General features: G+C 41.6%; 1 protein-coding gene, 1 long non-coding RNA gene and 1 pseudogene across 2 annotated transcripts; 1 reads left to right on the top strand and 2 right to left on the bottom strand.

The window, feature by feature from the left end:
• Positions 1–7,423: 7,423 nt before the first annotated feature.
• LOC149467542 (uncharacterized) lies at positions 7,424–13,025 on the bottom strand. Its single transcript, XM_089671505.1, has 2 exons — positions 12,513–13,025; positions 7,424–10,176 (listed from the first exon to the last, which is right to left on the bottom strand). The coding sequence occupies exon 2, from the start codon at positions 10,011–10,013 to the stop codon at positions 8,868–8,870; it is 1,146 nt and encodes a 381-aa protein (XP_089527631.1). The 5' UTR covers positions 10,014–10,176; positions 12,513–13,025; the 3' UTR covers positions 7,424–8,867.
• Positions 13,026–24,908: 11,883 nt separating this feature from the next.
• On the top strand, positions 24,909–42,693 carry LOC149467543 (uncharacterized). The gene is made up of 3 exons (XR_016311917.1): positions 24,909–25,048; positions 31,537–31,627; positions 42,400–42,693. It is a non-coding gene; the product is annotated as an uncharacterized LOC149467543 (long non-coding RNA).
• A 2,061-nt stretch (positions 42,694–44,754) lies between these two features.
• LOC149467544 (uncharacterized) lies at positions 44,755–49,156 on the bottom strand (annotated as a pseudogene).
• Positions 49,157–72,089: the final 22,933 nt, after the last annotated feature.

Consider the following 72,089-nt stretch of genomic DNA (forward strand, 5'->3'; position numbering starts at 1 on the left):
CCCTGACTGGATAGGCCTCGGTCCGGGAAGAGTGCAAGGGCTGACCCAGCATCATCGGTGGGCTTAGATTAACCACCTCGCTTACTGCACCTTCAGGTTTGAGGTCCCTCAGATCAGGGTATAGCTGGGGGGCAGGGGTCTGATCAGTGGTTCGTAGCGCTTTGATGCAATCCGCCCTGTTTCTTAACCGGGTGTCTATTCCCCTTGATTCACAGATAGTCTGCAAATCGGTTGTTGAGAAGGCTTCATAGTTGGAAACAGAAGGAGCTGGGGTGAAGCAGGAAGAAGGGAGAGGTGTAGAGGTAGAGGCTGAGGCATAGATACAGAAGACACAGAAGGTACATCAAGAGTGACACCACTAGCAGAAGAGAAAGGTGCAGTTATACTTATCTCAGCCACTGTTGGTTGTTGGGGAACCCCAGCAGACCCTGATCCTGCCTGCCTTAGTAGAGTCAGCCCTGAAAGAGCTTCCTCCACCTCTGACACTGGATCCTCCTGTTTTATTCCCTCTGGAGGCCAGGTATACATCACCTGGTTCTTCCGGACAGACACCAGTTTATGTATGCCCTGCTTCCCTAATCGGATTGACCTGTGAAGCCATAGCTGTGCGATCTCTAGTTCTGACGCCTGCATCCGTGGTTCAAATTCAGAGATAAATTTTTCCCACCTCCATGCGTCAAATGTACCTTCCCGGGGAATTTCCCATCTGGTACCCTTCGACCATTTATTCCACCTTTTGAGGGGTTCTGTAGACTTCCCCCCCAAACTCACCTTCATCAGTTGTGCAGCTGTCCTTACCCTGAAGAGGGCTGTTTCCCCCTCTCTCTTCATGGACTGACTACTGCCCATCGTGACTAGTCACTGGTATATATATCCCGCGTCCGGGTACCTGTTTACCCCCTGGAGCACTCGGTGGGATCCTACCGAGAGGCCTGATTCCACCACTTTCCCAGCACAGCGTAATTTATGTGATACTTATCGATCACCCGAAGCGCATCAAGTGGCGGTCAGACTGAGAGCACACCTCCCACTCCCACAGCGTAATTTATGTGATCCTGACCACCCGAAGTGTTTGTGGTAACCAGGCTAAGTGTTATACTTCCCTGGACCGCCCACTCGCACAGCGTAATTTATGTGGCTCTCATCACCCACTGTGTTTGGCAGGCCACACCGCACAATGATGAAAGTGGCTTTTCTCTCCCTGCACACAGTAGCTAACACAAGTCAAAACAAAAAGAGGGGTTCTTGGATGTTACTTAGGGGTCACTGGTTGGCCGGAAACCTGCTAACTGACCTTTAGGAAATTTGTGTAAAGAAAAAACTTTCCTAATACACACAGAAAAACCCCTTTTCAACCTAAAAAACCGTTAAAAAGGACAAAGTGGATCCTTATGAAAAACACGGGACGTTTCACAGTAAAACAATTACACAGAGGTAAACCGAAAAACTGCGCCAAAAGTAACCTTGTTGCTGACGCAAAAATCACTCATACCAACACCGCTAAACGATCTGCGCTACACACGCAATCTTCACTGCAACCACCTAGAACCGTTTACACAAAAAGTCTGCTGGACGTGAAACACTTGACACAGCAGCTTAAAACAAACTCGCTTTACAATAAGGAACTACTTTTAACAGGAAAAACACAAGAAAAACATAATCACTATACAAGAAATCTATGTGCAAAAACCCAGACTTCACCGCGCTCACTAAATGTGGAACACGTGAGGGAAAAACTCGCTTAACACACTTTAAATTGGCTGGCAATACGCAAATTTAAAGCTAAAAGCAAACAACTTAAACTGTAAAAAAATTGGATTAAAAACACAATATGGGTCAAATGCATATAGGAAACTTCATGCACATTGCATAGAGATTACTGCACATATGGTAGTCAACAAAATGGACACCAACAGGGAAAGCACATGGTCATTAACAAAATGGCCACCAAACAAAAGGAGTCCATGTGGTTAGTCAAGAAAATGACCCCCCACAGAGGAGCACATGGTAGATACTAGAATGACCCCCCACAGGGAAGCACATGGTAACACTAGAATGGCCCCCCACAGAGGAGCACACGGCAGACTCTAGCCTCAAAATTGCCTCTAACCTCTTACATAAAACAGACTTTTGGACAGAACATACACTGGACAATTACACAACAATATACAGCACACATACAACACAATTTGGCACGATCACAGAACAGACATAAAACACCAACATATCACACTAACATGCACATGTAACAGAAAGAACCCACTGCTGCATGCTCGCTGGGAGCAGTAGTACCACAAAACATTGCACAGACTACATACACACAGAGATCTTACAGCAGTTAACAATTAACCTAAACCTTTCAGCACTGTAATAATTACCTCACGTGGAGGGGGGTAAAGCAATTACCACAGTACCTACAACCCACAAATACTTACCTAACACTATGCAACAACTTTTACCCGCTAAAACATATACCCGTTTAATTTTTGGTTGGAAGATTTTTAAACTTGACCAAATCCAGCCAACCAAACCCACCCCTCTGCTGCTCTCAGCAGAGACAAATCCTCGTCTTTCACCCACAAATCAAGAGTTTAGGACAAAAAACTAGGTCCTTGTTAAGCGGTAATTCTTGTTAGCTAACAGAGAGCGAAATCAGCCACACGAACACGCAAAAAGCGATCCTCTTAATGGCAGAGAGACCTGAAATGTGCCGGCATACTTTTTGCTAGTTCATGATAGCTCATTCCCCCCTCGTTCTTGGTTAGCTACGCAAGAATACGCGTTAGTATCCACCAGGCTCGCCAAACTGTCTTGGAAATTCGCTTTAACGAATTTCTCCTTACCGTGAGTACTCGCAGTTGGATGCGCAGAAATCCCCCATAAAGCTGTGCGAATCTCGCTTGCAATGATTGCAGCCAAACTACACGATTCCTGCCCATCCAACTACTTTTAGCTTCTGTTGAAATGTGGGGGTGGAGCTCCGTTACCCTAGAATGATCAAACGACACTCTCAGGATGATGGTTGCAATTCACATAAGTGCTGCTTTTTGACTCAGCTCTCTGTTTTATTAAAAATACACACATGCCCCCCACATGAATAAAGTCAATCCCCTCCCACCGAACAATGCAATGGGGAGTGCCTATACACAGGATGTACATTCCAATTGGAGCATAGCCTTTCCTATTATCTATCACTGGTCCTCCCCCATGAGTCTTCTGAGGTCAGCAGACTTCTTCCCCTTCCCCCCCATGAGCCATCTGAGGTCATATTTCCTGTCCTACTAGCTTCCATTGGTATGTCCATTCTTTGCACAAGCACTCCCTAAAAATATCAGTCTGTACCTGGATGGGCCCGATACGATCTTTATTAAAACACATCCATCCGGATACAGTTCAGATTGGTAATGGGTGGTAAGATATGCATAGGCCTACACGCGGAGTTCGTACCGCTTGGCGCCTTGCGTTATGAAATCCACGTGGTACTATGCTGCTGATATGTGGATACAGGCCCACGGTCTACCGCCAGCGACATTCGCATCGAATGCCGTGGAGGCATACACGCCGGTCTATAAGCGCAGATCTGCCATCTCATCCATTACCAAGCTGAGTACTGTAATACATACATTGTACATGCGCATGGCCCAATTGCAGCCTTCAGAGCTTTAATTAAGCCACACGAGAGACATATGAATAACACGAATATATGACACATTTAAAGTTCGACCAACAATACAAAATTTCCATGACAATAGTCCCTAAAAATCCTATGTCAACACAGCACTGCTTCTAGGGACAAACCAGCAGCAATTTTATACATGTTAGTGATTACATCAACAATTTCCTGGGTGCCTGGCTGTGTAGAGTAATGTAGTATAGTAAAGTGTAGTACAGTTGTGTGGTGTAGTGTAGAGTAGAGTAGAGTAGTGTGGTACGGTTGTGTGGTGTAGAGAAGTGTAGAATAAAGTAGAGAAGAGATGTGTAGAGTAGAGAAGAGTAGAGTAGAGTAGAACAGAATAGAGTATTTGCAGTATAGTGTAGAGTTATATGGAGTAGAGTAGTAAAGAGTAGAGCAGGGTATTGTAGTGTACAGTAATGTAGTGTAGTATAGAGTAGAGTAATGTAAAGTAGTGTAGGACCTGGCCAGAAAGGGACTACTTTGACGCAGTAGGCCAGCTTAAATATGTATTGCAATGCATGCAAACTAAAAATCCCCGTTTGTATTCAGAAGTTACTAGAAAGGGCATATATTGGTGTCTATTGTATGGTGCAGCTCTGTGACCATATCTGAACCTGTAGCTCTCCTACACTATATCCATTGAAGTACACTATAAGTATTTTGAATTGTGCAGAGCAGATTAAGGACTGGCCAGAAGGGGATTACTGTGATGCATTTGGTCATCTTAAACATGTATTGCAATGTATGTGAACTAAAAATCTCTGTTTTTATGCATAGTTTGATAGGTTGTATAGCAGTGTTCAGAAGGTGCTTTGAAAATTTTTAATGCTAACATGTAGTCACACCCTTTTAGCGTCTGATTTGAGAAAATGTCTATCTTATTTCTATTCTATGGATTTCCTAGGGGGCAGCACACTTAGTTTGTCTGCATGAGGTACCCCAGTAAACTTCATACTGGACTCAAAGCATCCGGTATGCATTTTGGGTGGACTTTATGCAAATGTTTTATCATGCTTGCCATAGAACATGCTACAGCTAAAGTGACATTTACAAGAAAATAAATGGTACAGTTCAAATTGCTGGCATTTTCTTTTTAAAGAAAATAACACAGCACACAAACCACTCCAATCAAACAATCAGATTCCAAACTCTCCACCATGGAAAAGACCAAAGAGCTGTCCGAGGATGTCAGGGACAAGATTGTAGACCTACACAAGGCTGGACTGGGCTACCAAACTATCGCCAAGCAGCTTAGTGAGAAGGTGACAACAGTTGGTGCAATCATTCGCAAATGGAAGGAACACAAAACAACTGTCAGTCTCCCTAGGTCTGGTGCACCATACAAGATCTCACCTCGTGGAGTGTCAATGATCATGAGAACAGTGAGGAATCATCCCAGAACTACATGTGAGGATCTTGTTAATGATCTCCAGGCAGCTGGGACCACAGTCACCAAGAAAACAATTAGTAACACAATACGCCGACAAGTTTGCCACTGAACATCTGAATGATGCAGAACAGGACTGGTTGAAAGTGTTGTGGTCAGATGAGACCAAAATCGAGCATCAACTCGACTTGCCGTGTTTGGAGGAGGAGGAGTGCTGCCTATGACTCCAAGAAAACCATCCCAACTGTCAAACATGGTGGTGGAAACATTCTGCTTTGGGGGTGTTTTTCTGCTAAGGGGACAGGACAACTATACCGCATCAAAGGAACGATGGACGGGGCAATGTACCGTCAAATCTTGGGTGAGAACCTTCTTCCCTGAGCCAGGGCATTGAAAAGAGGGTGTGGATGGGTGTTCCAGCATGACAATGACCCAAAACACATGTCCAAGGCAACAAAAGAGTGGCTCAAGAAGAACCACATTAAGGTCCTGGAGTGGCCTAGCCAGTCTCCAGACCTTAATCTGATTGAAAATCTGTGGAGGGAGCTGAAAATTTGAGTTGCCAAACATCAGCCACCAAACCTTAATGACTTGGAGAGAATCTGCCAAGAGGAGTGGGCCAAAATCCCTCCTGAGATGTGTGCAAACCTGGTGGCCAACTACAGGAAACATCTGACCTCTGTGATTGCCAAGAAGGGATTTGCCACCAAGTACTAAGTCATGTTTTGTGAAGGGGATCAAATACATATTTCCCTCATGAACATGCAAACCAGTGCATCATTTGGTAGACATGCATTTATTTTTAATTTTTTGTTGCTTTTCTGTCTCTGTTACAATACACCTACCATTCGATTTTTCAATTTTTAGACTGATCATTTCTTTGTAAGTGGGCAAACTTCAAAATCAGCAGGGGATCAAATACTTATTTTCTTCACTGTAGATCAGGGGATTAGACCTACATATATCGGTTGTTTGTTTATATGCAGGGCTTTTTTCTCAGAGAATAGGTGCAGGAATTCCCCACCATTTGAGTCACCCATTGTCTCCACTCCCAAGCACCGTCCCTTGGTTCCACCTCCTACCCACCTTCCAGTACTGCCCCTTTTAGAGAATACAGAACCAAGTATTTTTTGGTGCTACGTAATTTGAATGCAATGTGTCAATGATAACAAGAAAAGCCTTAACATACAGTAGACCCCTTGCAGCCAGTAACAATTAATCCCCCACTCAATAGACCCCCCCCCCCCACAGCAATGGACCCCCCACAACAAAATACCACCCCAGTAGTTATAGACCCCCAGCAACAACAACAGATCTCCCAGCAGCTAGCAACAATAGACTCCTCCCTCAACAGGAGATTTCACCCAGCAACAACTGACCCTCCAGCAACAATAGTCCCCAATGCATAAATACATTCCTATCAGTAACAATAGATCCCCCAGCAGCCAACATCAACAGACACTCCAGCACACCTCAGCACTCCTTGCCATTACATACATTCAGTGCTGGAACTGTGTTCATGCTTAAAAAAGCCCTGTTTACATGTTAAGGTCAGTTGTGGCAGAAGTGTGTGACAATACAAGTCCCAGCTAACACTCATGACTTAGATCAGGGGATTAGACCTTCAGGCCTCAGATGTTTGTTTACATGTTTAGGCAAGTTGTGGCTGTAGAGTGTGGGACTACAAGTCCCAGGCCGCACTCTGTACTCTGATCAGGGGATTACACCTACAGGTAGCAACTATTTACATATATAGGCCACCTGTGGCTGGAGAGTGTGGGACTACAAGTCCCATCCAGGACTCACTACTTACTGGCCTCCAGGCTGTGCGGCTCCGGTGTCCCAGCAGTGGTGAGATCTTCGGCTCGTAGATTGACCAAACAGATTTCGGCTGGTAAGTTCATCAGGACCACCCAAGTGCTGTGACGTGTGAGGGGCTGGCTGATTGTGTATAACTCTGATTAATCAGTTATCCAGGTCCTCACTCTGTGTGTTGGTACATTTATCAGACAAATACAAATCTGTATTACCAATTTTAAGATCTGTAACACTTTTTCATCAGCTACTATCAGCTTTACATGGCAGTTTTTAAAGCCTATTCACAGTAATTTTTTTTAGTTTTGGACATAATAGGGAAAGTTAAAGTGTATTGTCTTGGAAATTCGCTTTAACGAATTTCTCCTTACCGTGAGTACTCGCAGTTGGATGCGCAGAAATCCCCCATAAAGCTGTGCGAATCTCGCTTACCACGACTGCAGCCAAACTACACGATTCCTGCCCATCCAAATACTTTGGTTCTGTTGAATTTGTGGGTGATTGGAGCTCCGTTACCCTAGAATGATCACACGACACTCTAAGGCTGGTTGCAATCCACATAAGGGCTGATTTTAGGCTCAGCTCTCTGTTTTATTAAGAATACACACATGCCCCCCACATGAATAAAGTCAATCCCTCCCACCGAACAATGCAATGGGGAGTACCTATACAGAGGATGTACATTCCAATTGGAGCATAGCCTTTGCTATTATCTATCACTGGTCCTCCCCCCATGAGTATTCTGAGGTCAGCAGACTTCCTCCCCTTCCCCCCTATGAGCCATCTGAGGTCATATTTCCTGTCCTACTAGCTTCTATTGGTATGTAAAATTCTCTGCACAAGCATCTCCCTAAAAATATCAGTCTGTACCTGGATGGGCCCGATACGATCTTTATTAAAACACATCCATCCCAGATACAGTTCAGATTAGTAATGGGTTGTAAGATATGCATAAGCCTACACGTGGAGTTCACACCGCTTGCGCATTGCGTTATGAAGCCCATGTGGTACCATGCTGCTGATATGCGGATACAGGCCCACGGTCTACTGACAGCAGCATTCGCATGGAATGCCGTGGTGGTATACACGCCGGTCTATAAGCGCAGATCTGCCATCTCATCCATTACCAAGCTGAGTACTGTAATACATACATTGTACATGCGCATGGCCCAATTGCAGCCTTCAGAGCTTTAATTAAGCCACACGAGAGACATATGAATAACACGAATACATGACACATTTAAAGTTCGACCAATAATACAAAATTTCCATGACATTCCCTCCTGTTTTATCATATTCTCCTCGTGTCCCTTCTTGATCTTCTTCAGCTTGATGGGTGTAGTCTCAAACTTCAAAGAGTTCCTGTAGTTGTCCCTGAGAATAAAGCTCCACGGGGTACCTGAAACAACAAGACCCGACGCAGACTCGACGCAAACAGGCTTGATTGAAGCGATGATCCTCAAGAGCGTTGGAACCTTCACTACAGGAAGGCTCTTGCAAAAACCACAAACAGACTTGTGGTATGAATAAAGCTTGTGATCCCACGGTGGTCTGGGGAGATCCAGCAACAGATTCTCAAATTGCCCCTGCAGACGGGGCCACACAAGGCTGGTCTCGACCCAGACAGTTTTCCAAATCGCAGACACAAACAATGATGAGGCTTGAAGCTTGCTTGAAGGTCTTGGAGAATGTGGTCTTCAGAGAGATAAATTAGAGGGAAGCCAGGACGTAATCTGTAGAGAAGGTGGTTGGTTGGTGAGGTCTTCCCCCGATCAGTGGTTGGAGTGGGATCCCCGGAGCGGGCATGGAGATGTGGTCGTCTGCCCGAGCTTGGCTTACACGGTCGATGAGGCAACAGGAACATCTCACCGCGGCATATAAAAGGCAGATGAAAAAGAGAAGCATCAGGATATACACTCCCACTTCCTTCAACCAAGATCCGATGGAGAACAGGAAATCTCCCAATCCTCCCAAACCCTTGAACGGATTTCAACCCTTACTAGCTATAGCTCTAGCTTTTCCCTGTAGTTCACTAACTTTGTCCATATGGGCCTGGACCTTGTCATCGGTGTCTTCTATCCAAGTACAACAATCCTCTCCGATGAACTCACAGAACCCCCCTTTGGCGGCTAAAAGATAATCAAGGGCCATCTTCTCCTGAAGCACTAAAATTCCCATCTGCCGTTGTTCTTGGGCAATTTCTCTGACAGCCTCTACGGTCTCGTTAAACATACTATCCACGATGACAGAAAAATTGTTCAGGCGCTTCATAAGTTCTATTCCCCATCCTGTCCATGAGGGGAACCAAGCCCATGCCTGGTCGCCCTCAGAGAACAGTTCCCTGCGAACTCTCCCTGCCATCCTTACCTTCTTGTGGACCATCAACTCTTCATGGTCCATCACTACATAGGATGCGGGGACTAGCTTTATGAGGGCACACGAACCTTTCGCGTTCTGGGGGAATGTTCTATAGGCTGCCGAACCACACAGAAAATAGTATGGACCTGTCAGAGCAGAGCAGGAAGAGTTCCTCGTTCGGCCTCTGGCACTGAGCAACAGTTGCACAGACTGGGGGATTGCTCCCTCAGTCTGCACATCACATCCGTCCTTCCAACACACGTGGTCTGGTCGGTCAGTGTGGTTACTCAGAAAGGAAGTCTGGTTAGTCAGATTGACAGTTATACCTCCCTCGCAGGTGGTAGTCCCAACAAACTTGTTACCTGTGCCAAAGCTGATGTTAAAGCACACCTGAGGGCTGCCTAGCTGCCCAGTTACCCATAATGGACTGACGAGGGCCCTACAGGAGCTAGAGCTAATATTGGTGCTGAAACTGATGTTACCTGCTAAAAATGTGTCATTAAGTTCTACCGATAAATGTCTACGTGGGGGCTGACCAGGGGTCCCTTGCTTTTTCATGCCGACGCGGATGTCATATAGGGCATGAACAGCGGCCATTGCGGACATGTGATGACTGGGTGGGGGCTTAGAGCATACCCAACAGTTGGTTTTGTTGGCGGTTCTGGCTAAACGTAGGTGCATTTTAAATAAAAGGTTGGGGTATCTGCCATCTTTTCCTCCGTTCACACACATGTAAGACATACAAACAAAAAGAAAAAGGAAAATGACACCCCTCATTCTCTGGTGTAGCTGAGAAGCTTCTTGCAGTGGCTTGCGTGCACCCAGTTGTCTCGTCCCTCGAGCTTGAGTGAGGTAGGTGTCGTCAGCTGGACTTGGTATGGTCCGGTGAACCGTGGCTCGAGTCCGGTTCTTTGATGTTTCTTTAGGACGACCCAATCACCTGGCTCAATAGAAAGAACACCTGTTATTGTATTTGGATCGGGGAGCGATTCGCGAACCCGATGGTGTATCTTCTGCAGCTCCCGTTGCAGAGATTGCACATAACCTGTAAGCTGTGAATGCAAAGACAACAACTGTTGAGGAAAGTACAACCCTGTTTTGGGAGGTCCCCCAAACAACACCTCGTAGGGTGACAGCCCATGTGGTTGCCGAGGGGCATTCCGGATGGAATAGGGGGCAATGGGGAGACACTCAGGCCAAGGTTTTTGGGTATCGGAAGACGTTCAACCTTACCGCTACTCTCGGGGTGATATGGGGTGTGTCGCCGCTGACTCCAGTTCCACCAAAGAAATGCAGTCGTGTCCTTTGGAAGAGAGATTAGTAGTGGACAAAGAAGACATGTTAGCAGAAGAGGTGTTAGTATTGTTAGTCGTGTTGCAAAATTCAGCACTGTCATTGCTGTCCTCCCCCCCCTTCTCATCTTCCGACACAGGAAGAAGAGAAGCTGGGTTAAGAATAGTGCATCGTTTGATAGTGAGGTTAGTAGGGGTTAGGAGGGTTTTCCCCTGAGAGGGGTACCTTGCCTTGGATGTCCTGTTTTCGCAGGACCGTTCTTGCTGCACTGGTGTCGGTGAGGCAAGGGAGGGGATATTTTAATTCCTCTAGAAAAAGATGGATCTGGGCCGACACCGATTTGTCAACTTCCTATGAGAATTCATAGGAGTTACTTACCATGGTGGTCATAGGGGCGGAGGACTCATCAGGAATGAACTGCCACCGACCTTTAGGTAATTGGGGACAGCTCCTCCTCATGTGCCCCGTTTGGTGGCACTGGAAGCACCTGGGTGGGGGCCTATCCTTCCTGTGACCCAGATCCCTTGGTTTTTCGTGTGGGGTCTGGGACATAAGAACTTTGGCCTTGTCTTGTTTTCTTCTATCCATTTCCCTCTCTATTGCCGCAAGAGTGGAAAGGATAGCAGGGATAGACATCTCATTATATTCGGGTCGGGCCAGAACCAGCCTTTCCCGAATTTTAGTATCGATGCCTTCCAAAAATTTGGCCCGCAACAGAATGTGCGTCGCGGTCACCTTTACCCCTTCAGTTGGAGCATCAGGTCCAACTTCCAGATCTGCATCCAGTGCCGTCTGCTTGAGACGGCGCCAGAAGCAGGCGCTTTCCTCATTAGGACCCTGGGTGAGCTTCATCATGTCCGTAGTAGAGGTAGCACCATACATTTCTGGAAGCTTTGCCTTTAGCTGTGTACAGAACTCTTTGCCCCCTGAAGTCATCTCCTCATGCGTGGTTATAGAGCACCCTGCAATCACTGTACTGGCCACTTCCATGCCCACCTTTGCCCGCAGGATCTGTGCACAATCTGACCCGCTCATACCATAGCTGAACTGGTTTTGTCCAAACATTCGAGCAAATCCTCTCGGATTGACTCGATAGTCCGGGAGCTCAGCCAGAATAGTGCGGATCTCTGCCGGGGTGAAGGGGACATGCCAAACTACCCGTTCCCCTAAAGTCCGTTCCCCCTGTGCATTGGGAGGACCTTCAAATTGCTGCACCCTGACTGGATAGGCCTCGGTCCGGGAAGAGTGCAAGGGCTGACCCAGCATCATCGGTGGGCTTAGATTAACCACCTCGCTTACTGCACCTTCAGGTTTGAGGTCCCTCAGATCAGGGTATAGCTGGGGGGCAGGGGTCTGATCAGTGGTTCGTAGCGCTTTGATGCAATCCGCCCTGTTTTTTAACCGGGTGTCTATTCCCCTTGATTCACAGATAGTCTGCAAATCGGTTGTTGAGTAGGCTTCATAGTTGGAAACAGAAGGAGCTGGGGTGAAGCAGGGAGAAGGGAGAGGTAGAGGCAGAGGCTGAGGCATAGAGACAGAAGACACAGAAGGTATGTCAAGAGTGACGTCACTAACAGAAGAGACAGGTGCAGTTATACTTATCTCAGCCACTGTTGGTTGTTGGGGGACCCCAGCAGACCCTGATCCTGCCTGCCTTAGTAGAGTCAGCCCTGAAAGAGCTTCTTCCACCTCTGACACTGGATCCTCCTGTTTTATTCCCTCTGGAGGCCAGGTATACATCACCTGGTTCTTCCGGACAGACACCAGTTTATGTATGCCTTGCTTCCCTAATCGGATTGACCTGTGAAGCCATAGCTGTGCGATCTCTAGTTCTGACGCCTGCATCCGTGGTCCAAATTCAGAGATGAATTTTTCCCACCTCCATGCGTCAAATGTACCTTCCCGGGGAATTTCCCATCTGGTACCCTTCGACCATTTATTCCACCTTTTGAGGGGTTCTGTAGACTTCCCCCCCAAACTCACCTTCATCAGTTGTGCAGCTGTCCTTACCCTGAAGAGGGCTGGTTCCCCCTCTCTCTTCATGGACTGACTACTGCCCATCGTGACTAGTCACTGGTATATATCCCGCGTCCGGGTACCTGTTTACCCCCTGGAGCACTCGGTGGGATCCTACCGAGAGGCCTGATTCCACCACTTTCCCAGCACAGCGTAATTTATGTGATACTTATCGATCACCCGAAGCGCATCAAGTGGCGGTCAGACTGAGAGCACACCTCCCACTCCCACAGCGCAATTTGTGTGATCCTGACCACCCGAAGTGTTTGTGGTAACCAGGACTTCCCTGGACCGCCCACTCGCACAGCGTAATTTATGTGGTTCTCATCACCCACTGTGTTTGGCAGGCCACACCGCACAATGATGAAAGTGGCTTTTCTCTCCCTGCACACAGTAGCTAACACAAGTCAAAACAAAAAGAGGGGTTCTTGGATGTTACTTAGGGGTCACTGGTTGGGCAGAAACCTGCTAACTGACCTTTAGGAAATTTGTGTAAAGAAAAAAACTTTCCTAATACACACAGAAAAACCCTTTTTCAACCTGAAAAACTGTTAAAAAGGACAAAGTGGATCCTTATGAAAAACACGGGACGTTTCACAGTAAAACAATTACACAGAGGTAAACCGAAAAACTGCGCCAAAAGTAACCTTGTTGCTGACTCAAAAATCACTCCTATCAGCACCGCTAAACGATCCACGTTATACACGCAATCTTTACTGCAACCACCTAGAACCGTTTACACAAAAAGTCTGCTGGACGTGAAACACGCGACACAGCAGCTTAAAACAAACCCGCTTTACAATAAGGAACTACTTTTAACAGGAAAAACACAAGAAAAACATAATCACTATACAAGAAATCTATGTGCAAAAACCCAGACTACACCGCGCTCATTAAATGTGGAACACGTGAAGGGAAAACTCGCTTAATACACTTTAAATTGGCTGGCAATACGCAAATTTAAAGCTAAAAGCAAACAAATGAAACTGTAAAAAATTTGGATTAAAAACACAATATGGGTCAAATGCATATAGGAAACTTCATGCACATTGCATAGAGATTACTGCACATTTGGTAGCCAACAAAATGGCCACCAAACAAAAGGAGTCCATGTGGTTTAGTCAAGAAAATGACCCCCCACAGAGAAACACATGGTAGACTCTAGCCTCAAAATTGCCTCTTACATAAAACAGACTTTTAGACAGAACATACACTGGACAATTACACAACAATATACAGCACACATACAACACAATTTGGGCACAATCACAGAACGGACATAAAACACCAACATATCACACTAACATGCACATGTAACAGAAATGCTTGCTGGGAGCAGTAGTACCACAAAACATTGTACAGACCACATAACACAGATCTTACAACAGTTAACAATTAACCTAAGCCTTTCAGCACTGTAATAATTACCTCACGTGGAGGGGGGTAAAGCAATCACCACAGTACCTACAGCCCACAAATACTTACCTAACACTATGCAACAACTTTTACCCACTAAAACATATACCTGTTTAATTTTTGGTTGGAAGATTTTTAAACTTGACCAAATCCAGCCAACCAAAACCCACCCCTCTGCTGCTCTCCGCAGAGACAAACCCTCGTCTTTCACCCACAAATCAAGAGTTTAGGACAAAAAACGAGGTCCTTGTTAAGCGGTATTTCTTGTTAGCTAACAGAGAGCGAAATCAGCCACACGAACACGCAAAAAGCGATCCTCTTAATGGCAGAGAGACCTGAAATGTGCCGGCATACTTTTTGCTAGTTCATGATGGCCATTCCCCCCTCGTTCTAGGTTAGCTACGCAAGAATACGCGTTAGTATCCACCAGGCTCGCCAAACTGTCTTGGAAATTCGCTTTAACGAATTTCTCCTTACCGTGAGTACTCGCAGTTGGATGCGCAGAAATCCCCCATAAAGCTGTGCGAATCTCGCTTACCACGACTGCAGCCAAACTACACAATTCCTGCCCATCCAAATACTTTGGTTCTGTTGAATTTGTGGGTGATTGGAGCTCCGTTACCCTAGAATGATCACACGACACTCTAAGGCTGGTTGCAATCCACATAAGGGCTGATTTTAGGCTCAGCTCTCTGTTTTATTAAGAATACACACATGCCCCCCACATGAATAAAGTCAATCCCTCCCACCGAACAATGCAATGGGGAGTACCTATACAGAGGATGTACATTCCAATTGGAGCATAGCCTTTGCTATTATCTATCACTGGTCCTCCCCCCATGAGTCTTCTGAGGTCAGCAGACTTCCTCCCCTTCCCCCCTATGAGCCATCTGAGGTCATATTTCCTGTCCTACTAGCTTCTATTGGTATGTAAAATTCTCTGCACAAGCATCTCCCTAAAAATATCAGTCTGTACCTGGATGGGCCCGATACGATCTTTATTAAAACACATCCATCCCAGATACAGTTCAGATTAGTAATGGGTTGTAAGATATGCATAAGCCTACACGTGGAGTTCACACCGCTTGCGCATTGCGTTATGAAGCCCATGTGGTACCATGCTGCTGATATGCGGATACAGGCCCACGGTCTACTGACAGCAGCATTCGCATGGAATGCCGTGGTGGTATACACGCCGGTCTATAAGCGCAGATCTGCCATCTCATCCATTACCAAGCTGAGTACTGTAATACATACATTGTACATGCGCATGGCCCAATTGCAGCCTTCAGAGCTTTAATTAAGCCACACGAGAGACATATGAATAACACGAATACATGACACATTTAAAGTTCGACCAATAATACAAAATTTCCATGACAGTATCTACTACCAATCTTTATTTTTTCTAGTTGGAATAGAGTGGAGAAAGTTAGATTCCCTGTCAGGTTTTTACTGCTGTCTGGGGCTCCACTAGAGAGATTTCCCCTCACTTCCTGTCCTGGGGACACCTTCCTCTTTTTTTTTTTTTTTTTTTACCAGACAGGAAGTGAGGGAAAATCTACAACATGGAAACAGACAGCAATAAAAATCTGACAGCGGTTCTAGCATTTCCCTACGTAATTAAAAAAAAATAATAATTTTTGCTACTGTCTATTTGGCTGTTGGGTAGCTCTCACTTCCTCACACAGTAAACTGTGTCACCTGATGAGGGGAAGTCTCTCTAACAGTGGCCTATATAGCAGTAAGTCATCGGTCGTACCGTTGCGATTTGTGTGCAATTTCAGTGCCATTTCTGAAGACTTTATTGCTACTTTTGCAACAATTTCTTGCAATTAGCAGTGCAATTTCCATTATATTCTATGTATGTGAAATCTCAACAAAACTGTAGAAAAAGTAATGCAAGAACTACTTTAGAAATTGCACTGAAGCAAATTGCAAACGTTAAGACACTGACATTCACTAGGTGCGATTTCAATTCCCAAATCACACCGTTATGTCCGGGCACTAAAATGAGCGTGCACACCTGATGGTGAAGGAGCACAGTGTAGTATAGTGTAGTATATTGAAGATATATTGAGAAGTGGGATTATCTTATGCACGTGGATCCAACACATAGGAATGGACTCACTGTCTTTGGACTTTTTTTATTATTTATTTCTGGTACTTATATAGCGCCGTCAATTTGCACAGTGCTTTACATATATATTGTACATTCACATCAGTCCCTAACCCTCAAGGGGTGTACAATCTAAGGTCCCTAACTCACATTCATACATACACATACTAGGGACAATTTAGATAGGAGCCAAGTAGCTTACCAGCATGTCTTTGGAGCGTGGGAGGAAACTGGAGTACCCGGAGGAAACCCACGCAGGCACAGGAAGAACATGCAAACTCCAGGCAGGTGGTGCCGTGGTTGGGATTTGAACCAGCGACCCTAGTACTGCCAGGCAGAAATGCTAACCATTTACCCACTGTGTTGCCCCTTTTTTTTAATTATATGTGCTATATACATTTATTTTCTACTTATTCTAGCACACCTTTTGTTTTTATTTGCATGTGTGTTAGTAGGACAGCACGTGTGTATTTATGTGTCTTTGATTTACGTATACATATGTATGCTTTATATAGTAGGGTGGCACTATGTTGATATACATACTTTTGCATAACTGTATTAGTGATTATATTGTGTCACATTGTTATACTGTGCTAGTAGGGCAGCAAGTTGTTTGTGTGTTTTATTTATGCCTTAGAGATCCTGTTGGCACTGTGTTAGTATATTTATTTTGCATAATTTTATATCTTCTATCACATTTTTATGAATGTATTAGCAGTGCAGCATTGTTTTTATTCATTTTTGACATTTTTTGATGTGGGAATATATTTGGGTGCGTGCACAGCTTAAATTGGCAATTTTTATCATTTTAGATATTTTTTGGCATGGGATTAAATTCTTTTTTTCTTAGGCTCACATCATTGCTTGTCCCAGTTTGATACTCTACACTAGTGGTCTCCAAACTGCAGCCCTTTTCTTGCTTTTATCAGTCCCTTGGGGCATTATTCCTCCCACTGATACCAACAATGGAGCATTATTATTCCCACTGACATCAGTGATGGGGCACTATGTCTATGTATGTGAAATCTCAACAAAACTGTAGAAAAAGTAATCCAAGAACTACTTTAGATATCACGGTGCAGCAAATCGCACATGTTAAAACACTGACATTCACATTCATTAGATGCAATTTCAGGTGCATTTCAATTCACAAATCGCACCGGTTTGACTGGGCATTAAAACAAGAGTTCTATTTCTTCCCCACTCCATCCAAAGCTAGAAAAAAGGCTATAGATACACTTCACATTTTTATCAGGTCTTTATTTTTGACCGTTATGCCAGTACAAGGAGTGGGGTTGTCACCAGAACAGGAAGGCACAAATAGCAATGAAAACATTGTCAGAAGTTCTGACCCCTTCTCACTTTATAGAAAGTGTCCCCATTGGAAAAGTTTCCCATCACTTCCTGTCCTGACCAAAAAAAGAGGAAAAACCCCCCCAGCAGAGACGCAGGCAGCAGTAAACCATTTCCAGAGTCTGTATCCCTCTCTTGCTCTGTAATAAAACTAAAAGGCTTTGGCCTGTAGTTGGGATATGTGATAATAACGATAGGCACTCCATTAGGCGCAGGAGGATTTTTCTTTATCTGGTTATGAAGCCGCAACTGCCCACACTGAAGATGCTGGGGACACAGGATAGCTGGTGAACCCGGCCGGTGTGAACACACACACTGCTGGATCGAAGGATAGGTGAGTGTCTGTTTTTTTTATTTTGACTGTAGCTCTGCTATTAATTATTTTTTATTAAAGAGGAATTACATTGGTCCAGCTTTGACAAATATACAGTGGATATAAAAAGTCTACACACCCAAATGTCAGATTTCTGTGATGTAAAAAAATTAGACAAAGATAAATAATTTCAGAACTTTTTCCACCTCTAATGTGTGTGACCTATAAACTGTACAACTCAATTGAAAAACAAACTGAAATCTTTTAGGGAGGGGGGAGTAAACAAAAATAAAATAAAATTGTGGTTGCATAAGTGTGCACACCCTCTTATAACTGGAGATGTAGCTGTGTTCAGAATTAACTGAATATTAAAAATGTACTTGTGAGCAAATAAGGTGTATAATAAACGGCTTTGGGAAGGGGCAGTGACATCACCATTCATCCTTACACGGCAAGCACTGGTAGTGTATGCGAGCACACCCGAGAGGCTGGTCTTCACCGCTTCAAGCGGCTATTATACAAAGCGCAGATTGTTTCTAATCTATGTGAGTGCATATTGAGCGCATATTAAAGTGTTTATTTTTAGCAACGATAAAATGCACTTTTCTCTATTTACATGATTCATATGAGGAATGCTTAAAGGGCTGGATCAAGGAAGGTTCTGAGGAGGGAGAGATCCATATGACCATTCAGGCTCACATAGTAGCCCTCTATCTGCAACCTTCACCTGCATCACCTCAGGCTGATTGGAAGGAGAGCACACAGATATTTCATCCCTGCTGAACTCTGCATCAAGTTTGTTTTGCGTTTTTGCACAAAAATTATTGCATTTTCTACTTTTTATTTATTTTTCATACATTTTAAAAAAAAAAATTTGATATTCATTTATCAATTGGATTATTTATTTAATCATCAAAGGACACAAATTTGATAAAATTTGCACAGATTTTTCTTTTTTTTTTATCACTAATTTTGGTATATATTTTTCATTCGTTCATTATTATCAACACATGTTTGGGTATTGATTAGTAATAACAATCATGTATGGTTACACTTAAGAGATCATGCAGCTATTAGAGATTTAATGCAAATATAGTTTTTATACTATATACAGGTAATAGGCCTTGATAGAGCGAGGCATCTATATTTTCATTTGTGTTCAGAATTAAGCAATCACATTCAAAATCATGTTAAATAGGAGTCAGTACACACCTGCCATCATTTAAAGTGCCTCTGATTAACTCTAAATAAAGTTCAGCTGTTCTAGCAGGTCTTTCCTGACATTTTCTTAGTCGCATCCTACAGCAAAAGCCATGGTCCGCAGAGAGCTTCCAAAGCATCAGAGGGATCTCATTGTTAAAAGGTATCAGTCAGGAGTAGAATATCCAAGGCATTAGATATACCGTGGAACACAGTGAAGACAGTCATCATCAAGTGTAGAAAATATGGCGCAACAGTGACATTACCAAGAACTGGACGTCCCTCCAAAATTGATGAAAAGACAAGAAGAAAACTGGTCTGGAAGGCTGCCAAGAGGCCTACAGCAAAATTTAAGGAGCTGCAGGAATATCTGGCAAGTACTGGCTGTGTGGTACATGTGACAACAATCTCCCATATTCTTTATATGCCTGGGATATGGGGTAGAGTGGCAAGACGGAAGTCTTTTCTTCCAAAGAAAAACATTCATTTCCGGCTAAATTTTGCAAAAACACATCTGAAGTCTCCCAAAAGCATGTGAGAAAATGTGTTATGGTCTGATGAAACGAAGGTTGAACTTTTTGGCCATAATTCCAAAAGATATGTTTGGCGCAAAAACAACACATCACCAATAGAACACCATACCAGCAGAGAAGCATGGTGGTGGCAGCATCATGCTTTGGGGCTATTTTTCTTCAGTTGGAACTGGAGCCTTAGTCAAGGTAGAGGGAATTATGAACAGTTTCAAATACCAGTCAATATTGACAAAACCTTCAGGCTCCTGCTAAAAAGGTGAACATGAAGAGGAACTTCATCTTTCAGCATGACAACCCAAAGCATACATCTAAATCAACAAAGGAATGGCTTCACCAGAAGAAGATTAAAGTTTTGGAATGGCCCAGCCGGAGCACAGACCCGAATCCGATCGAAAATATGTGGGGTCAGGGATGTGCAATTCCTATCGCCTGATGCCCAGGACATGTAGTTCCAGGCGTCGGGCAGGTAGTTTTTTTTTGGCCTTTAGCCTGTCAGGTGAAGCTGCCGCCGATTGCTTTCACACAGGGCCAGCCTCTCCGTGCCCCCGGAGTGAGGTTTCCCGGGCTCCGCTTGCCCATCTGCAGGCCCGGCTCGCTGTCAGCTAGAGGGGAGGGAGAAGCTCACGGTGTCAGTCTCTCCCCTACTATATGTCCCAGGCTCCGCTTGCCCATCTGCGAGCCCGAGACTGGTTCAGTGGGTGCAGCGGGATGTGGTATAGGGGAGGGAGGAGAGCGGACACATCCAATCTGCTTCCCTCCCCTTCTTCTGACCCGGAGGTGATGTGACATCACTTCCGGGTCCCCATTCGACAGATTCCCGCTCATTGAGGCCGGGAAAGAATGTAATGCGGTGCTATGTGCACCGCATTACATTAAGTGTAGTACAGGGGAGACATGCAGGGTCTTTTAGACCCTTTGTGTCTCAAAAAAGAGAACCTGTCACCAAAAATCATCACATAGGGGACTTTTAAGTTTTAATTTTTTTTTTTTTAAATGGAAGTTACTCCCAAGCATATATAAGGCCCCCACCCACACACATGTACGCACGCACAAACGTAAAAGCACATGTTTGGGTGCCTACACTACACATGAAAATGTGGATTGCGATATACATGTTACATATCGCACCAGACCTCCTCTGTAACACTATACTGATGACCTATAAGGGGCTTTAAAAATGTCGCCTATAGAAAATAGAGGGTTAAAAAAGTTTGTTGCCGTTTCACAAGCGCACGCAAATTTAAGGTTTGACATGTTGGATATCTATTTACTCACTGCAACCTCATCTTTTATATTTTACAAAGAAATTGGATACTTTATTGCTTTTTGTGCCCTAAAATTAACTTGTGTATTTTTTTACTGAAACCTTTGTGATAATATTGTGTGACATAAAAAATTGGAACTACCACTATTTTATTCTCTAGGATCTCTGATTTTAGAAAATATATCATGTTTTGGGGGTTTGTGTAATCTTCAGGTCTAAAATGATTATTTAAACGTATGCAAATAACGCAAAAACAGCTCTGGCAGGGAAATGGATAAAGGATAAGTCGGACACTCCCCTTTCCTGATGAGCAGCCAATCGGTGCTCATTACACTGCAAGGTTTCTCCTCTCCCTGCTAGTCCCCGGGGGCGGGGCTGGAGACAGGCAGGGAGGTGAGGAGGAGATAAACAGCGCAATGTTAAAAATATTAAACGTTTAAGTCGCCATAAAGCCCCTTTTGTTTTTAAGAGCCCCAGACATTACTTAAAGCAGATTTAAATATAGTTTTGGTTAAATTTATGTTTTTTTATCAGGACAAGAAGATTGTCATGAGGGACAAGCAGATTGGGACACCGATTTAGTCCCTGAACAAGTAGTTTTTTAAAAAATGTCCACACCCCCGGGGGTGATCTGACGAGGGCTGTGCACAGGAGATGCCCTCACAATCTGACAGATTTGGAGTGGGCAAATATTGCCAAGTCAAGATGTGCCATGCTGATAGACTCATACCCAAAAAGACTGAGTGCTGGAATTAAATCAAAAGGTGCTTCAACAAAGTATTAGTTTAAGGGTGTGCACACTTCTGCAACCATATCATTTTGGTTTTTTATTTTTACTTCCCTCCACCTAAAAGATTTTCAGTGTGTTGTTCAAATGAGTTGTACAGTTTATAGATCACTTTAAAGGTGGAAAAAGTTCTGAAATGATTTATCTTTCTCATTTTTTTCACATCACAGAAACCTGACATTTTAACAGGGGTGTGCAGACGTTTTATATCCACTGTAACTGTGTAAATATCATACCTGGCCGAGGCTCCTGCAAACTGGAAATCAGTGAAGTAGACATTGCTACTCCAGTGATCTCCTTTAACTTCTGGGTCCTGGGCCGAGCAGCTGGCCTGCTGCAGTCTAAACACAGGAGGTCAAATGCTCGGCACAGTTGATGAATGACGCGGCTGTGTGGGTTGAGCCCCATACAGCTTCACTGTTTTTAGATTCTGACAACGGCTATAGGGAGAAGATTCCCTGCCCACTGTCACAAGGAGGGGGAATCAGGGAGAACGGTGGCAGGAGGTGGAACATGTTACATGTTCCAAAGGTGAACTTATCCTTTAAGCCTTATACCCCTTGCTTCTAACCTATAATAAAGTAATAAAAGGTCTTATATACTTTTCCGACCCACTTGGTTCCCTAATATACTGATATAACTGTTTGAATTAGAGGCACAGACCAGCTGCTTAGGCAAAGAATGCCTGTCACAGTCCCACTATATGTAGCTCATCGCCGCCATTACTAGTATAAAAAAATAAAGATAAAAATTCCAGTATATATACCGCCATTTGTAGACGCTATAATTTTTATGTAAACAAATTAATTTACATGTATTGGGATTTTATTTTAGCAAAGACATGTAGCAGAATACATTTTGGCCTAAATTCATAAAGAAATTAGATTTTTTTTTTATTGTATATGTTTATAGCAAAAAGTAAAAATATAGAGTTTTTTTTTTTCAAAATTGTCGGTCTTTTGTCTATAATGCAAAAAATAAAAAATGCAGAGGTGACCAAATACCACAGAAAGAAAGCTCTATTTGTGGGAAAAAAAGGACATACATTTCATTTATGTACAGCATTGGATGACCACTCAATTGTCAGTTAAAGTAGCTCAGCACCGTATCACAAAAAATGGCCTGGTCAGTAAAGGGGGTAAATCTTCTGGAGGGCATGTGGTTTAATAACAAACTGCTGCAAGACAAAGCGCTTTACTCACCTTCACCCCAGTGATGAGGCATCCCACAGCTCCCTAACATCCAGTGACCTCTTTGGGCAACCAGCTTCTGGGTATAGATCGCCGGTCACTTTTATTGGCTGGGCTGAGATGACGCTCACACACATGCACAGGAGTTCTGTCTTCTCGGCACTGCAGAACTTGTACAGCGAGGTCACTGTGCAGGGGCGAACAGGAAGGTAAATAACTTTAACCTCCCTGGAGGTATTCCCTAGTGTAGCTCGGGGTAACGTTTCAGCACCACAAGAGGTAACCCTGAGCTACACTTGGGAATACCTTGCAGCGTTGCTCTGGGATCTCTTCTTCACTTACCTTGTCCTTCGCTCCAGCGATATCCCCCCTGCAGTGTCCCCGGCAATGTCCTCCGGCCGATGCTGGCATCTGTCTTCCGGGTTCCGTTACCTGCGACGTCAGGATGTCCGGGAACAGAACTGGTGGGAAATTTGAAAATTTTAAAGGTGACATTCACTAAATACACTAAAATCACATAGTAAAACATTACTGTATCAAACCATTTCACATACATTTTGTCCCGAGTGCTTTGGCCTGTGCCCTGCCTGCATTTTTACTGTTCTTTCTGCCTTGAAACTGAGAAAAGTCCATGGCATCCAGAAAGCGTCCCTTTAGGTCAAAAGCGGCTTTAGACCAGCTAGAGAACAGCAATAGTAAATCAGAACCACTTGCAGAATTGAGTGATAATGATTTGTGGAGGAAATTCGTCATCAGACACTGAAAACAATTTTCCAACTTTGCTCAGTGATGTGCGAACTTGGCGCTATATTTCAAATTTCAGTGTTTTTGGTTTGATTTATATTATTGAATTAAATTTATTATTATATTATTGTTTTTTATGATTATTTATTAAATTATAATTTATGATTTAATGTTTCAAATTTTAACATACCCGGAATGTTTACTAGACTCTTGTTCGGACAGATTTCAGTGAGTTATTCCTAAAAATTACAGGCCTGCAATAAAAAAAACACATATTTCAATGCAAAAAAAGTACCGCTTTGAGCACAGAAATATGGACATAATCAGACCGCTAGGGAGGCTACTACAGAAGAGACATAGCATGCATTAAAAAGCCTGTCTGTTCACCCATTTCTATTTTTTTAAACGTTTCACTTTAAGACAACATATTTAAGCTTAAGGTTTTCTCTGCTATGTACAGGGGATTAAAAAGCTGGAATGGATATCCCATTTGTACTATAAAATCAAAACAAAATATCAGCAGAAAAACAGAGAATGAATCTGTCTTTTAAGTACTATTTCAATTAGGGGTAATGTGTGTGAAGCTTCATACATTTTTATCCCTCTGAAATAGGGTTTTTTTGCTGCCTGTGGCACTGAGAGATTTTCTCTTCACTAACTGTCCCAGTGACATCCATCGTACCCAAAGAGGTGCTGGCAACCTATAGATTTGCACGTGTAGTCAGATGAAGGAAATGAGCTCAATAGTTCTGGTGAAGCGACTCCTACACAGCAAGACTTCCCTCAGTGGGCACCCAACAATAGCTCAAACAAAACAAATACAGAAAGAACCAGACCAAAACCAGATGAAAGAGTCCAGGATCAGTTTAATTGTTGGAGAAAAAAAAAGTCATGATAAATCATGTAACACATTTCAGGGACAATATACTCCCTCTTCCTCAGGGATCAACACAGGATAAAACTTGGGTGGAGTAACAACAGTTGCTAATCAGCAATGGAGGCTTTTAAAGTAACTGTTTTCTCTTAATCCATCCATGTTTTATCCTGTGTTCAGCCCTGAAGAAGAGGAAGTGGTATTGCGCTCAGAATGCATTGACCGGATTTTATATGCCTAGCAATAAAATGATCTTGTACTTTTTCATCAGTTTAGGTCTGGCGCTCCTTTCTGTATTTCTATAGTTTGAGCCAGTGATACATATATCATTCTTGGAAGCTGAACTTCCTGTTTCCATTGTCTGTATTGTATTCTTCATGTTTAGAGATATCCATGCAGGCTCCACTAGGGACCGATATCATTGTCAATAACGTTTGGCTGTGGATTCTGTAGACCAATATATGAAGAATGCAGGAAATTCATATTCCAGAAATACCCTGGTGGTCAGGATGTGACAGTCACATGGAAATAGACGACAATAAAAGGTTCACCATTGTAGTGACCATTTTCTGTGCTGTATCTCAGGTGTTTTGTGCTACATGGAAAGCAAGAATTATTTAGAAGCTTTGAAGTGGTGCGATGAAGGCTTACGGATCAACCCAACTGAGAAAAAGCTGCTGGAAACTAGAACAAAGGCAGATAAAATGCAGGTGAGAGGCGTGTGTAATCTGCAGGCTGTAGTACCTCTTCTATGATGAGACAGAGGATATTGGCAGCTTTGAAGCTTTGTATTTTGGTGGCATTGTAAAGAAGACTGTGAGGGCTCTTGTTTATCCAGGTCATGGTCTAGCTAGTAGTAGTTGTTCTGTAATCATTAGCTAGTAGAGTTCTGTAATGTTGAAAATGTTTCACAGCTCATCCAAGTCACTTAGTCAGTTTTAATGGGTGTCGGAAAGATATCCCAACATTTATGCACAGACACCTAAATCTAATCACAATGGAATGTGTCTTAGGAGATGCTGATTGTCCAGGAATGGGATGGGATGTTTGAAAGTTGTGGAACCACCTGGTTCTATGGCATTATATACAGTAAGTAAAACAGGGTGGTTTCCCCAACATTCCATCCTTGGGGCAGTTATCCAGTGCAGAAGTCCTCAGCCTGGCTTTTGGGAACATACTGCATGCAGACCCTGCTGGACTGGATGTTTTGTGGATAACCTGGTTGTAAACTTCAGGCAATGGATTCCCGTGGGACACTTTCCAGAACTGCATAGTGCTTGTGGAAATTCCCCTCTTAGACAGCTGTCACTGGAACAGGTATCCTCATTGGAAGATTTCCCGCCAATTCTTACTCTGGTGACATAAAAATGTTGTATTTCCCATCACTTTTTGACCTGTGACAATGGTGATCAGGACAAATCGTGAAAGTGAAACTTCCTAGAGGGGACACAGACAATAAAAAATATGTCAGGGGCTCTAATCCTTCACTACATTATCCAAACTAAAACAAAAAAAGTTTTTAGATATACATACACTTTATAGATAGATAGGTTTGGCCTGATATATACAAGTATTAACATTTTTTACAAAATACTGAATATAATAATAAAACTGCAATTATGTCCAAATGGTTGACATGGGAGGAGAAAAAAAAGTCATGATGAACATAATGTTTACATTTCAACTTGGCAAGGACTGCTGCCAAGAGGTCAAATTAGATGCTTCATTATCATGAGTTTTTTTATGCTTTTCCCTTTAATCATTAATTTGCCATGAAACTACTAGGTAGTGTCCTTACTAGAGTTTTCCTATTAGGGAATAAGTGCAAGTACCCCCCACCAACCCAGGTCGTTTTTGTCTCTGCTCCAACCCACCTCTCAGCTCTACTGCTTGCCTCAAACAGACCAACAGCAACAATAAATCCCCTGGCAGCATCAATAAATCCCCCCAACAGCATCAATTGGTCTCCCAGCATCAACACTAAATCCCCCCAGCAGGATCAATAGGTCTCCCAGCAGCAACAATAAAAACCTCAGCAGCAACAATAAACCCTCCTGCAGCATCATTAAATCCTTCCAGCAACAATATATTCCCGCAGCAGCAACAATAGAGCCCTCCCTAAGCTAATAAACACATGCAAAATTTGTCTCCAACTCCTCTCAGAATATAGGCCCACATCTCTCACTGAGCTGGGACTTTGATGAACCCCTGCAGACTTCAGCTACTCTTCCAAGAATGACAAGGACCCCGCTGTTCCAAGCCCTAGACCATTTATGCACTCCTCAGCCACCTACTGGGCATCTCCTCCCCCAGTGATTGTCTGAAACCACATGAATATTCAGGACCAAGGTCTACCTCTTACAACCCACTACATTCTAGAATCCACTAGATGGCAGTCAAGCCTGCAGTCAAAAATAATCGCACACCGCTCCACACACCTTCCGATTACAGCAGAGCTAAAAAGACTAAATTTACCTTAATCTCTCTAGGAACCTATTTTTCTGCTACATTTGGATGCCAAAACGGGGCCCCATTGAAATCAGAGAGCCAAATTGTCAAAGTAAAATGGGTTCTGGAGCCTGCAGGCTTTATAGAGGCTTTGGAGGGATAAAAAGGAAGGAAGAGAGAGAGGCGCCTTCTAAGTGCAGTATATAAATACAGTTTAATAAGCCACAATAAAAAACCCTCACAATGGTAAAGGTTAAAAAGCCCATCAAGTAGGTAAGAATGCCTGCAGGTATACTGCCATAATCCACATCCTGCAGAAGTCTGTCCGACCACCATGGGACTGCCGTGGATGGTGAGGGAGTCTCAGAGTGCTGCCACCAAAGACCAGAAGTGTCCGTGACCAGCGTGGACCGCAAGAGCCGGGCGGATGTGACGTCACAGAGGGGAGGGGGTGGCACACCAGAGAAAACAAGGCTACGCGCTTAGAGCTTTATTCTCCTTCCAAAGGCCTGTAGCTCCAAGCGTGTAGCCTTGTTTTCCATGGTGCGATGGGCTTTTTAACATTTTACCATTGAATGTTTTTTACTGTGGCTTATTAAACTGTATTGTTATACTGCACTTAGAAGGTGCCTCTCTCTTCCTTCCTTTTTATTTGTATAGAGTTGACATACTCTGGGATGGCTGCCACATAAGTGGTATTATTGTTATGGATATTTATGGACTAATACGGACTTCATATTATGCACTTCATTTACCAAATAGGATATGAGCCTTTAGTGCGGTGAGAGTGTTTTTTAAATTTGGAGCCTCAAATACTGAGTTTTTGTTTAGCCAGCATCTAGATTTTCCAAATGTGCAAGGCTCTCTTAGTATGGATACTGACTATAGTTCTGTGCTCCACCTTCACCAGGAGTCTGTGTTGCTGCATATGAGCAGCTCTGGTTGGTGCAAGTGTGCACAAGAGTTTGAGTTCTGTCTAGAGGATGGAGACAGAGAGTAGCGTAAGCATTCTTATGCCCCAGGTCTTTGTTTACATGTGACAGAAGTGATCTGCTGAGTTGTCTGTCACTGCAGGTCTGTGCTGATGGGAGGTCTGAAAAGGGCACTGCTAATCTAAAGAAGCAAGCGTCACTATTGTCTGGTTGTGGAGTGGCAACCCCCCACACCTGTGTTGGTAATGAGTACCAGCGCATACCATCTACCATCTATTACAATATCTGTAATCTCTAAACGTTTCTGTAGGGTAAGGGCTTGGATGTACCCAATGCAATTTCCCTGTGTGGCCACTACATGATGCTAGAGTTAGGCTTAGGCCCAGTACCACTTGGAATAATAGGCAGTGTGGGTGACTTAGGAGCCTATAGAGGTCTCCATAGGTAGGATTCCAATATAGGCAAGGCACCAGGGCCAGATCTAGCCAGTATGATATGGGGGTGTAGTAAAAAATGTCAGGGGGGCACAGGGTATGAGGTCTGCAGGGCAGTGTACAAAAACAGAAATCAATAGCAGAGTGTACTGGGGGTCAACAGATCAGAGGATAGGGGTTAGCAGAGCAGAGGGCTGGAATCAGCAGTTTGTAGGGCAGTGTACCGATCGACTTCTGTACAACCAGCTTCTAGGAAAGTGATAAGTCTCTCCGCTGTCAGAACACAATACCTCAGTGGGAGTGATCTCCGCATCCACTCAGGAACCCCGATGTTGAACATAGAACGACTAATGTATAGACTGCTTTACTGAGCTTACCATAAGGAAGAATTTCATTAAAACCAGCAACTGTTGAGACAATGAAACCTTCGTCAGGTTTATTTACTGTATATCAATGCATAATGTACAGAGTACAGGGGTTAGGTGTAAGTAATATACAAAACAACATATGGAGTGCAACAGTAAAGATGAGTGCCACATTCACATCGGTGTCCCCAAAGTGTCACCACCTTACTTCAGAGTCGGTCAGAGTCTTGCAGAGTGTCCCCTTACATCACAATCTGGCAGAGTCCCCTTCTTACAGCCCTTGTGGCTGTGTATCTCCTTTTCAAATTCTTTGGGTTTAGCCCAGGGCAGGGGCGGACTGACCATTTGGAAACTCTGGCACTGCCCGAGGGCCCGGGGTCAGTAGGGGGCCCCATGAGATGCCCCTGGTACCTTTTTCATAGGCTTTTTTGAATTTGGGCAAGAACACAGGGGCCCCATGATCCCCTATTGCCCAGGGGCCCCATGAGTTGTCAGTCCGCCCCTGGCCCAGGGTGTATTTTCAGAAGGTTTGATCTTGTTGGTTCTGAACTCCGTTACATTACTCCGTTAAATTGCTCATGGGCCCATGTCAATAAAATAGTTTCAGGAGCATCATTTTTTTTTAAGTTAAATAGCTTACCCTCTGGTTTTAGTTTCTTCTCAGTTAAACAAGCATTAAAGGGTTACGGAAGAATAGGTTTGTTAAAGATAGCCGTAAGCCAGTTGCCACTGGGATTCTGTTGGGCCTTTGTAAGGCCACAATGTTTGCCAGTCAGCATTTGAAGCTGCTTTATTTAATTATTTATTTAGCAATATCTTGCTGAGGTGTAAGAAACGTATTGATGGTTAAAGGAAGCGATTGATTTCAGTTATTTAAGGGGTGTGCTACCAAATATTAAATTGAGGTGCCAATAATTTTGTCCAGTCCATTTTTGGGGGTTTTTGAATGTGTCAGATTTTTCTTTTTGTTTCTCCACTTTTTTGTGTCATACCAATACAAACAGAAGAAATAAACATAAGAATGCCTAAACATTTGCAATTGCAACAATTTTCGGGATGAAGTAGTGCATTATCTGACAGATATGCAGGGGTGCCAGTATTTTTGGCCATGACTGTAGATACATATGACAGTTGAGCAGATCTTAATGACATCTTCAACACACATTCCTGTACATGTTGTCTAAGTGCCTTTTTAGTGTGACCCTGGTGTCCTCCTGTAGCCCCATAAGGTAATCCTACCATAGCGAGGTGGGAAAGTCCATAAAAAGTCCTTTGCAAGGCAAAATTCCATGATTGGCAGTAAATCCATAATTGGTAGCAATAATTCCTACAAGTCCATAATCTGGTAGCATAAGTCCATATGATCCATATTCCTTGGAACCCAAAGTGGTCTCCCACAAGGAAGCACAGAGCAACAGATTAACAGCTATAATAGTCTCAGTCACTCAATGAGCCCCTATTTATATGGTATGACCTGCAAGGGGTGGTACCCTCCTGAAAAGAGCAGAAAAACCTGGCCAGCAGAGTTAACCCTTGCTTCTCAGGATTTGCCAGCTCAGCAGGGCAACTAAGGAAAACAGTGTATAGTTAAAATTAAAAAACCACAGAGCGTATAACATGCAAGAAAAAAAATGTAACAAGCAACATTCTGGAAGCACCTGCTTACAGACTGACTAGCCCTAGTTTCATAAGAACAAGGCCTGACTATATAGCCACACAAGTCACACTGAGCCTAGGAGTAGAGAAGATAAACACATTTTCCCACTCTAACGCTCCATGCACACTAGCATTTTTTTAAGCTCCTAGAAGCTGTTATTTGCATTGTTTCTGCTCCTAGAAGCTACATAGGGATATCTAATGTGTCCATGCACACTACTTTAGGGTATTAGCATTTTTTGAGCTTTAGCATCTAATAACAGAAAAACAAGATTTGGAGCATTTTTACAGCAGAAGAAAATGCTACAAGCTCCTAAACACTACTAAAATGCTCCTAACAACTTTTTTTCTATCATTTTCTTCTAAACAGTACTAAAAAGTTACTAAAACACACTATTACCAGCATTTTTTATCCAGTCTTTTTTCAGATTGCAGCAAATCTTTTATTGTCAGCAAAGCAGAAAGCTTGATTGCTCTCTCTAGAAAGATTCTTAAAATGACAGTCTTCAGATGTCTCTGTAAATAACAGAAGTATCTTTTTCATTCTCCCTTCCCCCTGGTACATTTCAGTAGAGCAAAGGGAAATATCTTTATCATCATTAGTAATTCTTTACCAGTTTTCTGCTATTGTCACAGCAAGAATTATACTGTAAGTGCCAGAAGCTCCCAAACAGAAACACTGCACCTGCAATGTCAAATCAATGCAGTAAACCTGATGAAAACCACAAAAAATGTGAAGCAATAAACACTTTAAAAAGGGACTTGGTATTAACCCGCTATAACAGTCTTTGTGTCAAGTTAGAATTCAGTAATTCACTAATGACATTAGGAAGCTGTCATATTTGGCAATATAAGTAGAAGAAATGCTTCTATAAATGATATTTTGGCTCCTGCTAAACAGGCAGCTGACCGGGCAAAGCTCAAATGTCCAAACAGCTGACGTATAGTCTGAACCAAGGTTTGGAACGGAAGTGTTGGCTCATCCCTATAAAAGGAATTCACATTTGTACTGTAGGCAATAGCCAAACAGGGATATATAAAAATTGAATCATATATTTTACTGAACGAGCTGAATAGACTGCAAGCTTGTGAAACAGCTCAGGCTTTTATCGAGTGAGCAGCACAGACTTGAGCTTTCTCTAAGCTTGCAATTATCAACTCAGCAAAAGAAAAGTATTATTTAATACTATAAGCCCTACTTAAGTGGTAGGTGCAGTAAACTGAACGTGTAAAGTGAGCTCTATGGTTTTTGATTATTCTTTCATTTTATAGCACACATTGTATTCATTTTATTTTTCTTATATACAGTACATATATGTATTTGTTTATCTCTATATATTCATTATTTATTTGCTTTCCATAGGACAGTGATGAAGGTGTAGACATAGTAGAAGACTTACAGGGAGCCATAAATGATTAAGCTAGAAACAATTCATGAGCCTAACATCCATATAGTAAGTTTATAATTCTAGATATTTATACTTTATACATCTAATATAATTTTACTTCAAAAATGAAAAAAAAAATGAGATTGTAACAATATCAGATATTACATCTTAGTAGACCAAGATGTCAGAAACCGCTGCTGTCTTGGTTTTTAAGGTACAGGCTCAAGGGCAGTTATCCTTGCTACTACTTAATGAATCAATATCCTTGGGAAGACATGCAGGATGCAAACTCTAATTTTTGAAACTACATGCTTGCTCTAATTTGGGACCATTTAAGAGCCTGTCCTTTTTAACCGTTTCTGCATTTTTTGCATACAATTAAAAATCCCTTTTAGACCTGAAAATTACATAAAACCCCAAAACATTATATATTTTCTGAAAGCAGACACCCTAAAGAATAAAATATGGTAGTTCCAATTTCTGATGTCACATGATATAGCAGAACAGATTTTAAAATGCAACATCAGTTAAAAACACACTTAAGTTAATTTTAGTGCATGTAAACCCATTATTTTATCCAAGTTTTTGATAAAATACAGTCAGGTCCATAAATATTGGGACATGGACACAATTCTAACATTTTTGGCTCTATACACCACCACAATGGATTTGAAATGAAATGAACAAGATGTGCTTTAACTGCAGACTGTCAGCTTTAATTTGAGGGTATTTACATCCAAATCAGGTGAACAGTGTAGGAATTACAACCGTTTGCATATGTGCCTCCCACTTGGTAAGGGACCAAAAGTAATTTCAAGTGTGCTATTTGCATTTGGAATCTGTTGCTGTCAACTCTCAAGATGAGATCCAAAGAGCTGTCACTATCAGTGAAGCAAGCCATCATTAGGCTGAAAAAACAAAACAAACCCATCATCCCAATATTTATGGACCTGACTGTATATATTTTTTATACAAAATATAAAATTGTATGCTCCCGTGAAATGGTGATTAACTTTGGAACCCTATGTTTTCTATAGGCAAAATTTTAGAAGACCCTACCGGTCATCAGTTTAGAATTCACCTTGAATAATGGCCTAGAATTATTGCTCTTACTCTGTCATGCATAGAAATATGTAACCTGTGTAGCTCAATTGATGGACACAATTCTAACATTTTTGGCTCTATACACCACCACAATGGATTTGAAATGAAATGAACAAGATGTGCTTTAACTGCAGACTGTCAGCTTTAATTTGAGGGTATTTACATCCAAATCAGGTGAACGGTGTAGGAATTACAACAGTTTGCATATGTGCCTCCCACTTGGTAAGGGACCAAAAGTAATGGGACAATTGGCTTCTCAGCTGTTCCATGGCCAGGTGTGTGTTATTCCCTCATTATCCCAATTACAATGAGCAGATAAAAGGTCCAGAGTTAATTTCAAGTGTGCTATTTGCATTTGGAATCTGTTGCTGTCAACTCTCAAGATGAGATCCAAAGAGCTGTCACTATCAGTGAAGCAAGCCATCATTAGGCTGAAAAAACAAAACAAACCCATCAGAGAGATAGCAAAAACATTAGGCGTGGCCAAAACAACTGTTTGGAACATTCTTAAAAAGAAGGAATGCACTGGTGAGCTCAGCAACACCAAAAGACCCGGCAGACCACGGAAAACAACTGTGCTGGATGACCAAATAATTCTTTCCCTGGTGAAGAAAACACCCTTCACAACAGTTGGCCAGATCAAGAACACTCTCCAGGAGGTAGGTGTATGTGTGTCAAAGTCAACAATCAAGAGAAGACTTCACCAGAGTGAATACAGAGGGTTCACCACAAGATGGAAACCATTGGTGAGCCTCAAAAACAGGAAGGCCAGATTAGAGTTTGCCAAACGACATGTAAAAAAGCCTTCACAGTTCTGGAACAACATCCTATGGACAGATGAGACCAAGATCAACTTGTACCAGAGTGATGGGAAGAGAAGAGTATGGAGAAGGAACTGCTCATGATCCTAAGCATACCACCTCATCAGTGAAGCATGGTGGTGGTAGTGTCATGGCGTGGGCATGTATGGCTGCCAATGGAACTGGTTCTCTTGTATTTATTGATGATGTGACTGCTGACAGAAGCAGCCGGATGAATTGTGAAGTGTTTCGGGAATATTATCTGCTCATATTCAGCCAAATGCTTCACAACTCATTGGACGCCGCTTCACAGTGCAGATGGACAATGACCCAAAGCAGACTGCAAAAGCAACCAAAGAGTTTTTTAAGGGAAAGAAGTGGAATGTTATGCAATGGCCAAGTCAATCACCTGACCTGAATCTGATTGAGCATGCATTTCACTTGCTGAAGACAAAACTGAAGGGAAAATGCCCCAAGAACAAGCAGGAACTGAAGACAGTTGCAGTAGAGGCCTGGCAGAGCATCACCAGGGATGAAACCCAGCGTCTGGTGATGTCTATGCGTTCCACACTTCAGGCTGTAATTGACTGCAAAGGATTTGCAACCAAGTATTAAAAAGTGAAAGTTTGATTTATGATTATTATTCTGTCCCATTACTTTTGGTCCCTTAACAAGTGGGAGGCACATATGCAAACTGTTATAATTCCTACACCGTTCACCTGCTTTGGATGTAAATACCCTCAAATTAAAGCTGACAGTCTGCAGTTAAAGCACATCTTGTTTGTTTCATTTCAAATCCATTGTGGTGGTGTATAGAGCCATTAATGTTAGAATTGTGTCCATGTCCCAATATTTATGGACCTGACTGTATATATTTTTTATACAAAATATAAAATTGTATGCTCCCGTGAAATGGTGATTAACTTTGGAACCCTATGTTTTCTATAGGCAAAATTTTAGAAGACCCTACCGGTCATCAGTTTAGAATTCACCTTGAATAATGGCCTAGAATTATTGCTCTTACTCTGGCATGCATAGAAATATGTAACCTGTGTAGCTCAATTGATGTTTTAACACATAAGCACCCCCAAAGCGTGCATTTCCATTTTTACATTTGTATATGTAGGGGTGGGAAGCAGTGGTGTATTTTGGTTTTGTGGTGCCTTAGGCAAGAATAAAATGAGGCACCCCGCCATCTAAATTTGTTCTACCCCCTTCCTGACAAGCGGGGCATCTTGACAGGAGTGGGGAGTGTCACTCGCTGTGCTCTCATACACCTTGGGAAGTACTTTTCCTCCAAGCTCTATCCTGTCCAGCAGCAGCTCCTCCACTCAGTGTCAGGATCTGGTGCCAGGAGCAGTAGCTGAGCCTGTGTTCCATCTCCACCAGGATTTCTGCCAGCAGCTGCAACAAAGAGCAAGGGGGGCTCCTCCACCCTGACCTCATCTTCTTCTTCCTTCTCCACAGACCCTCTGCTGCTACCCCCTGGCCTCACCCACCCCGCACAGCCTGGCGCACACTGCAGATCCTGACCGTACCCTGTCTGACAACAGGCCCCAGCCCCGACAACTCCCTGCACACACCAGGGATCCACCCACCATTCTGCCTTTGCATTAAACATGGCCCTGGTTGGGGCCCATGGTCCAAGCCCCTCAGGACACATGGGTCCCCTACATGTATTGGCTGCCCCCCCCCAATGGCGGTTCTGTTGCTCATACCCGCATGTGTCCCTTCTGCTTGGGGACAGCGCCGCCCCCATGAAAAATGCTGCACAAGGCAAACGCCTTGTTTGCCTCTCAGTAGATACACCCCTGATTGTGAGGGGGCTCAAAAATACAATGTAACTTTAATTTTCTATAGTTTTTTGACAAACTTTTTTTTCATCACATGGAAACAAAAAGCCCACTATGTGATGCAATTTTCGGTGACAGGTTATCTTTAACGAAGCAATCATCAATAAATAGTGTAGCAAAGAATACAATAACCAGTCAAAATCTAAAATGCATAAAAATATTCATATATTGAGTCCTATGTGAAAATGTAAATGTATAAATAATATTAAACAGTCTTCTGTTTTTCAAATTCCTATCTCGTATTCACGTGCTCCACCAAAACATGAAAAGTGCACCACCAGAAGAAGTAGCCACTCACCTGAACTATTGGACTTATATAGTACAAGTAAATATACAGGTCTCAAAGGCATGCATTTCCCACACAGGACACCAGGTGGCAGCAGGTCCCCTTTAGATCTCCTTAACAAGTTACTAAACCCACAACAGTAAAATCAGTCTGTATATGCAGTAAAGCATGCTTGTTATACTCACTGTGGAACCTAAGGGGTTAATCCTCTGCATTGTGTAAAAAGGACATTTGATCCTGTTTTCCCTGCCCCTCCTCTTGTTCAAATGTCCATGTCCTATCTCCTGATAAGACAGACTGAAACTGTAGCTATTCTGCGCATGCTCAGTTTAGTGAGTATTGCTGGAGAGGTTTTTTTTTCTTGATCAGCACAGGGCCAATCAGCACTGTCCAGACAGAGGTCAGGGGTTTTGCATCCTCCTAGAGCAGAAAGAAACTTGTCCTACAAGCTTTAATCAGTGCTCTGCTGAAGTCAAAAGACTGCTCCAACTGCTGATGGGAAAAGCCAATTATATTTACTAAAATAATTGCATTTCCATGTTCTGTGTACTGTGGGAGACCAGATATAGTAAATGCAGGGTCCTGGGTTTAGTAACACTTTAAGCACTGGTAACTCGTTCAATAAAATTTATGCCACCCAAATTCTCCATCACAAACAGGTTGTGTATATCCTTCAAATATCAATGTTAACTTGCTATTAGGAGGCCTACTAGCACTTTAAATGTGATAAAGTCCATATGGATTTCAAAATGGATGGAAGTAGATGCATAAGAGGAAAGATTCGATCCAAAAGCTATCACCATTCACCCAAACAAGTTGGCCTCTTACCACACAGTTTGACCGCACAAAAGGTCGGTCAAAATGAGGAGTATGGTATATCCTCAAATGCAGAATGGATTGTCAATAGAAATCCCCTCCACAATAATAAGTAACTTCTTCAACTTCAATAAACCTCCAGATGGCAGAATCTCCCATCAGATGGTAAAGAAATGCATAGAGAAGAAAGGCAACTCATAGTGTAGTATTTAAAATTATAATCAATTTATTTAGGTTCCAAGTACATGAATGAATAAAACAACCAGCTTGGTAAAAACAGGATGCTTCTAACCGACAAGATGGCCGCTGTCCCTCCAGAGCGCAATGTCGTCACATGGCGAGGCTTCACCCTACGCAGTTCATCATCAAAAGGACGTCGTCGGGGGCGGGGCCAGCGCAACACATCACTGCATATAAATAGAGCTCGGAGGAACACTTCCCCGAGAGATGTGTCCTGGTAACTGGAAGACATACTCAAAACAGGAAGTAAAGGGCAAACGGACCTCGAAGGGACCCTCTCATTTCTTGGAATGCGCTCCAAAGGCAGGAAGCAAACATCAATCTGAATGTCACTAAACTAAGAGGAATCGCACTCCCATAATAGGAAGCAACCCTCCAGTATGAGTAATATATTAACAATGGGTCCCGATCCAAATAATATAAATATAATAAAAAATAACCGATCTAAATTGTTCAACCAATTAACATCATATTATAATATGTTGGTACATAAACAGTTTCAAATAAAAATAAAAAAATATCAACAATAAAGAAGGGACAGAGCCATCTTGTGGTACCAAAACAGATTACAATACAACAGTGGTATAGACTCGGTCACCTCGAGGGCTGGCAAATACATTGACTCCTTTTTACAGCCTGTGGCGTTTACCACACCTTATTTTTGGAAAGACGATCAACTTATTGAATTCCATTGAATGGAAAGAGTTCTATTTTGGCCATGGCCGATGTAGCCTCCCTTTATACTATTATTTCACATGAACATGGGAGGGAGGCTGTAGATTGTTTTCTTTGGAGGGATGTCATGCTAAGAGAACAGCAATGAGAGTTTATTCTCTCCTTATTGGACTTTGCTATGGGCCACAACTATTTTTGGTTTAAAGGCTCATACTTTCTACAAAAGAGGGGCGTTGCTATGGATGAAAAGTTGATATATTTTTTATTTGAAGCTGTTGTATGTACCAACATACTGTAATATAATTTTCATTGGTTGAACAATTTAAATCAATTATTTTAGATTATATTTATGTCTTGGAAATTCGCTTTAACGAATTTCTCCTTACCGTGAGTACTCGCAGTTGGATGCGCAGAAATCCCCCATAAAGCTGTGCGAATCTCGCTTACCACGACTGCAGCTAAACTACACGATTCCTGCCCATCCAAATACTTTGGTTCTGTTGAAATGTAGGTGATTGGAGCTCCGTTACCCTAGAATGATCACACGACACTCTAAGGCTGGTTGCAATCCACATAAGGGCTGATTTTAGACCCAGCTCTCTGTTTTATTAAAAATACACACATGCCCCCCACATGAATAAAGTCAATCCCCTCCCACCGAACAATGCAATGGGGATTGCCTATACACAGGATGTACATTCCAATTGGAGCATAGCCTTTGCTATTATCTATCACTGGTCCTCCCCATGAGTCTTCTGAGGTCAGCAGACTTCCTCCCCTTCCCCCCTATGAGCCATCTGAGGTCATATTTCCTGTCCTTCTAGCTTCTATTGGTATGTAAATTCTCTGCACAAGCATCTCCTAAAAACACCAGTCTGTACCTGGATGGGCCCGATACGATCTTTATTAAAACACATCCATCCAAGATACAGTTCAGATTAGTAATGGGTTGTAAGATATGCATAAGCCTACACGTGGAGTTCACACCGCCTGCGCATTGCGTTATGAAGCCCACGTGGTACTATGCTGCTGATATGTGGATACAGGCCCACGGTCTACTGACAGCAGCATTCGCATGGAATGCCGTGGTGGTATACACGCCGGTCTATAAGCGCAGATCTGCCATCTCATCCATTACCAAGCTGAGTACTGTAATACATACATTGTACATGCGCATGGCCCAATTGCAGCCTTCAGAGCTTTAATTAAGCCACACGAGAGACATATGAATAACACGAATATATGACACATTTAAAGTTCGACCAACAATACAAAATTTCCATGACAATTTATATTATTTGGATCGGGACCCGTTGTTAATATATTACTCATACTGGGGAGTTGCTTCCTATTATGGGAGTGCAATTCCTCTTAGTTTAGTGACATTCGGATTGAAGTTTGCTTCCTGCCTTTTGGAGTGCATTCCAAGAAGTGGGAGGGTCCCTTCGAGGTCCGTTTGCCCTTTACTTCCTGTTTCAAGTATGTCTTCCAGTTACCAGAGCATATCTTGATTAGGGGGAACGACATTGCGCTCTGGAGGGACAGCGGCCATCTTGTCGGTTAGAAACATCCTGTTTTTACCATGCTGGTTGTTTTATTCATTCATGTACTTGGAACCTAAATAAATTGATTGATTATAATTTTAAATACTACACTATGAGTTGCCTTTCTTCTCTATGCATTCCTTTACCATCTGATGGGAGATTCTGCCATCTGGAGGTTTATTGAAGTTGGAGAAGTTACTTATTATTGTGGAGGGGATTTCTATTGACAATCCATTCTGCATTTGAGGATATACCATACTCCTCATGTTGACTGACCTTTTTTGCGGTCAAACTGTCTGGTAAGAGACCAACTTGTTTGGGTGAATGGTGATAGCTTTTAGATCAAATCTTTCCTCTTATGCATCTACTTCCATCCATTTAGGAATCCATATGGACTTTGTCACATTTAAAGTGCTATAAGGCCATTGTATAATTAGCGCTGCATTTATCTATTTATATCATATTATTGCCTTCAAATGTGCAAGCTGCTTTATTTATTCTTGTTGTTTAAATTCTGAGCACAAGTGTTTGTTTATATTAGGAGGCCTTTTGCCTGCTATCTCTTTGCATCCAACAGCTTCATAGTCACATCAGAGTAGGCTTCAGTCATGTGTATCCCCTGTCCACCAGGCAGATGGGATTGGTTCTCAAACACCTCCTCTACAAAGCTCATGTGACCGGCGTCCCTGTCATACAACAAACAGGAAACAGTAGAGAAATATTCCCAGGAAGAGGAGTGCAACGGTGACCAGGATAACCAGAATGAGGCACTTCTATCTGCTCCACAGGATGTACTTCAGTGTCTTGTATGGAAAGCATGGTCTGAGAAGGGGACACACAGACAGGAGGGGGTGCATTGGCCATCCAGTGACACGAGCTTGGCGGATAACCGACCAGAGAAGAGGAAAGGAGACAGAGGACAGGCCGAGGCCCTGGGGCAGTCAGCAGGCATCCAGAGACATCATTTCTATGGTTCACATCTCCATACAAGACAGTGGAGTACATACAGGAGGGACTGACACATCTAGGGGTGTGTGGAAGCATTTTGGCAGCTGCTTTCATCTGACCGCTGACAGTTATATTTAAAAAACAAATATATAAATATAAAAACATCTAGCACAATATCATAGGCACAATATAATCAAAATAGAAACTCAAGGTATAGCGCAGACTCTAAATAAGGATACATTTTAAAATCTATTCATCACATTAACAGCATGAGTTCAATCAAATGGTAAAGATGAAAAGACTCACTAATCCTTAGAGGGTCTCCGCTATACAGGCTTGAGAGAAATCTGAAGTGGAGAAAGAGAGGAAACTAAAATCCGCCTCCACACCAAACAGTGTCTTACCAGATGGTTTGATCGCCCATCAGTCAAAATACGCAGTATAAAAATCATAGTAAAGTCTCCACCTCTGATTTCGTTGCCACCACTCTTAATAATAAATCTCCTCCAACTGGATAAATAACGATGGTCCAGAGTGCATGGATCAGAATAAAAAAAAACCCTCTCATAGTGTAGTAAATTGAGTAAAAATAAAATTTAATCAATTTTAAATGAATGCACAGGCATAACGTAGTACCACAGTGCTGTGACCTGCCAGTGTTGTTTCCAACCACGACGTGGTGGCCATCTTGTCGGTTGGAAACAACATTGTATTCATTTAAAATGTGAGTTTTATTCTTTGATTACTTTTTATTTTTACTCAATTTACTATACTATGAGAGGGTTTTTTAATTCTGATCCATGCACTCTGTGAGTTTTATTCTTTGATTACATTTTATTTTATGAAGTAAGGTAATGTCTGACACTGATGTCTCGTGTCTGCGTGAGTGTGACCCAGCTGGCCGTCCATCACATTTGCGATGTGTCAGTGAGTGATGACATCATCACGATCCCACAGCCTGCTCTTCTACTGCCTGCTGATCTGTGTTAATGTTGGCGGTGGTGTGTTGTCAGGTCTGTCACGGTGTGGTATCACACAGTTCAGGTGTGCTCTGTGTGTGGGCTGGGCTGACTGTTACAGCGTTTTGTCTCCCCTCCATTGCCTGGGGAACTCCAACCTGAGATCTGTCCTAATGTGGATCCATTATCCTCCACTCACTGCAACTGTCACCCTGCCACTGCCAGCCAAGATACAGTCCGTCTGTGAGAGTGATTTTGTCTTTAATATTGGTGCTGGTGGTACTTATTTTTGTGAATTAAAAGAAATTTAGTAGTTTCATGTTTTGTTGATTTCATATTTTCTGCTGTTTAAAATTTTTATTTACTTATTTTTTTTTGGGGGTGGTAGGCGGAAGTAGCTGGTGTTTTCTAGGGTGCAAAATAGTCTAGCACCAGCCCTGGTTGCAGGCGATGGCGGTGTTTTGCCTTTGGGAGGGGGAACTGCATCTTGATATATTTGTTTACCTACCCAGTTGTAAATCAGATTTGGGGGAAGGCACAGATGATGAGCAGATGGATAATGCAAGGGAAATACCTTAGGGCATAGAGGAGGGAGAAGGAAAGAGAAGAAGGTACAGCGGGATACAAGAGAAAAGAGAGGCAAAAAGGCCTGAAAAGATTCCATAGACTGGAGAACATGATAAAGAATCTTAAAATGTGTGGTGGGCAGAAGCACTGCAGGGAGTAGCATGACTATAGACAAAAAAGGGGGGTGAAAATGGGTACTAAACATCCCTGATTCTCTTCTTGCATCCCATCAGTAATGCCATTGGCAATAAATATTTTTTTATTTTTCAGTTCACTATAAGCTTCTTTGGTACACAGCACATCAGACATCATCAAATGTGAGGTCACCAAAACCACCCTCAGCAGTTCACACTATATGTGTTTTAGTTGCTTTTTTTTCTGCATCCAAAACGCACAGAAAGTAGATTATATGGTTGTCAATATCATAGTTCACATCAGTGCTTGTAGTTCCAGTGCGTTCCAGTTACAGAAAAAAGAGTAGAAAAGGCTGCATTGTTCCTGCACAGAACTGTACTAGAGGGCGGTAAAATGCATCAAAAATGCACATGTCCCTATTTAAATTGAAGAAAAAGAGAGGGGAAAATGAACTGGAATGCATCAAAAACGCACTGAAATGCACCAAAAATGCATCAAAAACGTGCATGGAAAAACTCATCCGAAACGCATCTGGACTGCGTTTCTATAGTGTGAACAGGCCCAAAAGACATAGAATAGTCCATTAACTCCATAAACAATTACCCCATTGCTTACTAGGTGTGTAGGCTGGAAAAGTGGCCTAAATTGTCTCAGTTTGCCATACAAGTGTTCTGATGCCCAATCTGCTGTTTTGAGGAGGTATTTACTGCAATTGCAACACAACACTAAAGGTCATCAAGCTGTTGTCAACAAGAATCAGGAGATCAACAATAAAGTCATACCATTATATCTGTATACACTTTAAAGATCTTTTTGTCACGTTTGTGTGCACAATCTATTTTAAGTTCTGCAGTACTGAATGTATTATATTTAGATTCTTAATAATAGAGCTATTTTATTTTCTTTTCCAGGTGCATTTTGGACTTCACATTTAGAAAATATAATAGCATGCATGAAAAATAAAACAAAAAAAAACATTAAAAGCAAATCATTAATTATACCATTTGATTTGTTTTTCCTGATTTTCTTGCATTACCTATATATGCACCAGAAAATTCTTAACATGAAACTCCCACTTTTATTGAGAAAAAATGCAATCCCTGCTTGGTGAACATGAATAAATGATCATTATATGGATTTTAATAAACTTTGTAGCAGCTTCCTTCCTTTTCTGTTCTGAAAAAAAACCTGTTTGTTCCGCTATGTCTTTTCAATGCTGTTTCCTGAATAAAGAGTATATGTTCATTATAAACACTTGGTGCACTTTCATAGTATTTAACCCTTATGCAGGCCATACTTGGAACAAATTCTGAACAGATTTTATTTTGAAAATCAGAAATTTTGTGCATTTTGTAACCCGATGGTGCTACTATTGATTTCGAAATTGGACCAGTCAAGCATTAAATTTCATCCCATGTTGCTAAAGAAAATAATTTACATGGCTGGAAATCTTCTTTTCTTTCCAGGTCACAACTCATGCTCATTTTTTTTATTGTATTTCTCACATGATTCTCCCGTTATTGATTAGAAAATTATTTTTCAAAAAATTTACATGCCCGATCACTCAAATTCAATAGCCACACGAAAAGTCAGCCAATGTTGCAGCCCAATAATGGTGCGAAATTCATACGAAAATTCTTTAGTATGATTTTCGAAAGAAGATTCCTATGGAATTTGACCCATGTATGGCCTCCATTAGGGAGAATCTCACCAAAACTTTAAATCGTATTGCAGAGCTTGCCTAACATGTTATGTGTATCTTAATGCAGACATCTGTTAAAATCAATGAGCCAATCACACAAGCAGAGAATGACATTTCTGTAGGTATTCTGTATATCAACTGTGTACATAACACCTCCATGTTGCTATTTTGCATTGAATTTCTATGTCCGTTTTAGAAAATTACAGCAGCTTCAGACTCAGATGGAAAAGTAATATTTAATACTAAGGTATTACAAAATGGTGCATGTGGCAATTTTATATATATATATTTTTTAATGGAATTCCCCCTTAAATGTAGCTTTATTCTCTAAACAATAAGCTTCCTTCAAACTAATTAAGTGCAATTGTGTCATTTGTAGCCAGAATATTTAGAATATGATGTAAAGCATACAGTTCATTAAGTAGCATGGCTAACTTCTAGAGCTTTCAGTATACCGTATCATACTATCATTTGAACACACTACCTGGCATAATGTAAATTACCTTGAATTTAAATATAAAAATAAAAATCTTGCCTTTCTACCACCTCTTAAACTCTTTCCCGCTGCCCTATAGTAGATATAATGCTACAGGGGTGCGCAAAATCACGTATATTTAAGTGATTTTGCATTTTCCTCGGCTGTCAATCACCGGGTCCCGGCCAGTGATTACTCTCCAGCACCCGGTGATTGCGGAGCATTACCGACTGAGGGAGAGAACTGTATGTAAACAAAACAGTTCTCTTCCCTCTCAGCTCCTGAACACTGTTTTGCATGCTCTGCATAGCAGAGCCATACAAAGCAGTATGTTTACAGTTGAAAGTACTGTTTTGCCTCAAGACAAAGTGTTTTCAACACTACTACAATCGCTCACTAATACACGGATTAGGCTTAATAAATATTAAAGCAATAAATATTAAAAAAGTTCTATTAGTATAATAACATACGAATTGTCAGAATTGCAAATCATATTTAGATCATATATTAGCAAGAATAAAGCATCAATACATCACCAGATATTGTAGCATCACCCGTTGCCCAATGATTGGGGGACTCCAGCAATCAGCAAAGGGGAAATCCGGGAAATCACCACAAGGCACGTCTGCCGCGTCTTCAACGAGTCCTGAATTCCCCTAGAATCCCTTGTCTTTTATATACATAATTTGCAGTGTCCTTGTCTACTGCCATTAACCCCAGCTGCGGTAATGGCCGCTGCCAATGACGTATAGCTGGTAGGAACCAGATGGGAAACGATAGCATAGTCAGACAGGCCAGGTCGATAACAGCGGGACAGACAGTACAAGACAGTAGGCAAGAATACACAGGTCACGAGCCGGGTTCAGCAACGGGAGGTCAGATAAAGGGATAAGGCTGAGAATAGTCTTAGACAAAGCCGAGTCGGTTTCCAGGAGAGCCATGAGAGTAGAACAAGAGCTTGCTGCAACACAATCATACAGGACACGAATGCAAAGAGCAAGTGCAGACAACAGGCTTAAATGTGATTAACCACAACCCTCTGTGGGATGCCTGAAAGCATAAGAGGCTCCCACCATGCTTTGCAGAAACCTAAGATGGATGCCAGCACATGGAGCAGCATAACCTCTGAGGAAAGGTAGGACCTTGATAAGACTGTAGCTTACAGATTTTTCCCTCTAAAGTATCATCGCAAAAAGAAAGATCATGAGTATAATTATCATTATCTATATGGGTGCCATATAATTCTGGGCTCCAATAATGTTGAGCGCCAGGCGCACCAATAATCAAAGGCAAACAAATTTACACATTATAGTTGATTTAGTAATATTATACATTATTGTCCCAAGGCAGGTAGTGTCATTACAAATCATCTTTTGAGCATCAAAGTGTATCCACATATCTATGGGGAGATTCTTGTTGAACACGGTCCTCCATACTAATTCATTTCCTGTCATCAACATAGCCTGAATATTAACTTTCTGTTGTTGCTCATACATGGTTTGCAATATACACACCGTCCAGTTAATAAATCTTGCAACATTAGTGTCAAAACCTTTTGCAAAATATTTGAAGCATTTGTTAAATGAAGCATCATGTTATCAACTCCAGCAGCTATACTAACTGGATGAAATATAGTAGGCATCCATATAGCTTGCATAGTTAAAGCATCATTAATCTCACTCCCAGCATTAGACATTCTATTTGCTAGTGTCTCAATATCAAACACATTTAAGGTTCCTGTTAGGGAGCCGTAACCCCCAAGCAATGTATCATACCATGCCCTCTTTTTCCGTTTCATACAGCTTTTTACAGTACTTGGGAATGTTATTTGAGCATGTATCACAGTTTTCTGTGCATATTGACCCACTTTTTCACATGTAGAAAGCAATCTTTTAATATGGGTCGATAAGAGTGGTGTTTGAATTTACAAAGATTAAGTACTGACCCCACCATGGTCTTCCTTGAACTTCACTGGCGTTGGTACAAGTCATAATGATTGTCTCATTAAGAGCAAACTGAAAAACAGTACTTGGTTTAGTCTTAGTGGTACAGTTTTTTGTTACGGACCTCCTATTTGCAGCTAACAAATTAAGCTTGCTTCCTGTTGGCAACAGCAAATGCTAACTTCAGAGATTACATTTATCACACCTTCATTTCCATGAACCGCATATGTTGGCTTGTAACCCTCTATCGGAGCTCCTGTCCATTCAGTACCATTGAAGGTTATACAGTAATACCTCGGTTTAAGAACGCCTCGGTTAAAGTAATTTTCGGTTTACAAATGAAAATCCACTGAAAATAATGCCTCGGTTTACAAATTTTATATGAATTTTTTTGGCAATACGAAGTGTATGTCAGTGCTGATTTTTAAATGCAATTGCTGGTTCTTTTTTTTTTCTTCACTATAGCTCACAGAATTAGCTGTCACTTTCCCCAAAGTTAACGGAAATGTTGTTTCTTTTAAGAAACTAAAAAGAAACATTGTTTGCCCCCCCCCCCTTTCCTGACCTGCCAGGCTGCATGCTCTGAAAAGGGTCTGGTATGGATTTTGGGGAGGACCCCCACGCCATTTTGTTTTAAATTTTGGCATGGGAGTTCCCCTCAAAATCCATACCAGACATGAAGGGCTTGGTATGGATGGGAAGGGGGACCGCACGCAGTTTTTTAAATTATTTTTTTAATTGCCGGAAATTCTTTTACATTCAGCTGTCAGTGTTGAACCCCGCTGACAGCTGAAATATTAACACATGGTTGTCACTACTAAAATGCCGCATGACTTGATAAAATAACTCATGCGGTATTTATCAGTGTTTACTTTTTTCTGATCTCCGGAACAGATTAATTGGTTTTCAATGCATTCCTCTGGGAAACGGCGTTTCGGTTTAAGAATTTTTCGCTATAAGAAAAGTCCTGCAGAACGAATTAAATTCTTAAACCGAGGTATTACTGTATTCAGAATGGGGCAGGGCTGATTAGCTGAGCATATAAAATCATCTTGAGTTCTATTCGCACGCATGCTTTACCAACCCCAGCTCATTCTGGCATTGCTGGTATCTGTTACTTTAACTCCCGGTGTCCACGCTCCGACCTCTAATTCGACCAACCACACGATACCAAGGATTCCAAGACTGAAGGTAAGTACATTGTTGCTCTGTGAAAGACAATACAGTATGAATCATTCTCGCAAGTAACATTTTTCTTGTGGGAACATATATTTTAGTATACCATTCATTCGCTCCACCAACCCAGCTGCTAGAGGATAGAAGGGAATGTGATATACCCATTCAATGTTATGCTGCATGGCATAATCTTTTACCTGTTGTCCTGTGAAGTGGGAACCATTGTCTGAATTTGCAAAGGAGTACCATAATATTGGGTTATCACTTCTATAGTCCTCAAAGTACTCCACTGAGTAGCAGCTTTGCAGGGGAACCGTACTAGATAACCTAAGTATCTACCGCCGTGCAAATATACTTACAGTTGTGTTCAAAATAATAGCAGTCAGACATCACTAACCTGATCAATCACTGTTTTTGGTAGAAATGATATTTCTACATGGCAAATAATTTACTAGCAGGTGTAGTAGAGTAATAGAAATCCAACAGACCCAACAGTCATGACATGCATGCTGCTGATTCTGTGTAATTGAATCACTAATTGAAAGGGGCATGTTCAAAATAATAGCAGTGTGGAGTTCTATTAGTGAGGTCAGTCATTCTTTGAAAAACAGGTGGCAATTATTGCCCTTTTTAAGAAAGGAAGGCAGCAAATGTTGTACATGCTTGTTACAGTGCATTTCTCTCTGAAATTCTGAGGAAAATGGGTCGTTCCAGACATTGTTCAGAAGAACAGCGTACCTTGATTAAAAAGTTGATTGGAGAGGGGAAAACATATAAAGAAGTGCAGAAAATGATAGGCTGCTCAGCTAAAATGATCGCAAATGCTTTAAAATGGCAACCAAAACCTGAAAGACGTGGAAGAAAGCGAAAAACTACCATTCGAATGGATAGAAAAATAGCCAAAATGGCAAGGACTCAGCCAACAATCAGCTCCAGGAAGATCAAAGAAGGTCTAAAGTTACCTGTGAGTACTGTTACAATTAGAAGACACCTATGTGAAGCCAAGCTATCTGCAAGAAGCCCCCGCGAAGTCCCACTGTTGAAAAAAAGACGTGCTGAAGAGGTTACAATTTGCCAAAGAGCACACTGACTGGCCTAAAGAGAAATGGCGCAACATTTTGTGGACTGATGAAAGTAAGATTGTTCTTTTTGGGTCTAGTGGCTGAAGACAGTTTGTCAGACGACCCTCAAACACTGAATTCAAGCCACAGTACACTGTGAAGACAGTGAAGTATGGTTGCGCAAGCATCAGGATATGGGGATGTTTCTCATACTACGGTGTTGGGCCTATTTATCGTATACCAGGAATCATGGATCAGTTTGAATACATCAGAATACTTGAAGAGGTCATGCTGCCTTATGCTGAAGAGAAAATGCGCTTTAAATGGGTGTTCCATCAAGACAACGACCCCAAACACACCAGTAAACGTGCAACATCTTGGTTCCAGAACAAGAAGATTGACGTTATGGATTGGCCAGCCCAATCCCCAGATCTTAATCCAATAGAAAACTTGTGGGGTGACATCAAAATTGCAGTTTCTGAGGCAAAACCAAGAAATAGAGAAGAACTGTGGAATGTAGTCCAATCATCCTGGGCTGGAATACCTGTTCACAGGTGCCAGAAGTTGGTTGACTCCATGCAACACAGATGTACAGCAGTTCTCAGAAACAGTGGTTATACAACTAAATATTCATTAAGTGATTCAAAGGAAAGCAAAATCTTCAAACATTTTTCAGTTTATATAGTGAATGTTTGAGTTTGTAAAGAAGAATACAAACACTGCTATTTTTTTGAACAGTCTAATATTCACTTTTCTTCAATTTTTTTAGAGGAACAACACAAATTTGATATATTTTTCTTCATGTTTTGATTTGGAATAGAATGTGTAGTGTTCCCAATGCATTTGTGTGTATGGAAATAAAAGCTATTAGAAGGAATTTGAGCTTTATTCACTTTTTTCAACACACTGCTATTATTTTGAACACAACTGTACATCCCCTGGTCTGATAAAATCCATTTGCCATATCTGACCTGGAAACTTACCAATGTGTCCTATCACTGTGTGTGGGACTCCCCTTTTCTGTACAGGTTGGCATACTGGACACTTAAGGATGATGGATTTAATGATGTCCATAGTTAATGGTATCCCCATTTCCTGTGTCCACCTGTAAGTGGCCTTTTCTCCAAGATGTCCACTTTTTTGGTGAGCCCAAAGGGCTGTACCCTGCAGCCATGTTTCCTGAATTTCAGCTTGTCTTTCTGCATCAAATGTTTTGGATATGGCTGCAGCAATATCTGCTTGAGAATTAAACAAATGTCCTAATGAGTCAAGAGGGACATGAGCATCCACATGATGAACAGTTACGGTCATGTTTTGAACACAACTTTCAATGTCCTGCCAGACCTCTTTTCCCCACACTTCCTTACTATGTATCTTTCTCAGCAACATACACATCCGTTCCATCCTTATTAAACACTTCTCTCATTCTTATCAATATAGTTAAATCCGGGTTCTTTAAAGACATGTTACAAATGCACATGCAAAGTTTAGCAACAACATAGAATACGAATGTTAGTAAAAAACAACAAAATCAGCATATCTACTTTCCTAAACCATCAAGCTCGTAAAACATTTACCAGGTCTCTATGGTTCTCTATGACTTTATAGCAGTCTGGGGTCTCAACAGATATGTTATGTATTCATATACAACACTCAGTAGTAGACTCACACAACTCGGTCAATGCTATACCCATTTGTTCTATTTTAATTTAATCCATGAGCACCTGTTTCCTATGTTTTTAGTGCTGGCTTCAGTTTTAATTCTCCTACATAGCTTAACACAAGAATCCTTGTCTAATGATGCATCAAAATCATAACACTTTATCCATTTATGAAGATATTTCACATTTTTTTATTTTCTTGCTTTGGGCAAGATCTGTCTGTGCCCCTTATTCCACTGTATCCCCAGGAATTTCACTACCTGAGACGGACCTTGTATTTTGGCCAGATGGATTTCCCAGCCTTTGGTCCTCTGGGGCAATCGTCCCAATCATCGCTAGATGAAGAATCCCACACATCAGCATCCCACTTATCTGGATTCCAATCAACTGTGGCTGCTGCTATAGCCCGAATTTTTTTGAAGTTTTGAATTTTTGTAGCCTTGATTTCCTTTTACATATTGTGTTATATTCTTTGTAACATTTAAATGATGATAGCATTCATTTTTATATTTCTTAAAAGCTCTTTTCTTGTCATTTATAGCTTTTTTTACTTTGGTTGTGAGCCACATAGGTTTTATTTTTAGTCTTTTAAACTTATTGGCCATGGGAATCTATAGTATTTTGCAGTGTGGTCGCATAAAGTTGTTTTAAAGAATTCCCATTTCTGTTCTGTGTTCTTCAATGCCAATATTCCATCCCAGTCTAAGTCTTAGAGAGCAGCCCTCATCTTTGGAAAATGTGATCTCTTAAAGTAAAGTGTTTTTATCTTTCCAGTATGTGTTTGTTGTTTACAGCTCATGTTATGGTCACTGCAATGCAGATGTTCTTTTATATCAACAATAAGCTCAGCGTGGTTTGAGATTACAAGGTCCAGCAAAGCATCATTCTAGTTGGGGCCTCTATGAACTGCACCATACATTTATCTTGTAATAGAATTATAAATTGTTGCCCTTTAACGGTTTCAGCAACCCCAGTCAATATCAGGGTAATTAAAATCTCCCATTATTATCACTTTCCCAGCCCTGGCAGTCCTTTCTATCTGTGCAAAGAGCTAAGTCCCCACCTCCTCGTTAACACTGAGAGGGCTATAACAAACTCCAATAAATACCTTTGAAGTACACACACTCATGCAGTTCCAGCCATAATGCTTGAGCATCATCACACCCTCCATCAACTAAGTCATCTTTCACACTCCTTTTGAGATCACTTCTCACATAGAGACAGACACCACAACTTTTCTGTTAAACCCAGTATCTCCTAAAGAGAGTATAGCCAGTAATAATAGCTAAGTCATGTGAAGAATGAAGCCAAGATTCAGCAATTCCAAATAAAGTATAATTCATTTATGCACCAAAGCTTCCAATTCACCTATTTTGCTTGGCAGACTTCTGTAATTGCCAAACAAACATTTTAATTATTCATAGTCATATTTTGCACATGTACTATTCACATTTTTTTGTAGTATCAGTTGTATCATTTCCAATGGTTGTTTGTAACATGTGAGCCTTCTTATCACCTGCTATAGCTTTCCCTCCATCTTTCCCTATTCCACCCACCATTAGGGACTGACCCCTGTCTGACCTGCCTGCCCCATTGTATTCTAATTCACCCTCCCCGCTCAATCCTAGTTTAACCACATGCCGCCCAGCCACTGTAGAAATACGTTGGCAGGGCGGCACATCTGGGCAAAACCACGTTTTAAAACGTGTTTGTTTGCAAAACAGGTAGGGGGCGCGCCACCGGCCTACCTGTCCCGCTGATCACGGCCGCGAATGTCAGTCGCCGGGTCACAGCCGATCGCTACCGGCTGTGTCCCGCCGATTAGCGGCAATCACTGACAGAGAGCAGGGCTGCATTAGCTCTGCTTTCTGTCAGTTCCCTATCAGCTTCTGACATGCTGAGCCGGAGAGAAGAGTTTTTCTCTCCCAATCAGCCTGCCCCCCCCCTGGAGTACACACCCCCACCCCCTAGTAAAACACTCCCCTCACACAGTTAACCCTTTCAGTAAATAAAAAAGTTAACCCCTTCCTCCCCAGTGCCATTAGTACAGTGTCAGTGTTTTTTTTTTTTTGCACTGATCACTGTATTGGTGTCACTGGGGATGTCAGTGACCTCAAGTCAGTTCCCCCCAGTGTCAGAATGTCCACCGCAGTCCCGCCATAAGTCGCTGATTGCCGCCATAAGTCGCTGATCGCCGCCATTATTAGTATAAAAAAAAAATAAAAATCCCAGTATCTTTACCGCCATTTGTAAACGCTATAACTTTCACGTAAACCAATTAATTTACACGTATTGGGTTTTTTTTTTAGCAAAGACATGTCACAGAATGCATTTTGGCCGAAATTTATGACGAAATTTGATTTTTTAATTTTTTTTACTGGACATGTTTTATAGCAAAAAGTCCCAAATATTGTTTTTTTTCCTCAAAACTGTCAGCCTTTTTTTTATAGCGCAAAAAATAAAAAATGCACAGGCGATCAAATACCACTGAAAGAAAGCTCTATTTGTGGGAAAAAAAAGACATAAATTTCATTTATATACCGTATTGCATGTGTTTGATCTCTTGATCAGTTGCCTTGGAAGGCGGGGGAGATCAGGGGTGTAATATATCCCTGATCTGTCCATAAAGAGGACCTGTCACTGCCACAGCCATCCCCTATGATAGCAATAAAGCAGTAATTCTAGCACCAGACCTCCTGTTAAACTCGAAACTGGTAATCCGTAAAGACTTTTAAAGCGTCACCTATGGACAATTTTAGGTACCATAGTTTGCCACAGGTGTGCGTCATTTTTAATCTTGACCTGTTTGGTATATATTTACTCAATTCAACATCACATGCTGTACACGGCTGTACACAGAGGCCATGCAGGAACTTAGTGCCCAGCATATTTTTAGCCTCTATGTGCATGAGGCCTGAGTGCCTGAAATTATTTTAAAATTATGTGGGGATAGCGGCCATTAGTCCCAGACCCATCCCAGAGCCATTTCAAAACAGCTAGCCTAGCTAGGGGCTATTATAGCTTCTGTGTCCCCTCCTGAATTTAGCAGTGGAATCAGCAGCTGTCTGATTTTTTTTTTTTTTCATACTGCTTTATTCATTCATTAATGGTTGATAATAGATGTAAATATTAAAAAGGTCTGTTCTTGTCTGAAAACAGTATTCCTTTTGGATAATCAAATTTACTGTATAACAGTCTGAAGAAAGATAATTATCCCTTAAAGACAAAACTGCATTTTTTTAGGTGGGTGGGCAAGGTCAGAGGGTGGGGTCAGTGGTGGTGTTGGGGACCCAACAATGTAGGCCCTACGGGGCCCCATGATTTCTAACAGCAGCCCTGATGACAATGCATCAGTTTTTTTATTCCTAAATTTCTCTGCTGAGCTTCAGAGGAAGAGAAAAGCCTTTAATGATGTTTGCCGAAGTCTTTGTGACAGGAATATCAAACATCGTGTGCTCTACCACAGCCACCTCTGGGTACAATATGAGGGGTCAATCCTTTTTTTTGACACTTCTGCAGAATCTGATGCCTGGTTGAGTAACCAGCGGCAAGCATTAAACTCTATCCATGGTTGATTTAAGCTACACAGCTGTTCCCAACTTTTGCATTGAATAGACGTTGACGCTGCACTGGATCCTAACCTGCCTGCATCTTTAGTGCCATCAGAAGCACTCAAGGACTTATATGTCCCATCTGTTCCTGACGTTATCCTATTTGTGTCAGTTCAGACTGAGTCCTGCTGAGGGTTTCTGGAAATGGTAAGAGGTGATTGTAGCCGTATTAGTGCATTTGCGACAGAAACAATTGAGTACTGTCCGTGATACTTTTTTTTATTTGCACTAACATACAATTTTGAGGACAAGCTTTCGGGGTATGTCCCCTTCTTCAAGTCCAAACAGTACTATTACAAATCACAAAGTTTAAGCAGAATGTTAGAAGGGATTGAAAAAAAAAAAAAAAGAAAGGCTACAGATAAGATACATCAAAAGCGAGGGGGGGAGGGGGCGGGGATACTACACTCACACAGAGGGGGTCAAGCTTCAGCTAATAGTCATAAAACTGTCGGGTAATGGTTGAGGAATCCCATGTCCAAGTTAAGGCCGTTATCTCTTGTCACCCTTGCATGTTGTCAGGAAAAATTGTCACCTTGCATGTTTTAAGACCAACATGGGATTTACCTTTAAATGAGTGCAGCCTTATGACCTGCCATATTTTGAGTTTCAGCTATTTAGTAAGACTAATGGATTTGTTCAAACTGAATATATTTCAGCCAAGCTTTTCACTGCTTAGCCTCCATTAATTTCACTTATAATCTATATGGTTTATGTTTGATGCTGGCTATTATACTGCTGTTATTGTATGTGATCTAGCGAGCTTACCTTTAATCAATCAATTCCCCACTCAATGATGTGCATCGGAATACATATGGCTCCTAGGGTCATTTAGATGCATAATATTGACCATAAGCATACATCCTATGTATGGACAGCTTCTTTTATTTCAATTTGTGTGACTGGTGTTTGTCTGTCACCTTATACCGATATTAACAGATATAAATCTCCACACTTCCCAGCTGCAGTTTCACAATCATCTGGTTACATTTGTAGTTTCAGGGATTGAATCCCTACTGCACACTTAAAAGCCTTAGTGAAACCTCTTTCTAATATATATATATATATATATATATATATATATATAAATATATGTAAAGTTCTCTAGCCTACTGTTCATGAAGGTCTTGACAAGTTGCTGTCTAACTGGTAGATGGTGCCAGAGCTGAATACAGAAGACTGTATTGTCAATCATTGGTCTCTACTAAAGACTTCTTCACCAAATTCACTTCACTCCCCAAAAGCTACAGCGATGTCAGGGTCCTGTCCACGGCAGACGTTCTGGAAGATCTGGCATTTCTGCCAGTACTCTACATGGCACACATCAGCCTCAGTCTGGTGCCAGATGGCCTTTATAAGGAGTCTCATCACTTCCTCTAGTTGCTGGATGATCTCTAGCTCCCCGTGCCCTGTTCCTGTTTCCTGCAATTCTGACTTGTGATTTCCTGTTACCGACTCGGCTTGCTCCTGGACCTGTCTACTCTGATTTACCCCTGATCTGACCTTGGTTTGGCTTACAGATACTCTCTCTCTCCCTCCTCTGTGAATGACCTTGGTTTTCCCATCTGACTACGTCCACTCTGATTCCCACCTGGTACCTGACCTTGGCTTTAACCGACCAAATCCCGGAAGGGCTTGCATACCATGCACAGGCACCTCCTGTCTGCAGACCTATCTCCATGCACCAGCTGTGCTTCTGAGTGGACCACCAACCAGCACTCCTATAGGCGACATGGGAAACTTTGGGTCTGTCCCACTCTCAGGGGAGTCTGGAACTTAGCCACAAGGGAAGCCCTGTCTGCATTGGCCTCCATCACCAGGTACGTGATAGTATCATCCAGCCAGTATGTCCGAGGCTGAGAGAGGCGCTTCCGCACTAGAGGCAACAGATGACGACACTTACCCAAGCAATGAAGGATTTACAGCAAGGATACTTCCAGCTAGAAGGGCGTCTTCATTCCCTCTCTACTTCCGAGGACCAGGATCCCTCCGCCAGTTCCAACCCAGTAGCCGCACCTGCCAGTCAGTTTCCTGCCACCACTCCTGCTATCGTGTTACCACCTCCGGAACCCAGAATTCCTACTCCGGAACATTTTCTTGGGGATCGATGTAAGTTCAGAGCTTTCAAGAATGCCTATGAATTATATTTTGCTCTGCAACTCAGGACCTTTTCTCTGGAAGTGGTCAAGTTCGGGTTCATCATCTCCCTCTTGTCTGAGGAACCTCAGTCTTGGGCACATAGCCTTCTGGAACAAAAGAGCCAAGCACTCAAATCAGTGAGTGAATTCTTTGAAGCCATGGCTGCCCTCTATGATGATCCCCAGAAGACCTCCACTGCTGAGTCCGCCCTCCATACTCTACTACAAGGTCGGCGGCCTGTGGAGCAGTACATAGTGGCGTTCCGTAAATGGTCTGCAGACACTGGTTGGAATGATGCAGCATTGAAGTACCAGTTCTGCCTAGGCTTGTCCGAGTCCCTCAAGGACGAGTTAGCTAGGGTGGAAGCTCCCTCCTCCTTGGAGAACCTTATCCTGCTCGCTACGTGGTTGGATCGGCATCTACGGGAAAGACGCGCTGAGCGTACTCAGACAATTCGGCCCATTTGGGTTCTGCCAAAAGTTCCAGGGCCAACGGCTCCTGCCCTTGCTCTGCAACCCATGAACAATTCGGAGATAGAACCTATGCAAATCGGCCTTCTCAGACCTGGCCTAACTCCAGAAGAAAGGCTACGCAGACAGCAAAGCTGTCAAGTTGCTGGTAGTCGTTGACTCAGGAGCTTGTAGCTGTTTCTTAGACATCCAATTGGCCAAGGATTTACACATCCCTCTTCTGCCTAAGAAACAGATGTCTTACTTGCGGATGGCACTACTCCGAGTTCCGGACCTGTTACCCAGGAAACCATTCCTATTCTTCAGTAGGAAGCGAGTCCCTTTGAGAACAGGTGTGTGCATGAAATGTGTCAGGAAGGAGCTTACGTGCTGTCGTCTCTCCGCCGAGTCCATGCAGTGGTCCGGCGGCCATATTTGTAAGTGTGGCTGTTTCTGTTTTTAGTGCTCCACGTGGATGTAACTGATTTTTTTATGTGATAAAAATACTACACTATATGTGCAACCTTTTCTGGGCTCCGGTTTTTGAGCTCTTTCCTCCAGAATCTACTACAATCAGATTGTTAGCTGATTCTTGCACTGGTGAAATTACATACTCTTCAGAGGGATTACCACAGAGAGCTCGGCTGCATCTGATATCTGACACATATTCATTCCTGCTGTGGAGAGGTCATATCTTCTGGAGGGATTTCTGTATAGAGCTCAGTTATTTCTGGCTTCTGGTGAGTGCATAGTAGTGGAGGATTGTTATGGATGTACTCTTCACAGATGTCACTTCATTTCATTGGTTATCATTAAGCAACACTGTTGGACACTTTACTTTTGGCCTTTTGTACATTTTATATAATTTTTTTATTATCACATAAATCATTGGTTAACACAGGAATATTTATATGTTTTCACTATATGATTCAGACATCAGCGCTGCACTCTTTTGTATATGCAACATTGTCAAGAAGTGGCGAATGAGTGACAAGATATATAAATTGCACCACATCCTTGGAATTTAAAAATGTTGAACTAGATAGTGTGGGATTTTCAGGATGAAAAATTTACAATGATAAACAAATTTAAAAACTACAATACATTTTATTTAATCTTACTAAAAAAGGGGGAAGAAAAAGAGTAAATAATTACAATACTGTAAACACAAAAATTGAAGCTTGGCTGCAGTAATCCCCTACATGTTTCACCCAACAAGGGCTTCTTCTGGGGAGAGAGAGAAAATCTTCAACCGCAATGCAGTCTACAATATATCAAAAAGAATATTCATAAACAACGGAGTTATGACATACATCCACACAATGAATATAATAATTAAAAGTATAAAAGAACATACCCTAGATGTCAGGCTCACAGAGCTACTACCGCATATCAAAATGCACTATCAAAGAACTTAGCTTGCCTATGCGTCCGAGCAATTATAGAGGATATAATAGGGATCGAATATTCATCTAAACATAGGTATAAATAAGCGCAAATTAATTAATTAAATGTTTACCAATATGGGGCAGAAACAATTGAGTACTGTCCGTGATACTTTTTTTATTTGCACTAACATACAATTTTGAGGACAAGCTTTCGGGGTATGTCCCCTTCTTCAAAGTCCAAGCAGTACTATTACAAATCACAAAGTTTAAGCAGAATGTTAGAAGGGATGGGGCAAAAAGAGAATCAGATAGAGGGAGAGAGAACACCAGGTGATGTCAAGTCATTGAAATAATTAAAAAAAAGAAAAATAAATGAAGAATGAAGAATTAATATACCTGTAAACTATCACAATTCAGGCAATAGAAGAGATTAGAAAGCAGTTTTGACTCAAATTGTTGATATACAATTCAGCCACTAGATGTCAGGAGAGGTCACAAGTTCTTAGAATGTTAGCTGTAAAAATCAAACAGTACTCAGAACAATGCTCTATACAGAATCCCCCAGGTGACTGAGTAGTCACCGTTTTCCTGAAGCCCTCCCCTCAACACAAGTCTCTTAAATTACCTTCAGGGGGTCTCAAAACATCTCCTGAGATCCTACATGTGCACAGTTGATTAGCCAAAGGGCCATATCTTTATTCCCGTGAGGTCTCTATTGTGCATGCGTTATCCGAAGCCGACGAAAGCACAGCCAGATCTTTTAATAGGAGCAACACCTAACCAGGACAGCTGAATTAACCACTAGCCCTCCAGAGGATTTACCCCCCTTAATGACCAGGCCTCTTTTTGCTACTCGGCGCTGCTCTAATTCAACTTGCGCGGTCATGCAATGTTGTACCCAAACAAAATTTATGTCCTTTTTTCACACAAATAGAGCTTTCTTTTGGTGGTATTTGATCAACCGTGCAGTTTTTATTTTTCGCGATATAAACAAAAAAAAAATTTGAAGAAAAACTATATTTTTTACTTTCGGCTATAAAAAATATATAGTAAACTCAAAGTTAGTTATAAATTTAGGCCAAAATGTATTCTGCTGTATGTTTTTGGTAAAAAACAATCCCAATAAGTGTATATTGATTGCTTTGTGTGAACATTTCTGCAATTTATGCCATTTTTTGCTATACAGTGCTGCACTAGTTTAACTGCTTGCCGACCCACCGCAGTGTTTTTACTGCGGCAGGGTGGCACCTGTGCGCACAGCGCCGTCTTTTAACGTCAATGTGCAAAACAGGTGCCCTACCCTACCTGTCGCGGCAGAGGATGTCCATCACTGCGTCCCAACGGGTCATTACCTGCCGGCTCCCGGCGATTACAAGTAATCACTGACAGATAGCATGGCTGCAGTGTTTACATTGCAGCTCTGCTATCTCTCAGTTCAGAGCACGCTGAACCTGAGAGAAGACTTTACCTCTTGGGATCAGCGTGTTCCTGTGAAGTACACACCCCCCACCCCTAGTAAAACACTCCCCTCACACAGTTAACCCTTTCATTGAATAAAAAAGTTAACCCCTTCCTCCCCAGTGCCATTAGTACAGTGTCAGTGGGCACACTGCTTGGGATGGATGAGCATAGCCGCCCCGATTAGTGTGTGTACAGTAAAGCACACCCCCCTGCCCCCTAGTAAAACACTTCCATCATACAGTTAACCCTTTGATTGCCTCTCATTGTTAACCCCTTCCACCTCAGTGCCATTAGTACAGTGTCAGTGCTTTTTTTTTTTTTGCACTGATCACTGTATTGGTGTCACTGGGGATGTCAGTGACCCCAAGTCAGTTTCCCCCCAGTTTCAAAATGTCCGCCGCAGTCCCGCCATAAGTCGCTGATCACTGTCATAAATCACTGATCACCACCTTAAGTCGCTGATCGCTGCCATTAGTATAATAAAAACAAAAACCCAGTATCTTTCCTGCCATTTGTAGACGCTATAACTTTCACGTAAACCTATTAATTTACATGTATTGGGATTTTTTTTTAGCAAAGACATGTCGCAGAATACATTTTGGCAGAAATTTATGACTAAATTTGATTTTTACATTTTTTTACTGGACATGTTTTATAGCAAAAAGTCCAAAATATTGTTTATTTTTTCAAAATTGTCAGCCTTTTTTTTTATAGCGCAAAAAATAACAGATGATCAAATACCACCGAAAGAAAGCTCAATTTGTGGGAAAAAAGGATGTAAATTTAATTTGGGTGCAGTGTTGCATGACCGCGCAATTGTTTGTTAAACTAGCGCAGTGCTGTATAGCAAAAAAATGTCGTAAATTGCAGTATTTATACCATTGTTTGTAGACGCTATAACTTTCACACAAAGCAATCAATATACACTTATTGGGATTTTTTACCAAAAACATGGAGCAGAATACATTTTGGCCTAAATTTATAACTAACTTTGAGTTTACTATATATTTTTTATAGCTGAAAGTAAAAAATATCGTTTTTCTTCAATAACTTTGGTCTTTTTTTTGTTTATAGAGTGAAAAATAAAAAGCGCACAGGTGATCCAATACCACCGAACGAAAGCTCTATTTGTGTGAAAAAAAGGACGTAAATTTTGTTTGGGTGCAGCATTGCATGACCGCGCAATTATTAGTTGAATTAGTGCAGCGCCGAGTAGCAAAAAGAGGCCTGGTCAGGTAAATCCTCAGGGGGGAAGTGGTTAACTGACAATTGCGCGGTCATGCAATATGGTACATAAATTAACTTGATGTCCTTTTTTCACACAAACAGAGCTTTCTTTTGGTGGTATTTGATCACCTGTGCGCTTTTTGTTTTTGGCGCTATAAACAAAAACATTTTGAAGAAAACATTTTTTTTAAAAAAAACAATATTTTCTCATTTCGATCATAAAAAATATCCAAAATAAACCTAAAATTTTGTCATAAATTTAGGCCAAAATGTATTCTGATACATGTTTTTGGTTAAAAAAATCCCAATAAGTGTATAATTTATTGCTTTGTGTGAAAGTTATAGCGTCTACAAACTATGGTATAGATAATGGAATTTACACAGCTTTTACTTTCTGACTGCTCATCACATTTCTTGAGTTGCTAAAATACCAGGATAGTACAAACACCCCCAAATGACCCCTTTTTGGAAAGTAAACACCCTAAGCTATGTGCTGAGTGGCATATTGAGTCCATGAAAGATTCAGTTTTTTTCCACAAGTTTCTGGAAAATTACAAAAACATTTTTTTTACACAAAGTTGTCATTTAAATGATATATTTCTCACACTATCGATGGGTATATGTGGAATTACACCCCAAAATGCATTCTGCAACTTCTACCGAGTATGGGGATATCACATGTGTGAGACTTTTTGGGAGCCTAGCCACATACAGGAACCGGAAATCCAATGACCACTTTGAAAGTCTGAAGGTGCGTAACTTCTTCATTTCACTTCCTCACTACCTATCACAGTTTCAGAGGCCCTGAAATGTCAGGATAGCACCAAACCCCCCCAAATGAGCCCTTTTTGGAAAGTACACATCCCAAGGAATTTAAAAAGAGACATGGTGAGTATTTTGCAGATCTCGTTTTTTCCTCACAAGGTTTTGAAATATAAAAAAAGAAAAGAAAAAATATGTTTTTGTTTTTTTCTTCATTTTCCAAAAACATGTGGCAACAAACGAGATCTGCAAAATACTCACCATAATTCTTTTCAAATTCCTTGGGGTGTTTACTTTCTAAAAAGGGCTCATTTGGGGGGGTTTGATGCTATCCTGGCATTTCAGGGCCTCCGAAACTGTGATAGGTAGTGAGGAAGTGAAATGAGGAAATAAAGCCCTTTAAAAGCCTGAAGGTGCTTATTGGATTTTGGGGTCCTGTACTTGGCTAGACTGCCAAAAATCTCTCACATGTGTTACCCCCATACTCGGGAGAAGTAGCAAAATGTATTTTGGGGAGTAATTCAACATATACTCATGACATGTATGTGCAATAAATCATTTAAGTGAAAATTTTGTCATTTTCCAAAAACTTGTGGTAAAAAAATAAATTCTTCTGTTGATTTAACATGCCTCTCAGCAAATAGTGTGGGGTGTCTACTTTCCAAAAAGGGGTCGTTTTAAGGGGTGTGAAGGCATTTTATGTCCAGCATTATAAGTTTATGCCACACGTCACTCACTCTTCTAACCACCTGAAGACGAAGCCTTTTCTGACACTTTTTGTTCACATGAAAAAAATCTGTATTTTTCGCTAGGAAATTAATTTAAACCCCAAAATATTATATATTTTTTTTAAAGCAGACACCCTAGTGAATAAAATGGTGGGTGCTACAGTTTATGTCACATAGTATTCCTGCAGCGATTTTTCAAATGCAAATTAAAAAAAAAATATACACTTTTTTTTACTTTTAATGCACAAAAACACAATATGTTGGCCAATTATTTGGTAAAATATAAAATATGATGATATGCTAAGTAAATAGATACCAAACATGACATTATTTAAAACTGCGCATGCCCAGGGAAATGGCGACAAACTACATACATTTTTAATATCCATAGGCAATGTTTTAAAAGCCTTTACAAGTTACCATTTTAGATTTACAGAGGAGGTCTAGTGTTAGAATTACTCCCCTTGATCTGACGTTCACGGCGATACCTCACATGTGTGGTGCAACCGCTGTTTACATACCGGCACAGGGTCAACGCTCGTGCACACAGGTGTGCATGTGGGGGGGCAAGGTTTTTTTTTAAGTTATTCTGATTTTTTTAAGTATTTTTACACTGTCTCTTTCATTTTTTTTTATCACTTTTAAATCTATTACAGGGAATGCAAATATCCCCTATAACTTCAATGGGAATTGTCATATATTCTTTTTTCAGAAATCTGGGGTCTATCAGACTCTAGATATCTCCTCTGCCCTTACATTATCTAATCAAACCAAGATCGGTGTGATCAGATGCTTTCCCAATTTACAAATGGCGCTGTTTATATCCTGCAAAACTGAAGTGATGAAATGCTCGTAGCTTCCAATTTCTTAGACTATAGAGATGATTTGCACCATTCTGGTCTCCAATCAGCTCTATGGTTAGCTGGCAGAAACCCCGGCTGCATTCTCAGGTTTCCCCAATGCACAGGACTGCCTAAGAAGGCCACGGAAGGCAGCGTATGAGGAGGGGCATCATCTCCCACTTCTTGTAAAAGCAATCGTGCAGCTAATTAGCCAGCTAATTAGGTTTTACATGAAAGCTGATCGCCGGCTGAAAACAATTATACCAGGATGATGCCTGCAGCTGTAGGCATCATTCTGGTATAACCATTCAAAGTCCAGTGATGTACCAGTACATTGCTGATCCTTGTTGGGTATATATGCTATGTTCTTTTTTTTTTTTTGTATGCAGCCTGTGGGCTGAATGAAAAAGAGAAGAAATATCTGCCAGAAAAAGTGTGTAGTATGTCCACCATTAGAATTTACCGCCCTGCATCCACCCATTTCTAATGGTGGGCACACATTCAGTCACACGGTGCCACTTGTGCCAGTTCCAAGATTGTACAAATGTCTAAATAGTGGCACGCTTGAATAAAAATGGCCAGTATTGCGGTTGAAGCTTTTCTCTCTCTTCCCTGAAGAAGCCCTTCCCTCTCCCCCCTGAAGAAGCTTCAATTTTTGTTTTTACAGTATTGTAATTATTTATTCTTTTTCTTCCCCCTTTTTTTGTAAGATTAAATAAAATGTATTGTGGTTTTTAAATTTGTTTGTCATTGTAAGTTTGCACCCTGCAAGTCCCACACTATCTAGTTCAACATTTTCACTCTTTTGTATATGTTTATCGAAAACATGTACTTTTTTATTTACTACATTTTTTGTGAATAGGTAGCCCACTTTACTCATTTACTCAGAGGGAAGGCTGACATTTGGGGGCCTCCAGATTTGGATAAGACCCTTACTGAAGACCCCCACAACCACCAAGCCAGGTTGTGAGGAAGAAGACCTTGTCTTGATCAACTTGGGGATAGGGTGGTTTGCTGGGGGAGCACCCAGGCAAGGTACCCTCCCCATGTTGAAGGCATGTGGCCTGGATGAGGGCCACAAGCTCACCCCTCCTTTTCTTGGCCAGCCAGGCTGCATGCTCAGATAAGGGTCTCGTATGGATTTCAAAAGGAATGCCAAGCTTTTTTTTGCTTAATTCCCAGCTTTGACATCCATACCAGACCTTCTTCTTTGGGATTAGGTTAGAAAATCAGGCAAACTGAGGTTCCTCTTCCTTCTTTTATCACTTACTCCTAACAACCCACTATTCCTTCCAGGAATAGACCAACCATGAGCTTTTGCTTGGTGGACCACCCATGGTTTCACCCATAATTTTCTAGTATTACATGCCTATACAAAAACAGTCTTTGGACATGCTTTCTATGCATGGACACTCCAGGATTTCCCAAACTAAAATCCTTACTCTAAACTGAACCAGAGAGTGCACCACTCTTTTATTTAATTTGTTCATAATAAATAAAGGTCTCAATAATCCTGTGGACTGGAGCAAAATCTGGTTTTGAATAGTGAAATGTTACTCTAATGCTTCTATTTTGGAAACTGCATACAATGTTCTCTTTTGGTGGTATTGAGTAACACAGCGCATTGCCCACGTCATTCTGACCTATTGTGATAGCTGTTTTAGAGGTTGTGGGCTTCAAGGAAATGTGTTACACACTTGGTGGTCCTACCCTAAGTTGACTGTATTCTGGTATAGGAATGTTGGCTTCCTCATACAACATTCCACATAGTTGTCCCAAAATTAGCTAGCATCTTGAATGACTTGAAAACTAAATTTCTAAACATATGGGAACCACGGCTTATCTACTTTCCAGCCTTGAATCTGTCTAGCCTGGACCCCTTATAGCCTTCCTATTAGGTTTTAAACCAAACTTCCAGGGGGATTTATTCCAACTGTTTCCCACAATCCCCTTTCCTATTAATCCAATCTTCATCTGCTCTGTTACTTCCACCAGATGCTTCTGCCGTTGCCTGGGCTCACTGGTTGTTATTTTATTTTATAAAAACCCAATAAAAGTAATTGTAACAGATGGAGGGAATCCACTTTCTATATAAACAGAAGCAGCAGGTAGCTGCCATTTATTTGCAATCTTAAGGGGTTTTCTGTAAATGTCACTTTTGCTGTAGTCAATTGCCTAACCCACTCATATGAACCACTTCAAAGGCATGTTAGGAGCATCCCCCAAGCATGGTATTTAAAGTGTAGGGAACTGTTATTTTATACACTAGTTGTGGTTTGTTTACATTCATATACAGCCACTACCATAGAGGTCCCATTACAGACAAGTCCCTAGGTGTGCTTCCTGCCCCTGCAAGGAGGTCAAGAAACCTCAGGATGTTATATAGTTTGTTTTCCAGGAAGTATCAGGCAGAGGGTGCCAGCCTGCCATGTGCTGTGTATCTGGGGAGAACTGTATGGGGATTCTGTGAGTAATGATCCAGATTAACAAGGCTGCTATCTATTTAGTTGTTACTGAAGCAGATTAGGTCTGCTTCTGTTATATTTCAACTTCTGTATTGGAACCCTAATATCTCTGTAAGAGAGATATTTGTGGTTCATTATCATTATTCTATTTACACACTGCAGAATCCTTATAGTTGTCTATATATATATATATATATATATATATATATATATATATATCAGTGTTTTCACCTGCATAAAACTGTCAGGTGAACTTTCTGTTAATTGCAGTGTATCTTTGCAGCCTCTTTGCTTAAAGCCATAGCACCCTTATTGGTCTGGATCTCCCTTTAGCTAGGATTAGCATAGAGAGCGTTGGATAGATTAGGCTAGAGGTAGGTTAGGCATCCGACGGCCACTTAGACAGATAGAGGCCCGGTTGCAGTGACAGCCCATTTTAGGGATAGGGACTAAGAGTAAGGAGAGATAGGGCATTTTATCCTTTTAGGTGATGCATCGCTGATCGTCAGACAAGCAGTGCAATCATCCGCATAGAACGTGTTACTTGGACGCCATCTCAGCATCTGAAGTGGAAGCGTGCATCTTATTGACTCTCACCTCTCCAGGGGCCCCTGCAACCGGACTGCGCTATAACCCATGGTTGGAGGTATTCTGTATACTACATGCACATATACTTGGGTATAATTGCAACCTCCCAATTTATGGTAAATTGTAATTCCTGAATGTTATTCTTATGCATCCTGTTTTATATGGCTGCTTTATATAAACTATGCATTAATCTCATACAGGTGTGGTGACATGTTTTCATGTTAGAAATATAAGCTGGGTGCATTAATACTGCTATGTATAGTTACTTTAAGTTGTCTACCTGTTACATTCCTAGAAAGGGGTGAGTCTCCTCAATTGCAGGATCCCTATTCTAGGTGGAGGCACTGCCATTTGTATTATCACAACCCCCTCTTCCATATAGCGAAGGCTCAGGATTGCCTACTCCTATACAGGTTAGCGCCATAGCTTGTTTGGTGTGGGCCATTTTACATAACCCACCCAAAACAGGGCTACATTCTTTTTTTTCGTTTTAAAGTGTTACCAGTTACCCAGGACCCTGCATTCACTCTATCTGGTCTCCCACAGTACACACTACATGGAAATGAAATTATTTTAGTAAATAAACTGCTAAATACCTTTTATCATCAGCAGTTAGAGCAGTCTTGTGACTTCTGTCAGTGTTCAGCAGAGCACTAGTCACAGCTTGAGGGAGGAGTTTTCTTTCTGCTCTAGGAGGATGCAGCATCCCTGACCTCTGTCTGGACAGTACTGATTGGCCCTGTGCTGATCAAATGCACTCTCCCAAGAGAAAAAAACATCTCTAGCAATACACACCAAACTGAGCTTGTGCAGAGTGTCTCCACATGATATGTCTTATCAGGAGATAAGACGAGGGCACTAGAAGTGAGTATATCAAGCATGGTTTACTGCACATACAGACTGATTTTATTGTTGTCGGTTTAGTTACATTTTAAGCTTTATTAAAATTGCTGCTCCCTGCCATATGGAATTTACCTTTTTTTTTGCTTTGAGACATGTTCCCAAGGCAGTGCCCAGCCTCCATATCAGTTATCTGACCATCCAATGCCTAGTACCCTAGAAAATGGCCATTATTTATTTTTTTTTTACAGTCAGAGTCTATTGATTTAAAAAGCGTTTGAATTTGGCACCTGATCTTCAGTACTGTTCAACGAACCTGCCCTGAATTGAACCCATGTATGTTTGGGTCATCACTAAATAGGACATGATTTGCAGAGAATTTGTCAGACAATTTGATAAAAATGAGACATAGGCAGATAATTTGATAAAAATATATTGAAAAATTACATTTACATTTATATGAAAGGCTTTTGTGTTTTTATACAAAAAAGCTTCTATTTACCTGCTCTGTACAAATTGCACAGAGCAATCCCTTAGCTCATCTTTGGCGGCCCCCCACTGGCTCTGTCAGCTCCTAATTTTTCCAAATGCCCCCTTAACAAGCAAAATGCTATAAGGGGACCCCTGCTGGTGTGCTCCTAAGCCAGGCTGTGTGCATCCCTAGACACACACAGCACAGATAAGCCATACCCCAACTTCCTCCTCACAGGTGTTTGGCTGACAGCATGACAGCAGCAAGATCCTTTGACGTCCACTGCTGCCTGTGTCTACTGTGAGATCAAGAAGTGGAGGAGAGGTGCTGCCACTGGGGACAGTGCTTGATTGGTGAGAAGAGTCAGGTAAGTGTTTAGGATGGGGAGGAACACTTAGTGGGGTATTTTTTCACCTTAATGCAGATAATTCAATAAGGTAAAAAAAAAAAAAGTTTACTCTTTTAGAACCACTTTAAGGCCTGCTTTGCTTTCTGGCTATGTTTCCTGGAACTCTCTTTTAGGGACAGTTCACACCACAGAAACACAGTCCGGATGCGTTCTAGATGCCTTTCTGCATGCATGTCTTTGATGCATTTTTCAATGTGTGCCAATGCATTTTGCCCCCCTTGTTTTTTTTCTCAAGGTTTCCTGTGTGTGTTTTTTTTCTGAAATGCATTCCAGTAAGTTTTTTTTCTTTTTATACATTTAGATGAGTTACGGTGCTTTTTTTATGTGTTTTACCACATTCCAGTACAGTTCAGTGCAGAAAAAAATGCAGCTTCTTCTAATTTTATTGACTGCATTGGAACACACTGATCACACTACACTGTTGTGAACTGTCTTTGGAACCCATATAGCCTACTGTCCATCTGTTTTGATGTAAAAAATAAGGTACTGGATTGCATCCCAGTGTGAACTTGCCCTTAAAGATTTCTGCAGTAATACAAACCTTTGACTAATCTGGGAATGTTTATATTCTTTTTTGTATTTTTCAAAACCTCTTTTTATTAGTAAAACATGTACTTCAAACTTCAGTATGTGTTTGTAATAATAGACACCCTGCCCTAATTTGCTCTGTACATATTGAGAATGCTAATCTATTGAGTCTGCCAAATAGAACCAGGAAATAATATCAGCAGCTTCTTTAATCTTCCACTCCACATCCGTCTTCACAGTTCTTGGAAATTGTGTGCACAGTACATAGTAAACAAATAGACACCTCAGGCTTCTTAGGGGATAATTAATATGCTATTTTGTTCTCATGTCAGCGCTTTTGAAAGTGAACAAATTATTTATTTGCTTGGGGATGAGATTGCCTAGAAGCTGAAGTGGTGAAGAAAAAGGTAGCTGGTTAATTAATATGAAATTATCAATTTATTTTTTTTGATCTCTTTAAAAACATTATTATACACCCAAGGACCAACTTTTACACCTTTCTGTTGTGGTGTGTTGCCTTAACACTGGAACATTATGGCAGCTCTTCAATTTGAATGAGTTTCCAACCCACTACAATGTACATTAAAATGTACACTAACACCTTAAAAAAATGCAGCAAACCAATGACATACCTAGCACATTTGGCACCTGGGGTAATTGTTTTTTACATCCACCCAAACAATTGTCTGAAATAAAATGGCACCACAGCATGCTGTGCCAAATTGTGGATGTGGTCAAACTGCACTGATAGTGAGAGGGGCTTAAAAGGACATAAATGAAATAAACCTCCCCTGCACTCAGCACACATATACCACAGACACAGTACCTTCAAAATATGCTTTAATAATAGAGCCACAAGCAAGAGTTTAGCACACAAACCTCAACATACTCATTTTATTAAAATAAACTGTTCCATTACATATTCATTTCCACACTCAGCCTACTCTACAGAATAACTTCAGGAGTATTGTACTTACAGTGCAGTAGTCAGGAGTATAAAAGGTAAAAAGAGTGAGGGGAATTTATCAAAACTAGAGCAGCCAGAATCTGGAGCGGCTGTGCATAGCAACCAATCAGCTTCTATCGTCAGCTTGTTCAGTTGACCTTTAAAAATGAAAACTAGTAGCTGATTTTTTGCCCTGCACAGCTACTCCAAATTATGTCTTCAGTTTTGATAAATTCCTATAATGCAGGGGTCAGGAGTGCATAATGCACAGGCCACTTTACAGAGCACAACCAAACTTACCCCCTTTTCCCAGTACAAATCAACATCCAAGCTCATATCTCCCAACTGTACAGATCTCCCCTTACATCACTAAGCACCCCCTCCCAGCCTACTTCATCATTACAGACCACCCAATACAAATCCTCCAGTAAAAATTCCTCTCCCGGCACAGATCAACCATCAAACACAGGCCCCTAAGTAAAGACTCTCCTAACACAAACCCCTCAGCACTGATGGACCCCCCTCCCAGCCCAATCCCCCAGCACAGACTGACCACCTCCAGGAAAGACATCTCAGCACAGACCAGCATAGACCTTCCCCCCCCCAGCAAAGATCTCTGTATTGCCTTATCAACCCGCTAATTACCATCACTCATTAGACTTATTTCACAAAGCACACAGTAGTCACACTGCCACATGTTATTTGCTTTTAATGATGTATAGCTTTCTTTTTTCAATTGACTACAAGCATCAGAGCTTGGATTTGACACATTTACAGCACACATAATTTGTTGCTATGTGGATATACTAGCTTTTTCAAATGAAAAAGTACTCCTCATGTGAATTTATCATTGGTATTCATCTTCCAGTAGACACTGGTTCCTGTTGGAAGTGGGAATAGTTTAAAATTGGAAGGCTTAAATCAGACACAAAACCAGCCTTAATGCAGAGTGGTGCATGAATTTATGCTTTACACAATTTTGTGAATTGGCTAGATATTGGGCAAGCTCTACCTACTCACTTACACCCACAATAAGGGTGACCAAATTTGATTGTATGAAGAAGAACTCATGGAATGTGTAAACCTAAAACATAGGATAGCTGTTGAAGGGGGTTTCTAAAAACTCTTTCAGTGGGATATTATTATTAAAAGGAATATCAACAAAGACTGCTACAGTTTCATAGTTTTTTTAACGACTTGCCTTCCTGAAGATTTATCCCCCCTCCTGACCAGGCCATTTTTTGCGTTACGGTGCTGCGTTACGTTAACTGAGAATTGCGCGGTCATGCAACGCTGCACCCCCATCAGACATCCTCGGCAATCACCGGGCACCAGCAAGTAATCACCGGCCGGGACCCAGTAATTGATAGCCGCAGCCGCAAATGGTGGCGTGGGTAGGGCGCGTGCATACCCCCTACCTTGAAATGCAAAATCATGTATATACAGTGAAGGAAATAAGTATTTGATCCCCTGCTAATTTTGAATGTTTGCCCACTCACAGAGAAATGATCAGTCTAAAAATTGAATGGTAGGTGTATTATAACACTAAGAGACCGAATAGAAACAAAAAATTCAAAAGAAATGTCTAACAAATTATGCACTGATTTGCATGTTCATGAGGAAAATAAGTATTTGATTCCCTATCATTCAGCAGGATTTCTAGCTACGAGGTGTCTTTCATACAGGTAACAAGCTGAGATTATAAGCAGTCTCTTAAAGGGAGTGCTGCTAACCTTATTTTGTTACCTGTATAAAAGACACCTGTAGACAGGAGCAATCAAACAATCAGATTCCAAACTCTCCCCCATGGCAAAGAATAAAGAGCTGTCCAAGGATGTCATGGACAAGATTGTAGACCTACACAAGGCTGGACTGGGCTACCAAACTATTGCCAAGCAGCTCAGTGAGAAGGTGACAACAGTTGGTGCAATCATTTGCAAATTGAACAAACACAAAACAACTGTCAGTCTTCCTAGGTCTGGCATCAATCCGGCACCATGCAAGATCTCACCTCGTGGAGTGTCAGTGATCATGAGAACAGTGAGGAATCATCCCAGAACTACACGAGAGGATCTTGTCAATGATCTCTAGGCAGCTGGGACCACAGTCATCAAGAAAACAATTGGTAACACACTACGCCAACAAGGATTGAAATCCTGCAGTGTCTGCACAGTCCCTCTGCTTAAGAAAGCACATGTCCAGGCCTGTCTGAAGTTTGCCACTGAACATCTGAATGATGCAGAGGACTGGTTGAAAGTATTGTGGTCAGATGAGACCAAAATCGAGCTCTTTGGCATCAACTCAACTCACCATGTTTGGAGGAAGAGGAATGCTGCCCAACTGTCAAACATGGTGGTGGAAACTTTCTGCTTTGGTGGTGTTTTGGACGATGGACGGGGCAATGTGCCGTCAAATCTTGGGTGAAAACCTTCTTCCCTCAGCCAGGGCATTGAAAATGGGTCGTGGATGGGTGTGCCAGCATGACAATGACCCAAAACACACAGCCAAGGCAACAAAGGAGTGTCTCAAAAAGAAACACATTAAGGTTTTGGAGTGGCCTAGCCAGTCTCCAGACCTTAATCCGATTTAAAATCTGTGGAGGGACCTGAAAGTTCAAGTTGCCAAACGTCAGCCACCAAACCTTAATGACTTGGAGAGGATCTACCAAGAGGAGTGGGCTAAAATCCCTCCTGAGATGTGTGCAAACTTTGTGGCCAACTACAGGAAATGTCTGACCTCTGTGATTGCCAACAAGGGATTTGCCACCAAGTACTAAGTCATGTTTTGTGAAGGGGATCAAATACTTATTTCCTTCATGAACATGCCAATCAGTGCATAATTTGTTAGACATGCATTTCTTTTGCATTTTTTGTTGCTATTCTGTCTCTCAGTGTTACAATACGCCTACCATTCAATTTTTAGACTGATCATTTCTTTGTGAGTGGGCAAACATTCAAAATCAGCAGGGGATCAAATACTTATTTTCTTCACTGTATAAGTGATTTTGAGCACCCATGCCACCCTGTAGCAGTATATGTGCTATAGGGCGGACAGGAAGCAGTTAAATAAAAGATGAAAAAAACAAGAAAAAACTCAAATTGCTGGTTAGTTGACTGTCAACTGGACATTTTACATAAAGTGAAAACCCTCTTTTTATCCCTGATATAGAGTTTAAGGATGAGAATCATAGATTCTAATTTCTCAAAAGGACTAAGCAAGACAATAATATCACATATATTTACATTTATGCTGCTAACAAAGGTTAGGTAAAGTGTATGGTTACATTTAAAGCCTAACTCCAGGTTTCTTGTGACTTTAAATAGTTTGTTTGGATCAAGCTGGTCCAAATGATCTATTTGCTTCACTAACAGGTGCGCCAGGTGGGAGCGCTATATAAACTGATGTATTATTAGCTGCATACAGTATACAGTGCTGTGTTCTAGCAGCAGAATAGGGGACTTACCTTTATACTTCTGGAACAAAATTGAGTCAAGCTGAGTGCTGCTCAGGCATTCATAGCAAGCAGTGGGACTGATTTACTAAAACTGGAAAACTGCAAAATCTGGTGTCAGCTCTGCGTGGTAGTCAAACAACTTGTTTAACCACTAGGGGACCGCCCACAGTACATATACTGCAACAAGTATATAAACGTGATCCTGCATAGGGGTGTGCACGAGGCACGCGACCACCCTACCCGTGCCACCGATCGCGGCACCGGGAGTCAATCA

The sequence above is a fragment of the Staurois parvus genome, unplaced genomic scaffold (genome assembly GCF_062004578.1).
Source record: "Staurois parvus isolate SC_StPar_1 unplaced genomic scaffold, SC_StPar_1.0 ptg000106l, whole genome shotgun sequence".
NCBI classification, from domain to species: Eukaryota; Metazoa; Chordata; class Amphibia; order Anura; family Ranidae; genus Staurois; species Staurois parvus.

Excerpts from the sequence above, each read along its gene's own strand:
- LOC149467542 (XM_089671505.1), bottom strand. The coding sequence starts at position 10,013 with ATGAGGGGTGTCATTTTCCTTTTTCTTTTTGTTTGTATGTCTTACATG.